This window comes from Phycodurus eques, chromosome 13 (genome assembly GCF_024500275.1).
Source record: "Phycodurus eques isolate BA_2022a chromosome 13, UOR_Pequ_1.1, whole genome shotgun sequence".
Lineage (NCBI taxonomy): Eukaryota > Metazoa > Chordata > Actinopteri > Syngnathiformes > Syngnathidae > Phycodurus > Phycodurus eques.
Window position 1 is genome coordinate 8,412,452 of NC_084537.1, and position 63,151 is coordinate 8,475,602.

A 63,151-nucleotide genomic window follows, 5' to 3' on the forward strand; every position below is an offset into this window, starting at 1 on the left:
TTATCGCTAATTAAGTTTAATAAAAAAGGAATAATAATAATAATGACAATTACATTTATTATTATTATTATTATTATTTTCGAATAAATGCAGTTGTCGTTTGCTGCGTACTGCATCACACTGAGGGTTGTTTTTAGAGCTTCTCTAAGTACTGGGAAGGGCTCTCAGTATGATGTCAGTATCATTCATGTCATGGAGTCCTTTCTTTTTAAATCCATTTTCTGAATTTAAGAAACAAATGATGGATGAATGTGGACTATTTTCCACTTCCTCCACACCAGCAAAAAGGTCATTTTGTCCCGCCGCCTATGTCGTCTCGACCCAGTCCCAGAGCAGGTGAAAACACGGGAGGTTTTTTTTCTTTTCTTTGTTTTTTCCCCCCGCCTACAAGCACTTCCTCTTGTTTTACTGTAAAAACAACATCACACAGCTCTTAACCAGATGCTTTCCAGAACACTGTCAGACTCATATTACACCAGAGTGTTAGCGCACAACTCACAAAATACGCCTTCTGATGAGGTTTAGTGAGCTCGCCGGCTAACATGCCGAACCAACTGCACAATGAAAATAAAAAGAAAGAGTAGGAATAATCCACAAAATAAACAATGTCCACACCACGCCCAGTCACATGCACTCACAATTTGCTGAAGGCGTCATATAATTAATGTGACGGCATATTTAGTCATGATAACCAATGCAGCCCTATGGGAGGGGGGGGGGCAATGCAGAAAGAGAAGAGGAAAGCACAGAGCCTAGAACTGAATGTGGGGACTTTGACTGTTGGGACTATGACAGGAAAATCTCGGGAGTTGGTTTTGACATGATGATTAGGAGAAAGGTTGATCTATTGTGTGTCCAGGAGACCAGGTGGAAAGGCAGTAAGGCTAGAAGTTTAGGGGCAGGGTTTAAATTATTTTACCATGGTGTAGATGGGAAGAGAAATGGGGTAGGGGTTATTTTAAAGGAAGAGTTAGCTCAGAATGTCTTGGAGGTGAAAAGAGTATCAGATCGAGTGCTGAGGCTGAAACTTGAAATTGAGGGTGTTATGTATAATGTGATTAGTAGGTATGCCCCACAGGTAGGATGTGAAAGGTGAAAGAGACATTTTGGAAGGAGCTCGACGAAGTAGTTCTGAGCATCCCAGACAGAGAGAGAGTCGTGATTGGTGCAGATTGTAATGGACATGTCGGTGAAGGAAATGGGGCTGATTTCAGAAGTGATGGGTAAGTACGGCATCCAGGAAAAGAACTTGGAGGGACAGATGGTGGTAGACTTTGCAAAAAGGATGCAGATGGCTGTCGTGAACACTTTTTTCCAGAACATAGGGTGACCTACAAGAGCGGAGGTAGAAGCACGCAAGTGGATTACATCTTGTGCAGACGATGTAATCTGAAGGAGGTTACCCACTGTAAGGTAGTGGTAGGGGAGAGTGTGGCTAGACAGCATAGGATGGTGATGATGAGGATGGAGCTGCCAGGCAAGAAAGCGAGACCAAAGAGAAGGTTGATGGATGTCGTGAGGGAAGACATGAGGGCAGTTGGTGTTCGAGAGGAGGATGCAGGAGATAGATAGGCTTACATGGAAAAGGAATGACGCGCTGTGGCGACCCCTAAAGGGACAAGCCGAAAGGAAAAGAAGAATATTTAGTCACGATACCCGCCACCTTGCACAATAGAAATAAACACATATAGAAATAATTCATAAAGTAAAAAAAAAAAAAAAAGTCCAGTGCACACTTGGTTGGACGGACGCATGTACGTGTCATATAATTAATACAATGGCTCATCGCTTCTCATCCTCTGAGAAATTGTCCACAAAGTCAAAAATGTCCCTGGAACGCTCGGTCACATGCATGCTTGCAATATACACATAATGAATTGCTATTATTGTCACTGTACTGCAGCCTACGGAATTTACAAGCATCTCTCCTGCAAGGTGTCTTAAAAAATACATACAAGTAAAACAATATATCCATCCATCCGTTTTCTGAGCTGCTTCTCCTCACTAGGGTCGCGGGCGTGCGGAACCCATCTCAGCTATCATCGGGCAGGAGGCGGGGTACACCCTGAACTGGTTGCCAGCCAATCGCCGGGCACATACAAACAAACAACCATTCGCACTCACATTCACACCTACGGGCAATTTAGAGTTGTCAATTAACCTTCCATGCACGTTTTTGGGATGTGGGAGGAAACCGGACTGCCCGGAGAAAACCCAGGCAGGCACGGGGAGAACATGCAAACTCCACACAGGCGGGGCCGGGGATTGAACTGTGAGGCAGGCGCTCTAACCAGTCAGCCACCGTGCCTGACTAAAACAATATAATACAATGTAATATAACTAATGTGATGCTTTGGCTCACTAGCTACTCATACCTCAGTGCACAATACAAATAAACACAACGACCTGAAATAATAACAGTCCATGACAAACTCAGTCACATGCACTCACGACGTACATGTCATGATTAAGGCAATGGCCCCTCACCATAATGTCTTCCACCTTGCACAATAGAAATAAACAAAACAACTAGAAATAATCCACAAAGTTAAAAATGTCCATGACACGCTTAGTCATGCATGGACACAAGCGTGTGCACAATCAACGTGGTATTATTAATGCAATTGCTCCTCTCACCGGGTGTTCGTGATAACAACCAACATGCACAATAGAAATGAACAGAATGACTAGAAATAATCCACAAAGTAAAAAAAAAAAAAACGTCAATGACACATTCAGTCACATGACGTACGTCACGATTACTGCAATCAGTCCTCTTGCCAGTGATTCATGATAAACGCCACCTTGCACCATACAAATGAACAGCAAACAACTAGAAATAATCCATACATCCATTTTCCATAACACTTCGCCTCACTAGGGTCGTGGGCGTGGTGGAGCCTATCCCAGCTGACTCTGGGCGAGCGGCAGGGTACACCCTGAACTGGTTGCCAGGCAATCGCAGGGCACATACAAACAAACAACCATTCGCACTCGTAGTCGCATCTACGGGCAATTTAGAGTCTCCAATTAATGCATGTTTTTGGGATGTGGGAGGAAACCGGAGTGCCCGGAGAAAACCCACGCAGGCACGGGGAGAACATGCAAACTCCACATAGGCGGGGCCTGGGATTGAACCCCGGTCCTCAGAACTGTGAGGCAGACGCTCTAAGCAGTCGTACACCGTGCCACTACAGTGCTAAATACTGTCCAAAGAATTACTCAAGAAAAATGAACGAGAACACATCGTTAACTCAGGTAAGCGCCGCCGTGGAAGCTCAGCGCATACTTGACATAACTGGTGTGAGGAATGTGTGAGTTGTTTCCCTTCCTGAGGTGCGTTCATGGTCCTCGGGTGACTTGATCTTTGAGGTCTGCTCCGCATTAAAAACCATATGGTGCTCATTTTTCTTTCCGAGCATACCTGTCAAGAATCTTTTTTTTAAATGAGCCATTGAGAAATAGAGAGGACTAACTCCAATTTTGCCATTGTAAAATCTGAGCGAAGACGAAATTTTTGTAAAAAAAAAAAAAAAAAGTATCCAGTAACAAGTAATCGTTGCCATGTAAATCACTAAGCTATAAATCGCCCAGATTTTATTGCAGCTGTAAGACCTCTATCAATTGCTTGCAAAATGACATAAAAGGAGTTAGCCCACTCTAGTTCTCAGTAGCTCCAATGGTGTCCAGCACAAGATGGCAGAGAAATCTGAGATTAAAGCTCAAATTAGTACATTGTCCTTGTTGCCTCTCTGGCTGATTGTGGACGTCAAGAAGAAACTAAACTGTAGCACTTTGAATTATTTTTACAAAACACAGAGAAATGCACCTGTGAGTATTGTTGGCTCTTTCATTTTCTGTGTTACTGCCATATTTATGCTTAAGTAACAGATGTTTGATGGTTTAAAATAACCACAATAAAAATGCTAATTTATGTTTGCCTGTATATAAGTCGTATTTGTGTTTAAATGCTGGGATCGGAGAAATGTGTAAATGAGCCACATTGCTGTTTCAGAATCAGGTCTAATAGTTGCTGTCCATACTGTAGTCAAAATTGATTTCCAATGATATTGTTTCTCCCCTCCAGAAAAAAACTACTGATTTTGAATGTCACCTGATCCAAGATGGCTGAGGTAGCTACATAAATATTTGAGCCACTGAGAACTAGAGCAGGCTACCTACATTTTTGTCATTTTGCAGGAGAGTGATTTAAGATTTTATGGCGAAAATAAAACGCGCTGCATTTATATCTTGGTGATTTCTATGCCAATGATTACAGAAATTGTGAATTTCCTCAGATTTGAACATTTTTCCAATTAAAAAAAATAGTTTAGTTGGAATTGTTAATGATGTTAAATAATCATGATTAATGAATGAATTCGTTAAAATTAATAAAATAATATTCCTATATTGGGAAATTATGATGTATCTAAAAAGTTTAAAAGGTTTAGTGCAACAGTGGTCTAAGTAAAAAAAAAAAAGTAATTTTCATGAAAGATTATGGGTGGGGTGTCATAGATGCACATAACATAACAGACCATAAACTAACCAATCTGGAAGACTCTAAAGAGGCAAACAAATAAATAAATACAATTCTTCGCGCAGAAAAAAATTATTTACACCGCTCCAGTATATGTTGATGTACAAATTTAAGATTAAAATAAAATTTGCCTCATTTCTTTGCTTTTTTTTTTTTTTGTTCTGGCCTCCAATTTGAAGCAGGCCCACCTGCACCTGCACCTGATGCCTGCTTCAAGCTGCACCACATGAATAGCATCCTCCGCTTTAAGCACTCTCATTCTGGAAAAGAATTGACTAAAATCATTGTCTGTTTCACATCATTTTTCACTATTACAGGCATCTAAAGCTAATCCAAAATGCATCCTCCAGGAAAATATTAAGTACAATATTTTTCTGGTTTTATTGGCCATTTCTGAATTTGAAGTTAGCTCATTCTGTGTTGTGACATAATCCTTAACAGCGCTTAATACATTTAACATTAACATCAGTAAACTAATTAGATAATTGTAGCTGCGTTTCCTAACTAATACAAAATGTACTAGCGGATCAGTTCTTTTCGTCGATGTTACGTGTGCTTCGCGGTTCCGCTGGGACCACAACCAGGGCCCCTGCAGCACCTCAACGTGAAAATACAAAAGACTTGCGCAACAAATACCACACTGGCTGATCTGATGAGCAAAAAGATAAGACAATAGAGGATGTCCGCTCCAGAGGTGGGTAGAGTGGCCAAACATTGTCCTCAAGTAAGATTACTGCTACTTGACAATAATGTGAATCAAGTAAAAGTAAAAAGTAGTCCACCAAAAAAATGACTTGCGTAAGAGTAAAAAGTACGCAGTGAAATGATTACTCAAGTACTGAATAAATAGTGCGTAACTTCTCTTTTTTTTTTTTTTTTTTTTTTTTTTACCACAGCATGAACCTCAATAAAAAAAATACAAAATAATAGTGAGTAACTTCAATTTCTTTTTTTTTTTTTAACCACAGCATGAACAAAAAAATTAATAAAAAATGAAATGTGAATGTACAAATTCTGATGTTGCTGTGTCTGTATGCACAGTCAAAACTACAAAAAAAATACCCCCCACGCTCAGGAAAAATGCATCAGATTTATACGATTTACGCAAATGGCCTATTTGGAGTTCTAAACGGCGAATTTCGCCGAAAGGCAACTGGTCGGCATGTGTGTTAAAAACCTCCATGCGTTATTTCTGTCAACCTAAACGAGCTTCACATGTACACGGGTGAGTTTTTTTGTGTAGAAGAGCTCTGTTTTGCACACGTCAACGTGTGCGTTTCTCATATATGGCGGTGAGCAACGTGAACAGCACTCACTTACTTGGTCAGTCAGCTAAATATAGTCATGAGACGCCAGTGTGCTCTTATCTTAATTATTTCCAGACCTCAGCCCAACACAAACACAACACACACGCGCACAACGAGCGAATGAAAATACCACAATGACATTTACATGATTACATGGATGCCATTTAACAAGACAGCAATGCCAAAACAACATCACATTCATTACAATACTAATGATACGCTTAACCTTTTCTACTTTTTCACTAAAAGTTATAGATTTTTTTTTTTTGTAAAATGTTTTGCAAGAATAAAGACCTTTTTGAAAATAAAATTGTATTTCTTTTTGAGGAAAAAAGTTGACTATGAGAAAAAGGTTGTATTTTTCAAGATAAAAAGTCACAATTTCATGAAGAAAAATAATTGTATTAGAGGAAAAAGGGCATCGTGTTAGAGTAAAATAGGGAATTTTATCTTGAATCAGATTCAAAAATACAATCTTATTAGTATTTTAAAAAATAAAAACTCATTTTTCCCCAGAAAAAAAATCTCCTTCTCTTCAACAAAAAAAAAAATTCTGAATTTATGTGAGCATACATATTATTTCTGCAGTCGGAGTTTGTCCTTTTTTGTGGCAGAACCAAACCAGACTGTGAACGATGACTGCTGTGTAGAACTGCCTCAAGAACTGTGGCAGGCCATGCTTCCTCAGAAGCCGCAGGAGGTACATCCTCTGGTGGGCCTTTTTCAGGATGGAGTTGATGCTGAACTCCCACTTTAGGTCCTGAGAGACTGTAATTCCCAGGAACTGGAAGGTCTCGACGTTTGACACAAGGCAGTTGGACAGCATGAGGGGCAGCTGTGGCGAAGGATGCCTCCTGAAATCCACGATCATATCTACAGTCTTGAGCGTGTTCAGCTCCAGGTTGTGTCGGTCGCACCCCAGCTGCAGCCACTCCACTTCCTGTCGATACGCAGACTCGTCACCGTCTTTGATGAGGCCGTTAACTGCGGTGTCGTCTGCGAACTTCAGGAGTTTGACAGCCAGGTGTGTTGAGGTGCAGTCGTTCGTCTAGGTTGGAAAGAGCAGTGGAGAGAGGACACATCCTTGGGGCACGGTGCTGGTGGTGCGTGTCGATGAGGTAGTGTCCCCCAGCCTCACCTGCTCTCTACTACCCATCAGGAAGCAATGAAATCACTGTCAGAATGCAGGCGAGACGCTATGCTGGAGAAGCTTGGAGGAGAGGAGTTCAGGGATGATGGTGTTGAACGCAGAGCTGAAGTCCACAAACACGCTCCTCACATAGGTCCCCACGCCATAGAGGTGTTCTAGAATGAAGTGCAGTCCCATCTTGATTGCATCATCCACAGACCTGTTTGCTCAGTAGGCAAACTGCAGGGAGTCCAGCAGGGGACCTGTGACGCTCTTGAGGTGGTCCAGCACGAGGCGTTCAAAGGACTTCATGACCACAGATATCAGGGTGACTGTCACATTTATTCTTCTGATTTAATTTCTTAAAATAAATGTAATTTGCCTTCCATTGCTATATTATGTATGATTGAACAAAACTGGTCAAATTGGCCTGTTTGAATTGAAGAATAAAAAAACATTTACAAATCTTATTCACTTTATTGCTATGACATTATTTTTTTTCTTTTAAAATAAACTTCAAAACAATATAAAACAGTAATCACATTTTAAATTAATTCTTGAGAATTGAGCAAGTCACATAAATCCCAGAACATTGTTTGCTATGAACAAAATATTGTTCATAGCTTTATATTATATTATTATGAACAGAACATTGTTTGCTATGAACAAAATAATAGAAAACAACAATTTACCATTTTGATCATCCGAGGCCAACAATATGATTTACAAACAGAAATAACTTTACCAAAACAAACGCAATGGATCGGCTATTGACAACTCATCAAAATCATTCCAATGCTTATCATAATTAGTTATAAATTAAAATTCAAGAGTTCTATGGATAGAAACACAGCTCGTTTGCAACATCACACCCAATCAGATTCTTCTACTTTTACAACAGTGGCTCATTTGCACCCCCGAAGGCACAAAGAGCCAATACAAGCTTATCGAGATTGAAACTGCGACAGTATTGCAGGTAATAATTCGAACACTCCATCAAGCATAAAAAAAACCTTTACATTTTTCACAAAAAAAATCTCATGATACCATTATTGAAAAGAAAATTGAAATCTTGTTTAAATATAGGATTTTTTTTTCAGTTGCAAATTTACCAGAATAAATTCAGAATTTTTTCCCCCAAGGAAAACAATCAATATCGCCAGAGTCGTCTTGAAAAAGGGATAATAATATAAATAATATTCATAATAAATATAGGTGTAATCACAGGAGAATAATTTTTTTTTTTAAGAAAAAAGTAGATTTTTTGGGGGGGGAATTGTGCAATGTTTGATGATAAAAAGATGATTAAAAAAAGGTTATAACATAAAATACAATTTGATTCCAGAAACTGGTATTGCACGTCACAATTTTTCTTTTAAAAACTTGCAAAGAAAAAAATTCGATGTATTCCGCATCCTTCAGTTTATAATTTGGCTTTAGTGTTGGTGTGAGGGCAGCTCAGCCGGCTTCTCAAGAACTCCTCCACCTTCTTCCAAGCGAGCACCTCAGCGCGGACGTGAGCTCGGGGTTCGCCGCCCCATATGACGGGTTCGCGCAGGTACCCATGCAGACCTGAGTGGCAGTGCGGCCCATAGGGTGGCTCCAAGAGGTGACCGGCCCGGGGGTAACACACGGTCTCCACATTCTCATTCCCGGCCCGCCTGAGTGAATCGAGAAGAAAAATGTGTTGGTTTTTAGTCGAGTCAAAAATTTGAAATCTTAGAAGAAGAAAAACCTTGAATTGTTTGAGAATAAAGTTAAGATTATTTTTGGAAATGTCTAAATCTGAAGAAACTAAAGTAATATTTGTTTAGAATAGTTATAAGCTTGAGAATATAATGTATTTTTCAAGGGGGGAAAAAATTTGAGAATTTTTAGAATTGCTTTGCATTTTTTTAGAAAACCAAATGTTAATTTATTTTGTTGAGGAAAACAAGTCTGTTTTTTTGTGCTCATTGTAACACTGGTTAGTTAAAATGCAATCATTCATCTCACTCAATCATTTGTAATTCATTTATTGTTAACATAAAAATTGTAAAATAAACTATTTAGTTTTTTGTTTGTATACCTTTTAAATATCATTTGATATACTACAATTAAATGTATTAAAAAAGCATGATTTAACTTAAAATACAAAAATTGGCAAAATAAACAATTTGACATTTTACTTTATAGTGGATTATAATTAAATCAATTGTAAACAATAAAATCATAATTGATTAAAGTATGTTTTACATAAAATACAAAATTAGTCAAAAAGACAATTTGATTTACTGTATTTTATTAAGTGGTGGCATAATTATTGTCCAACGGGTTTAAGAATTAGCATTAATTATTTTCATTACAATACAATATTTTACTTAAACAATACAAATATTACACAAATAAACCATTTGAAATATGTACTTGATTAAATAGTGTGTTGATAAATCATGAAGGAAAAAAAAAATCTATATATATATATATATATATATATACACAAAATTATAATGAGCAAAAAAAAATCATAAAAGTTATTTTAGATAAAATATAAAAATATTAGTAAAATAAACCATTTAATAAAAATATTTTATTAAATGGTATAAAAATATTTTATTAAATAGCAGATTGACTAGTCATGATAAATTATAAATGATAAATTGTAAAATTGACTATGAAATATTTTATCCTCAAACAGTTTTACGTTCACATGTGAATGTAAAACTTTTTTTTTTTTTTTTTTACATCATCTCCCCACCTGAGTCGTGCCACCATGCTCTCCATGTAGGTCCGACAGTCGTAGTTGAGGTCGTCCTCGGAAGCCAGAAAGAGGAAGTGGGCACTGGCTTTCTCCACGGGGATCCGGCTGGTTCGGTTGTCCTTGCCATTGGGGTCCCCGACACAGAATTTGATGATCCTGGTGCCGTCTGAGGTGAGCATGATTTTGGTCAGGTTCGCGGTCAAGGGGGAGAGGATCTGTCGGCCCCGGTAGTGCAGAGGGGTTCCGATGTTGGCGCTGCAGCCGTTGATCCAGACCACCGCACGTACGCCGGGCAGGAAGGATGCCAAGGACAGGGCAATGTCGCCCGCTTTGGAACGCCCGATCACGCCCAACCCGTCACTGCCCACCTGGAAGCACAAACAACAACTAACTGACAGTGACACCATAATAATACCAACACCAGGGTTAGGCTTTCAAATTGGAGTTGAAGTCCAGATTAGGTCTTCAAATTTGGGTTAGGGTTTGGATCACTGTGGATAGTGGCGTTGCATTGATTTAGATTTGAGATCAGCACAGCTTTTGTGTGGAAGATAAAGATTAGGAGGTGAATCGCTAATTGTAAAGAGTGGCCTGACGGAAGCCTCTCCTCAGTGCAAGACACATGAAAGCCCGCATGGAGTTTGCTAAAAAAAAAAAAACACCTGAAGGACTCCGAGATGGTGAGAAATAAATTCTCTGGTGTGATGAGACCAAGATAGAACTTTTTGGCCTTAATTAATGACCCTAAGCACACAGCTAAAATACCGAAGGAGTGGCTTCAGAACAACTCCGTGACTGTTCTTGAATGGCCCAGCCAGAGCCCTGACTTAAACCCGATTGAGCATCTCTGGAGAGACCGGAAAATGGCTGTCCACCAACGTTCACCATCCGACCTGACAGAACTGGAGAGGATATACAAGGAGGAATGGCAGAGGATCCCCAAATGCAGGTGTGAAAAACTTGTTGAATCATTCCCAAAAAGACTCATGGCTGTATTTGCTCAAAAGGGTGCTTCTACTAAATAATGAGCAAAGCATCTGAATACTTATGGCTGTGTGATATTTAAGTTTTTCTTTTTTAATAAATCTACAAAAATTTCAACAATCGTTTTTTTCTTTCAATATGGGGAATTCTGCTTTGAAAACATCTGGCAGTGAATTAGTTCAAGTGAGCAGCAGAAGACTCAGGACAGAGCCCTGAGGGTACCCTGTGCTGAGGGTGATGACACTGGAGGTGTGTTCTGTCCAACCCGCACTGACTGATCAATCGGTGAGGGAAGTCTAGCAGCCAGTTACAGGGGGATGCTGAAGCCCAGGCTGTCCCAGCTTGTCTATCAGATGTGGTGAAATGATGGTATTAAACGCTGAAATCAAGTCCAGGAACAATATCTGGACGAGTGGTGTTCTCTTCCAAGTGTGCAAGACTCAGGTGAAGAGCGGAGAAAACTGTGTCCTCAGTGGAGTGGTTCAACCGGTAGGGGAGCTGGAAAGGGTGGAGCGGGGAAGGGAGACTGGACACGATGTGCTCCTTCACCAGCCTCTCCGAGCACTATATCACAATGAGAGTGAGTATTACGGGCCGGTAACCGTGAGTAAAGTGATTTGATGGTTTTTTGGCACTGGGATGATGCTAGAACTCGAGACATGGTGGTTCTATGACTTGGTCCAGCGAAGTGTTGTTTGTTACAACACTGGCCAGCTGGTATGCAGATTCACTGAGCACCCACCCAGGTAAGCTACCGGGTCCTGGGGCCTTTCATGTGTTCACTACGCACAGAGTCTTCCGTAAATTAGAGTTTTTAGACAGGATGAGTGTTTGAAGTTAGTTGGCCTTTCGGTTTATTGTTTCAAATGAGTGTTTTAAGCATGTGTTAGTGTTTCAATTTAGGATAACGACGGATTGATTTATGGTGTGGTCACCTTGGGGTGCTGCTGTAGGAAGCGGAGAGCCTCCTCAAAGTACTCCAGTTCCAAGTGCTTGATGTTGGCTGGTTTGTCGTAGAAGACGGGAACGCTCAGGACCACGAAGCCTTTGTTGGACAACAGGCTGCCTCGCTTCTCGGACATAAAGGTGGACAAATCCAGCACGCCCGGGAATGGTCCTTCACCTGCGGTAGTCACATCAAATCAAAGCACATTTGTCATTGGAGTTAGCAGGGTTCAAGAGTGCGATCATTTTGGTCGCACATGCGCCCTAATTTCTCAACAATGTGCTTATAAAAAAAAAAAATTAGGTCGCACTGGTGCAGCCAGCCATTTGAGGGGAAATGAAAGTCTCTGCGACTCTTGAAAACCCTTTGGTTCAACAACAGACACACATTAAGCCCATGGTGGTCCAATCAGAGATAGTGAAGGGCGAGACCCCCCTCTGATTTGGCGAGTTCCAGATATTCAAGGACGTGTGCGTTTACTTTTGAAATGTGTGTGCAAAGATCTATCAAAGATAGAGAGCTGCACAGAGAACGAAAGTGTTAGCGTATTCGAAGCTACGTTTTCCGACGGCTAGCCTGATGGAGAGCCTTCTCACAACAACAAGCTGGTATCGCAAATTTGTATGGAACATATATCGGAACAAAACATGCCAACACAACAAACCTCGCAGTTGAAAAAAAGTGAAAAAGTCCATCTAAAACAACCACTTTCTGTACCGCTTATCCTCACCAGGGTCGTGGGCGTGCTGGAGCCTATCCCAGCTATCTTCGGACGAGTGGCGGGGTACACCCTGAACTGGTCGCCATCCAATCGCAGGGCACATAGAAACAAACAACCATTCGCAGTCCCATTCACACCGACGGGCAATTTAGAGTCTTCAACCTACCTACCATGCATGTTTTTGGGATGTTGGAGGAAACCAGAGTACCCAGAGAAAACCCACGCAGGCACGGGGAGAACATGCAAACTCCACACACACACACACACACACACACACACACGAGGCCGGGGTTTGAATCCCCGGTCCTTAGTTGGCCACGGTGCCGCCTCTAAAACAACCGTTCCGCCGAATTTCTTCAGCTGAGAACAAAAAACACGAGGAAACATTGAGGGCCTGCCAAGTCCCGTCAGCATGCAATTAAAGAAGCCTTTGCTCAACAATGCAAGTATAAACGTGACAGCATATATGATGCACGCTCACTCCGTTACCAGTTCTATCGCGAAGCCATTCAACATGCTGACAAAGCAGTGTTTAAAGAAATACTGCAGACCTTTGATAAGCAGTATGCATCTCGATTGCAAAACAGGTTGCTTTGATTTGCTTGTTGTGATGTTACTTGTTGTCACTGTTACCAAATAAATGTTACTTTGCGCTTTTTCTTCAGCAACTGGAAACTTAATTGGCAGTACATTGCCTGTTAATGTTTTAATAACTATACAATACCGCTTTGTCAAATGTTTAATATTTACTTTTAAAACCTAACTAGGGTTAGATTTTAAAAGCATTTTGGTTGAAGTTTTAAATGAAGAAGCTTGGTCTTAACCTGGTGGTATGAACAACACCGTGCTACACTTCCCGAGGTTGACGACCTCCCGCGTGACGCCCTCCCCCATCAGGACCCTCTCGTTGGTGGCCTCTGCTAGGGCACCTCCCCGCTCCTCCTCCTCCACGTCCACGCCGTCGTGCACTGAGAACCTGACCACATGAGGACTCAGCGCCTTACTCCAATGGAAATACTTGTGGGGGACAGCTGCCCGCATAGACCACAGCGGGCCCATGGGCTCCACCCCCTCGTAGGTGCCGCACAGAGCGGCGTCCCGGCACAGGTCCAGCTCCCCGCCGCCGTCCGCCCGATAGATGGCCGCCGAGCAGAAGACCACCCCCCGCTCGTCGGTGGCTCGGGCCCTCATGGTGACCACCTGCCCGGACCCCAGACCGGCCACCTTTACATGGATGGGCTCGTCGAAAAGGCAGCGTGTGCTAGGGAGAAGATGGAGGTGCACTTGAGGGAACATGCTGGACTGAAAGGGCGCAAGAGAAGAAGCATTAGTCACTACAGTGGTCAGCTATTTAAAAAAGCAGTTTTCCTATGCATGTAGCGTATATTGGTTTTGGATAAAAACGTAATTAATTTTGGAAAAGAATACACTGGAAGCCAACGCCTGGTTTAGTTCCGGTTTAGTTCGACTTAGGTTTAACGTTACAATCAAACTATCTTTGTCTCGTAAAGGGACACCACGTCTCTTTTTTATGCGTGTAAACTTCAGGAAAAGCGACAAAAAACTTCTATCAATCTCTGTTATCTAGAAGGCTGCTACATTTATGAAATGAGAGTTCTCGATGACAGCGGTTTTCCGGTTGTACTCAAACACACACAAAACACTCAGGAAGTGGAATTTTATAGAATATTTAATTAAATCTAAAAGGGAAACCTACAGGGAAACAATGCAGAGGGATTGTACTAAAAAAAAAGAAAATAATACTGGTAAAAGAAAAATAGGCATACAGTACGTAAAGAAAAATAGGAAATTGTGTGTGGCTGGACTTAAAATGTGCGTGAATAGGTTACAGCGTGTTGACCTAGTACAAAGTTGGAACTTGTGTGAAGCTGGTATTTTACCCTAAAATTATTAGGCACTAATTTCGTACATTCTGACAACAATTGTCATGCTCTACTCACTACCGTAGATCAGTTGGCCCTGTGGATGGTCTATCTCCGAGCCTGTCGGAAAAAAGAAGAAGCTTCAGACGAGGAAAGAGGACAAAAAAAGGAAAACAAAACAGGCGGAAAAAGGAAAAAATAAGTTGCTCTTCATGCGGGACAGGGGAAGTGGAGAAGAGCGTGCCCATCGATTCAAATGTAGTCTACATTTTGGCTCAGAAATGTTTTTTTTTTTTTTTTTTAATGTGTTTAAAAATCACATATTAATCTAAATACTCCCTACTTTGTACTCTTACTCGTAGATCAAGCATATAGGATGATTGTCTAAACTTTAGTCTTGAAAATCAACTAATTGTTCAATACAAAATCATTTCATACTGTTTGGCTTCAAATCAAGAGGACAGTTCTCAAAGTCTCATAGCCGAACCTGTAAACTGACACATTAATAACACAGACATAAAGGCATACGATTAGAATATTCCTGGAGGTTTGTTTGTTACAAATGTGGGAGTTCAATGTCCACAGGCAGTGTCTCTAACCACCACTGGGGGTGATCGTGTTCCATTGTTCAGCAGTCATCAATCACCTCCTCCCCTAGTCAGCTGTGCAAAGTCATGAGGAGGTTTTACGGCTCCAAATGATATAAACCAGGTTTCCTGTGTCTAGTTATTGGGGTTGCTATGACAACCGGGCCATAGTCACTACATGTATGATGTCAAAATGGTGCATCAGTCACTACAGTGGACAGTGTTTTAAAAAGTGGATCATCAGTCACTAAATTGGACAACTATTTTTTTTCTTATGCATAATGTCAAACTTGTGCATCAATCACTACTGTTGACAGCGTTTCAAAATGTGGATCATCATTCAATATAGTGGGCAACTACAGTTTTTGTCCTTATACATGATGTCAAAGTTGTGAATCAATCACTACAGTTGATGATTACTCTATTTGAATAAGTCTTGACTTGAAAGTTGTGAATCAGTCACTACACTCAGTCACTAATTAAAAACACTTTCTTCTACATGCGTGAATCCTGATGTCTTACTAGTGCATCAGCTACTACAATAGAAGGCTATTCAAATGCCGTTTACTTCTACATGCACGAGATGGCCGACGTATGCCGTGTAGAAGAAAGCAGCTTTTAAACAGTTGTTTGAATGGGCCAGTTGATACTACAAGTACAAGTCCCAGAATGTACTGCAGCACTGTTAGTGCTTATGTTGCTATGTCAAAAAGGCAGACTAGTCAGATACTCCCCACGACGGTGGTCTTTAGGGACAAAAGGATAAAAGACTGCAAGAGCCTGACGACGTGCCCCTTTAGAAGATGGAACGTTTTAAACTTCGCCCTTAGAAACAGCTTGCCAGAATGAGCCGCCCGAGTGTTTTGCCAAATTTGTCTGTCCCACAAATGTCACTTTTACCTGAGGAAACTGTGCACCTTGGACCGTGTTTGAACTTGGGTCAGATGCTGAGTCAACACAAAGTTGCTATTGAAGGGCAAAGATGAGTAGAGCAGAGATGACAACTATTACATGCAAGCCTGTGTCGTTTCTGTACCTTCTTGTACCTTTATAAAAAGATGACAAACGTGTGTTTCTTTTTTCTTTTTTAAATTAATGCCTTGTGTTTTTGATACTCACAAGAAATGCCAAGTTTAAACTGAAATCTATATTTGTGTTTGAAATTACCTCACTAGAAATGTTTGTTTGATTGAAGACTCTAAATTGCCCGTAAGTGTGAATGTGAGTGCGAATCCTTGCTCGTTTCTATGTGCCCTGTGATTGGCTTTATAATAAATATAAATAGAATAAATAAATAAATATAAATAGAATAAATAAATAAATATGGATTGAAAAATATGTTAAACATATAAATTCAGTACATAATATGTACATATTAATCTGACTTAAATATCTATATGAAAATATATTTGTATTTTGTTGGTAAAATGACTCGAAAGGACTTGAAAATCAAAGAGTAGGACTTGCGACTTAACTCGGGACATGCGTTTACCGACTTGCGACTTGACTCGGGACTTAATTGTCTCGATTTGGGACTTGAGGGCAAAAACTTGAGTTACTTGTGACTTGCAAAGGAATGCATTGGTCCCACCTCTGCTAAATAGTGTTGCACCAGCTCGTATTAAAAACCTTTGAATTAACATAGAGAACACTAATTTTACAAGACAAAAAATAACTTACCTCGAAGGACGAAAGTTGGGTCACTTTGGTCCGGTTTAACGTGTCCCCTGCGTCTTGTCTTGTGTTGTTAAAGCTCATAGGTTTCACTGCAAGCTTCATTTGTGGACATTTTATGTGCAAGATTAACTCGTGCGTGATTTAACGGGAATGTTTAGCATGGCTCAACCCCGTTTCGGAAGGAACGCTCAACTCAGTTGTTGTTGGACACCAACTGCGCATGCGCACACCAAACGCTATGATTTTTCTTTTTTATTTATCAATTATTTTTTTTGACCAGGTGTTAGCCCGAAGCTAAAATAACTATTAATATCGTTAAACGTCATCTTTAGTTGGTTGCCAAAGTAATAATCAGGCTGCAGTTTGAGTAGAAACGTGTAACGAGCTTTTTGACAGTTGAAAACTCTTCGCGTACAACTCATACAAGCAGGTCTCTTCTTTCGGCATTCAGTTCAGGCTTTTATTTTGAAATAATTAATTTAAACGCTGTTCGTTTGAGAAATACAGTTTAATGGAATCTGTAATGTCGTGTTTTAGGCAGGAGAACGAACTCGGAATACAGAGATTGTTTAACATTTACTTGTTGTCCACTAAATTGTACAACTATTCCAATAGATGGCGGTATATTTCACAAAGAATTTAAATCCGTAGAACATCAATAAACGAAGAAGAAGGGGGGTGGGTGAAGCATGTGGTATTATATGTTTTGCAGATATAGATATTCAATCACGTAATTTGTTAATTAGTCCAAAAATATCGAGTGTATATTACATAAAGAGGAACGGTCACAAACGGCAGCTATTACATAACTTTCGCGCTTCTGGTACTACAAATTTACTTAACGTCACTACCGTGACTACGGCACACGGGAGGTCCAAAAAGAGAGAAGCAGCTGAGGTGTTGTACTTAAGTGACACTATTCATTCCCCGACGCCACGTCTGGACGTCACATTAAATACTAACACTGGAAAAACCGTATTTGACTTATAATGAGAGTCGTCATAGGTATGTAAACTTCTTGGACATTTAAAATGTGTATTCGGTGAAGGAAAGGTCAATGTGACACAATACTCGTTGTTGTTAGCATTCTGAGACTGTAGTTTCACCAATAATGCGACGTCTACCCTATTAACACAATACTGTATATGTACATATATAATAGTAAGCCCTACTAAATGTTTATAATGGGGAAAGCGTCTCCTGTTTTTTTTTTTTTTGGTCCTGACTTGTTTGTGCCAAAGTCAAAGTAGATAACTCGTTTTGTAAGCATGTTATGCGCATGCGCAGTTTGTGACCGTTTACCTTGTCGAAGTGCCTTAAGGGACAGTCTAAATTCAGTTTTCTTCACAAATGTTAATTTATCTACTAGTGATGGCGAGATGAAGCTTCATGAACACTTTAGCCATTGGTTCGAGTAATGGTTCATTTATTGATGCTTCATTGCACACGAAACTACCTGCTGGCCATGTGCATAATCACAGGCAGCTGTATCTTTACCATATACAGAATGTGTTCCGTTGCATTTTTGCTCCTGTGAAGGACAATGTATTCCAAAACAATGTTTGACCAAGTAATTTCCCTGCATAAAGTGTCAAATATATTATGTTTGAACGTTATCTGTGTGCTTAAAATGTGCATCATCACTGGTATGGCAGGTTGGAAACTGTTTTTCTGTCACTTTGGGAAAATGGCATGAACTTAAGAGGGCAGAGGATTTTGAAAGTGCTTTTTTAGAAATAACAATTTATCATCATTTTTGTGTTAAGTGATTCGTTCAGGAGCAAGATTTTTAAATTGCGGGTACAGTTATTTCGTCTCTGCCAGTGAGGTTTTATTTTACCTTACTTTCTGTGAACACAATAAATACTTTCCCCATGAATAAAATAAGAAACGGTGGAAAATGCAGTTTTTTATGAACAAATGAAATTGATAAGCCTCAGTGGTAGTTCTTTCGAACTCAGGCGATCACCATACCCCAGGTTGAGAGGGAGTACACCACTTGGCTATTAGACCAGGCTGCAGGGCTGGTGGCCAGCACCCTCTTTCCAAGGATTCAGAGGAGTGACTGAATCGCTATCCCTACTGTCCAAACTCTGCTGTCAACACTCTCCAAACTCTATGAGCCTGTACAAACTATACAGTCTTTATCCAAACTGAGCTGACCACAACTCTATATTAAAAATAAAAAAAATACACACATTTTACACACGGTTTAGAGTGCTGTCAAACCTCGCAGCAAACACTGAAGCGCTTCCCGAATCGGTCACGTGTTACAGCTGGGCAGCGAGGCTTCGGACGTCATCACTTCCGGGTCCGCCCCTAAATGAAGGAAGCCTTTGTAGAAACGCCCCCTCCATTACTCGACACACGCCTCGAAGACTCGGCACATCACAATTATGTACTATCTAATCTAAATTAAGTGCTGCATTCAGGGACAGTCCGACATCGAAACGTCATCACGTGCTTATGTTTTACATTATCCGTCCATCTGCCTGCCCATCTACTTTCTAGCAAGTGCTGCTTTCACGGACAGTTTGAAATCATATACCATGTCACATATCGATCTATCTATCTATGATTTCCTTGTAGGAGGTGGTTCTGGTTTTGTGGGTTGTGAGTTGACTCGCCTACTCAGAGACAAAGGTCATGAAGTCACGGTGATCTCCCGCCACCCCGGTCCCGGCAGGATAACATGGGTACGATGATCTGGATGTGATTATTTCCACATTTCGTCTGTCGTTGAAGGCATCACAACCTGGCATTTCCTCCTCCTTGCATCCGCCAGGGTGAGTTGGAGTCATCTGGCCTCCCGCCATGTGAGGGCGCTGTCAATTTAGCAGGAGAAAATCTCATGAACCCGCTGCGATGGTGAGCGTAACCTTACTGCCAGCTTGCACTATAGAAATAAGAACAACAAGCAATAATCCACAAAGAATAGTCAATGGCACATGCAATGTCTATGTCATATGGTTCGGGCGATGGCTCCTCTCGTGAGTTATTAACAATAACTGCCACCTTGTGCAATATAAATAAACACAACTAGGAGTAATACACAAATGAGAAGAAAACAAATCCATGGCATATGCAATCTTTCCATAGTTGTTGCAGTCACTCCTCTTGGCAGTTAATTCATGATAACCCCCATCTTGCAAAATAGAGCTAAACACGATGACTAAACATAACCCCATTGAAAAAGAAAAGTGATGTTCTTTGCGTTTCAGGTGGAACCAAAGCTATAAGAAGGATTTGTTTTCCAGTCGCATCGACAGCACAAAAGCTCTGACTGAAGCGATCGCGGCATCCCCCAGTCCTCCCCACTCGTGGGTCCTGGTGTCAGGCGTTGGTTAGTTATTTGGTGTAAATGTATTGTTTGATGCTAAATGCTAGTGAGAGTAGCTTATGGACTGAAATATGTGCCAGCAGGAACTGAATTTGACTCATTTATATTTCATTTTCTACACTTGAATAATTGCATTTACGTTTTTTGAATCTGAAATGATCAAACTGAATGTGAAAATATATAATTGGAATTTTCATTGCGGCTAAAAAAATTCTTACATTCACTTTCAAGTTGATTGGACTTCAGTTTCAAACTAATAAATTCAATTTCAAATTATATTATTCAGATTCAGTTTGTAAATGCTATTATTGAAGTGCAGAAATTAAAATTCAAAAATAAATGATTCAAATTCAGTTCCTGCTGGCACATATTTCAGCCCATAGTAGCTCGTTTTGTGTCTGCAGCGTGCTATAAGCCCAGTCTGACAGCCGAATACACGGAGGACAGTGAGTGGACGCCGTTCGATTTCCTCTCCAGGCTGGTGAAAGAGTGGGAAGCCGCTGCACTGCTGCCAGAAAGTGTGACAAAGACCACGAAGCAAGTGGTAGTCAGGCCGGGTATGTAGGAAATGATATATCATTATATTATATATATTTATTTTTTATAGATGCACAAAAAAAATTACATTGATTTTGAAAGCGTGTATGAACCCTAAATCGCCCACTTCGAGTGTTTATAAATATGCAGGTATATACAATTATTGCAATGAGTTTCCCTTTTTAAGTATCAATTCTATACTATTAATTTGTGGTGTTGCCTTGTCTATTTTCTGTTTTTGTTTTCAATATGTAATTTCCCAAAGTCATTATGCAAAAATGTGACATTCATGTACAGTATTAAACTGGAAAAACACTTTTCTATTCATCAATAATGTATAATAAACAGTTTTATTCTTTACCACAGAAAACCAATTCTTTACTGCACGATAATGTGATATTTTGCCATTCTACAGCTCATAATTCCCAGATACTGTAGTGTTTAAAATATATGAATTTTAAATCCTATTTTTTCCATCACACTAAGATTGTTTTAAATGTGCTTTTGTTTGTTCTATTGATTTAAAAAATCCTTAAATTTAAATAAATCCTTTACATTTGTAAATGAATTTGCTTTACGAATAATACAGAACATCCTAAAATATTTTCCTTTGTTTTACTTACAAAAACATACTAATGACTAATAATCCTAAAAAACAAAAACCTAAAGTAAACCTGGATGCACTGATATTTTGCTTTTTTTTTTTATTTTTTTTTACTGATAATACAGCCTAAAAACATTTTTTTTAGATGGACAACATATTTAATACACTACAAATATTTTAATATTTAGCTTTCACTGATCATGAATCCTCCAAAACATTTTAGATTGTTACTATAAAAAATAGTTTAAGAAACATTTTTCACAACAGGGGCAGTGTTGGGCCGTGATGGAGGCGCCATGAAGCAGATGTTGCTTCCCTTCTGGTTGGGCCTGGGCGGCACCCTGGGCTCTGGCCAGCAGCCCTTCCCGTGGATCCATGTGTCGGACCTGGCTGGCATCATCGCCCACTCCCTGGTGCCACCCTCCGATGCGCCACCTTTCTCGGAGGCCCCCTCTGGTGCACCGCCATCCTTCCCCCAGGTCCTCAATGGGGTGGCGCCCGCCCTCAACACAAACTACGAGTTCACCAAGGAGCTGGGGCGGCTGCTGAGTCGTCCCACAATCCTCCCTGTGCCCGCCTTCGTGCTTAACACGCTGTTGGGCTCGGAAAGAGCCATAATATTAGCTCAGGGCCAGAAGGTGGTACCCAAGAGGACTTTGGAGACCGGGTTTCAGTACAAGTACCCAGACTTGACGTCGGCCCTCAAAGAAATTGTCGCCAGTTAAAAAAAAACTTACACTATGAGGGAAAACCTTAAAGTCCACCAACTGAGGGCAGTGTATTACTATTAACGGGTTGTTCATGTACTGTAATAAATATGGTAATCCTAACTTCCTTTGCATGTTTAGCTCCACTGATGCAAAAACAGCATTTTGCATCATGTTTACACTGTATAAAAGGACAAAAATAAATATTTAGAGCTGTATTTATTACTTATTCATAAGCAATATATGCTATCTTCCTCAGCATAAGCTATAAATTGGCATTTTAATGCTAATGTCCTGAGCATGTGTTGTAAATTTGTGCTTTAATGCTAACTTGGTTAGCATAAGTTGTTTGGGGGAGGGGGCACAGTATAGTACTGTATTACCCCAAATGTTGAGTTCCTTCCTGCTCTTAAGTGGTAAGTTAATGCTAACTTCCTTAGCATGAGTTGTAAATTAGCAGTTTAAGGCCCTTAGCATTGATTGTAAGGAGGCACCATATTACCCCCCAACCCCAAAAACAAAACAAAAGACATTCCTCTACAAGGAGGAATAAGGTAATGCAAACTTCCTTAGCATACCTTGTAGCAGTTTAACGCTATCTTCCTTCACATGAGTTATGGGGTCATCATATTGCCAACTTTAAAAAATAATATATATTTTTTAAAATTATCCTCGACTTAGATAAGTAAATAATATATTAGCAACGCTACCTTTCTTAACATGGGTTACAAGTTAGCAGTTTAATGCTAACACCCTTAGCATGAGTTTTAGGAGGCATCTAATGTCCTTGGTATGAGGGATGAGCTAGCAGTTTAATGCAGATTGCCTTAGCATGACTTCCAGGGGCAGCGTATTACTGAAAAAGTTGTGATGAAGAAGTAAGGCAATGCTAATTTCTTTAGCAGCATGTTGCTGGATTTTATTAGCATGTCGTTGTTTCCGCATCATCATCACTCTTCAACATTTTGGTCAGTTGTCCTGAACCAGAGGAAGTTGGTCACCCCATTCACTGCTCCGGGCGCAGCGATACACGTCTCTAAATGAAAAGAACAAAACAAAACAAAAAATCAAATACCTTCATCAGGAAAGGCTCTGAATGTTTATTTGAACATTTCTAATGCTAAGGAAGTTGGCATTGAAATGCTAACTTACAACTCGCCCTAAGTAAGTTAGTATGACCTTATTTCTTACATGAGAGGAGCAACTCTAACCTGTTCGGTTATATGCTCCCCGCTTAGGAAATTTAGCTTAGGAAATTTGCAATAAACTGCCAATTTATGCTGCGTTCCAGAAAAGTTTTCCGACCTCCGACCAGGTAAGTTACGTGAAGTTATGTCGAATAACTAAATAAAGATATTTTTTTATAATCTAGTAAATTATGTTTTACCACTAACAATTTGTGTCTACATTGTCAAGTGATGTCAGATTGAAGCAACTGTGAAGTTGGAGTAGATATTTTTTCTCTGACTTCGTGATTTGGACCTCCCAGTTTGAGAGGCGTTCCATTATTTCTGTCCTGTTATAATGTTGGTTTGACCTGACTCATGACTCATTGCTGGAGGTCAAAATGTGTTTTGACCAACAAAACAAAAAAATTAGCGCGATCAGCCATCTTTGTTGTTTTACATTCCCCTGGAACGCTTTGAGCTTTTACGCTTTTCTGCAATGCAGCATTAGCACTCAACTGCTAACTTCCTTAGCCATCGACTTCCTCAGCTCACCGTCCGTGTTTGTGGGCGGTCACCACCACGTGGTCCAGGCGACCATTGGGGCGACACAAGTGGCAGTGCACGTGTCTCGTCCTGGGCTGCGGGGGCGCTATCAGCCTAGACCAGTCCACCAGCGCATCAGCCTCTGGGGGGCGCCGCCGCTCTCGGGTCATAATCAGGTAGCTGAACTTCTCTGTCTGACTGTTGTGCTTCAAAAAAAAAAAACGTAATAATTAGTGTGTTGTAAGTTAGCCATTTTATGCTAACTTCCTTGGCATGGGTTATACATAAACATTTAAATACCCCATAAAGCGGCATGTACAACTGCTGGAAGTTGCAAGGAGTGACAGACGCTAACTTGAGTTTGGGACACGTGGCTTCGTGAGGACACTTAAAAAAAAACAAAAACAAAAACGAGATGCATCACAACATATCATTACATTAACAAGTATAAATTATATAAATAAATACCGGTGCAAACACCGAAGCTGGTCTGGTGTCATAGACGGTTTTGTCTTTGTTTTGTAAAAGAGTGTCTCGGGCCTCCATGAGCATTTGATGACCTTCTTTGGTGCCGTTTTCCACCAATAGCTGAAACAAACAAAAGTCTATGGTATTCTATTTTATTTGATTCTACTAGATTGTGATTTATGATTCCCACCAGGTAGGTGGCAGTCTTTCTCCACAGCGTGACAACTGCCTCTTGCCGCTCTTGCGCGTTGGGAATTTCCGACAACGTGAAGGCAGACGACACCAAGTCAAACTGCACCTGAGAGAACAAAATTGTTCCTCGTTCAGCTGCGTAATGAAACTGCCGAAAAATGGTTCCTTGTCCACTTAAGTCAGGAAGGTTTTGAAAATGTTTCCTTTCCAAGCTAAGTCATTATGATACCAACAATTGTTCATTGCTTAGTACATCATGAAAGTTCTGCCGTGCTTGGTGCAGTCATGAAAGTTACCAAAATGGTTCCCCACACGGCTACGTCACGACGGTACCAAAATGCTTGGCTGTCACTAAAGTTACAGAAATGGTTCCCCGCATTGCTATGTCATCCAGGTACCAAAAATATTTCCTTAGCCAGCTAAATTATGAAGGCATCAAAATGGTTCCCTGCTTGACTATGTCATCCAGCTAAGTCATGAATGTGCCTAAAATGGTTCCTTGCTCGACTAAATTATTGGTACCAAGAGGGTTCCTCGTCCGGCGAAGTCATGAAGGTACCTAAAATATGCAATTGCTTGGCTATGTCATGAACGTTATCAAAATGGTTCCTTGCTTGGCTACTTAATCAAAGCTACCAAAATGATTCCCTGCTTGGCTATGTTGTGAAAGTTATTAAAATGGTTCCTCGCTTGGCTACGAAATCAAGGTATCTAAATGGCTCCCTGCCTGGCTACATCATAAAAGTTACCAAAATGGTTCCCTACTTGGCTACATCATGAGGGTAGAAAAACAACTGTTCCTTTTCAAGGTTAATAATTAAGGTAACAATTAGGGTTCCTGGTCTGGCGAACTCATGAAAGTACCTAAAAGGGTTCTTGGTCCAGCTGGACTGGGTCTCACCTTGGGGGACACAGGGAGGAACTGTCTGAAGTAGACGTGTTTGATGTGAGTTTCAGCATGTTCGTCGTCACCTGCACAACCACAGAAAAAAACAATCAGTTCAAACCAATCTAATGAATGCTTCAAATATGATTTGAATTTGTGGCGTGAACGTGCCTGTACCTTTAAGAAGCCGTTCTGCCAGAATGTTCATAGGCCCTGATCTGTCCACACACACCAGCTCATTCAGTGTGTCAGACCAGCAAGCGTGGGATGCCCTGTGGAATTAAATGACAAATGTGGACCAGAAAGAGAACTAGTCTTGCTTTCAAATAAACTCTCAATGTGAACACAAACAGAATTGAGTAAATTTTTTCTTGGTTTGCTTTTAAAACCACTTTTAAGATAACTGTAAAAAGAACTATGAGCTCATGAAAACACCTGCAGGAGGTGGTCTTAAGTCAGTACACTTCAAGTCTTGGAGGACTTTATCAAACCTGTGCAATGTGAACACAAAGTAGTCTCGCTTCACTTTATTTCCAAATGTATGCTGTATATACACTACAATATGTGCTAAAAACATTGTTTTGTCTCCTCAGTCTCATCTACCACATCAGGTGTGCCCGTAACCTCACCACTGTCTCTCTGTTGAATCTAGTGAGAATATTCTCATTTAGAGCTTACATCCAACCATCCATCCATCCATTTTCTGAGCCGCTTCTCCTCACAAGGGTCGCGGGCGTGCTGGAGCCTATCCCAGCTATTATCGGGCAGGAGGCGGGGTGCACCCTGAACTGGTTGCCAGCCAATCGCAGGGCACATACAAACAAACAACAATTCACACTCACAATCACACCTTACGGGCAATTTAGAGTCTCCAATTCATGCATGTTTTTGGGATGTGGGAGGAAACCGGAGTGCCCGGAGAAAACCCACGCAGGCACGGGGAGAACCTGGAAACTCCACACAGGCGGGGCCGGGGATTGAACCCGGGTCCTCAGAACTGTGAGGCAGATGCTCTAACCAGTCGGCCACCGTGCCGCCCACAACAACATTATGTACAAAATATGTAAATAAATGGTGACATCATACTTTAACTTTACTTATTGTTTATTCACATACTGACGATAAACAGATGAGTGCTGCGTTACCACTGCGTTTCCACGGATGCCCACTAGGTGGCACACAGGATTTTGAAAAATTTGATCCAAATATCGATAGTATCGATATCAAGTCAGTATTGGTATCAGATTGATACAAGTGTGATGGAATTTAAACCGTAGTTTTAGTTTCGTTCTTGTATGCATTGCAGCGGTTTCGTCAAAGAGGCGATAGCCAGGTTGTCAGACTCGCTGTTTCTGTCTCAGTGCTGCGCAGGCACACTTTGGTCCTCCTCTTGTGGTTCAGTGTTGTGACTGAGCAGTGCAAAGCAAATAAGCAAGCAAGCCGCTGGCTCAGGTCCGCCCGCCTACCATCACACACACAACGCATGTATGCACAGAAATACAGAGCACAAAACTGCAGAGGGGAAGAGGAGCGCTGCTTAGCTATATTTGCAGGCCAAAAATGACATCACGGCAAGCTGTACATTTTGTGAAAAGGCTGTAAGGTGCAGTGCTAACACTGCAAATATGAGAGTAGCCTCTGGGTCTGCTGCTCTGTGCGCAACACAGCAACGGAGCAGGTGACTGACGTAACAATTGCTCAATACAACAAATTGATAATGAACTTCATTGCAAACACTTTTAGTTATCGATTTTATCAATTTGTTGTTGCAGAAGGCCTCATTTCCATAGTATTGATTGAACTGAAGTGGATGTGAAAGGGAAGTGCATCCACATTCAAATTAAATGTGAAATTTAATTTTTTTTTTTTTTTTTAATGTCCCTTTTTTTTTGGCTTGATGTACTTTTTTAGTTCTGCCAACCTTATCCAACATGACCACAAAAGTGGTGCCAGTTCAACTCTACCTTGTATTTAACGTACACTGAATGAAGTGAAGTGGACCAGAAAGAGAAATGGGTCCGAGTTAACTTGCAAAAGCAAGCACTAATTGAGTCCTTTTTTCTGCTAGCTTGCTTTTCATCCACTCTAAGACAACTGAATTCAGTTTTTAACATGGACAAAAAAAGCAAACTGGAACAGAAAAAGAATTAAGTTCTTTTAGGGTTCACGTTGCAAGTTAAATGGGAAAAAGATCCTGTTCTCATTCTGGCCCACTTTCGGTCTGATCAGAGGCCTGGATCAAGACAAAATCAAGAAAAATAAAAGTAAACTTGGACCAGTTAGTGTTCATACTGCACACTTTAAGGAAAACTGAATGACTGCAAGAACAATTATGTGACTTTGTGACTTAATTTTTCCAAAACCACTATCGAACTGGATCCAGTTTGGAATACATGTGAAAACACCCTAAATTCACTTACCAGGCCACCGTTCCCAGCCCGGACCCGAAATCCAGGAGGGACTGAGGAGCAAAGGTGGGATCACGCTTCTTTATCTGACACCAACACAGACAAAACATGTAACATGTTGCCGGGAAGCAAACACTTAATTTTTTGTACTGTATGAGTTATTCATTTTTATAGTTTCTCAATTTTTTTCCCATATCACTCTCTCAATATATTCTATTTAAATGTGAGTATATTGTGTTAAAAGTCTGTTTGAAGACTGCTAAATTATTTCAAGAAAAAAAATAAAAAAAATAAAATATTCTACAAAAGTTTTTTTTTTTTTTCACATATTTCTATAGGTATTTCTACATCGCAGATTTTTTCACCCATCGTGTGGGAGGTTCTGGAACATAAAGCTCCACGATGGAGGGGGGCTTACTGTATTAATTTTTACACATTGCAAGATTTGTACAAACTTTTAACAGACCTCGTTGAGAGCCCTCCTCACGGCAGCGTAGCCTCCAGCCATCTTGGCTGCCATGTAGACCGCACCGAGCTCCTCGTCATACCTAAAAAAATTGTGCTCATTTATTTACAGTGGTGCCTTGAGATACGAGTGACTCGACTTGCAAGTTTTTCGAGATACGAATACGTTCGGCTGATTTTTTTTTTTTTTTTGCGTTGGCTTTTGAGAGCAAACATTTTAAATACGAGCGCTATATGGTGGCAATGAATACAATTCAACTCACTTCACAGCAAGCAGCAGTTTTGCAGATAGTGAACAGTTTTTAAAAAAAGAATTCAAGCTGTTTATGGGCACCCCTAGTTGAAGTTTACCGTCACACTAAACATAAAACAAAGGGAAGGGAGAGACGACATGAGATCGACTGTTTTCACTGAATAAATTAAACTCGCATCCCAAGCAATCACTCTAAATAAATGGCAAAAATCCTTGGTTTGTAATCTGCATAGGAATATAATGGTGACGTTGTACAAATACTTCAAAGGAGTCCAGTGATAAAATGTCCGGCGGAGCTCAGACAACACCCTCCTCTGGATGCGGTCAGCTATGGCTTGCTCGTCTAAATCTGCAATGCAAAATAAATAAAGACAAATTAATAACATTCATATATTTGTTGATATTCCTATCACATCATATGTAGTTACCTACCTCCTCCTTTCTCCATGGCCTTCTCCCACAGTTCCTTCTCCAGACTCACCGCCATCTTCCTCACGGCCGAGTCCTCCGTGGCTCGCTTCCTGCTCCACAGGAAGTTGGTCAACTTGCGAGCTCGGTCGGGAAGCTGCGCCACCTGAGATCCTAAGAAATTACATCATGTAATATTATCATAAACAATAATACTGGTTTCTAGCCATTTAGGTACCTAATATGTTTTCCTTGCCTTGCAAAGTCATTAAAGTACCAAGATTGTTTCCTTTTCCGAGCCAAATCATTAAGATACCAAAAAATGGTTCGTCCTCCTCCAGCTAAGGGGTGATTCATGAAGGTACCAAAACTGGATCCTTGTCTGGCTAAGTTATTAAGGTCATAAAATGGTTACTCATCCATTTCAACCGTTCAGGTACCAAAAATGGTTCCTCGTCCAGTTAAAATATTTAAGTTCCTAAAATGGCTCCAAGCCTGGCTGAGTCGGGAAGATACCTAAAATTGATTTTTGTCCAGCTAAAATACCAAAACGAAAAAAAGGTTCCTTGCCCACTAAGCCATTAATGTACCAAAATGTTTTCTTGTCAAAGTAATTAATATTTGACATGTAAATAAGCGTTGCTCTGGCTGGATTCTTGATATTCTTAATTTAAATCTGCAAAACAGCTACACCCTGATTGGCCAATGGCGATACTTCGATGTAGGGTCCTACTATCATTGGGAACAGTGATGCCAGTAACACGCTACTCAAAACATTTGGTCCGGTGATGTCATAAGTACTCTAACATGTTACTTTTCATAGGAGAGTCGTCAGGCTACAGTTACTTTGATTTATCTGCAAATAGTTACTCTTTTTGTTCACGAGAACCAGATTTTAATATGCTTTTAATATTAAAATATGCAATTTATGCACCAGCAACAGATAGCATCAACAAACTACAGTCCTTGGGAACATGAGGCAAGTCAATAACCAAGACACTCGATTCAGTGACGGTGCATGTCATAAGTGTAGATCAATTTTCAGCTTTTGTTTTAGTAATGAACAATAAAATAGATGAAACACACTTTATTCTTAATTATCCATAACCAAAATGCACACAACGACTAACTATAATATCGAAAAAAAGGCAAAATATTTATAAACGGAGTCGTCTGGGGCAATGACGTCACGTGATATGTTGCACGTTTTCCGCACATATTTCACTCACGTGTACCCAAGCACCGAGCGGCGCAAACACAATGGACGCTGACGAGGGATTGGCATACTTAAACTGGAAATAGTCACTACTTCGAGTTTCTCTAAAGACGACAATACTAAGGTTCGTTGCACACACACACACACACACACACACACACTTGCCTTCATGGACCCCCACACAATCGGCAGGTTTGCTAAAGTCTGTGTCTGTCTGTCTATGTATCTATCAGTTAAGAGTCTTTAAAGACGTGCACTGAGAATGGTTGCATATATTTAGGGGGCTATTTGGCATGTCAAGTCTGCACGAAGTTGCTCATATAATGTCGCTTCAACTAAAATCATATTTAAGTTATTTTTTCATGTTGATGACATCATTCTGTAACCTGTGTGGCGTACATTACCAAGTAATGGGTACTGTTTAGCTCATGCTTTTTTTTGTACTGTGGATAAGCGTTATGAAAGAGGATTATCCTGCGCTCCATTTCAAATCACTTCAACGTAACCAGCGTGCGGCGACGGGGCGTTCATCGCTCGTGCGGATTTTGAGGACAATAACTGCCATCGCTATTTAACCCACAGTTATATCATAAATTATATATATAGTTAAGTATTGCTGAAAAACACAACATATATATAAATATATACATACACACACACTTTATTTGCATGGCTTGGTGGCTGCCGCTCGGTCGCTCACTCGAAGCCCGTAATTGCACTTTCAGGGGTGTGTGAAAGCTTATGTTTACAAAATCATCTTCCACAAAATGGGCCCGAACACAGCACAATTCGGGTTCCAAAATGCTTGGGAATTTCTTCCAAAATGAATTGAAGCAATTTGTTCCTCAACTCCTCTGAGTTTGGCAGGTGATGCAAAGTTTAGGCTTTGCACAAGCCACAGCCGCATTGTCACTCTGCCATTTTTCTTGAGATGAATAGGCGTGTAGCAACCACCAAGTTGGCTGGTACTTGAAAATTATTTGCCAAAACTACATCACAACAACAGCGATTTTAAATCATAACATTTACAAGCACTTTGGTGTTGAAAGGCTGTTGCACTCAAATCGACAAAATATATAGACGTCAAACTTTAACCGGGTTTCGGACTCATTTTGACCCATGTTATGCATAAAACACTAAAACAAATTGGATTTTGATGGCATGGGACCGTTAAGGTACCAAAAACAGTTAAATGCTCAGATTAAGATATTAAGATACTAAATATGGTTCCAACTTCCTTGTCTAAATAAGTCATCATGGTACCAAAAAATGGTTCTTGAACTAACTGTGGATAATTGAGCGGGCGGCCATCAGGAGTTCCTCAGGCAGGCGGAGTGTTTTGAGGTGGGTCAGCCCCGGATGTCGTTTGTGTGGTTCTCCTTTGAGAAAATCTGGTTTGGACTGCGGGTTTGCGGCTACGCTCAAACTCTGGGGATAAAAAGAAAAACAGGTCAATATGCGTAACCCAGTGTACCCACTTAAAAACGGCGTATGTTGCATCATTGTATAAGTTCAGGGGCATCGAACGGGAGGGGGCACTTGACAACTGTCGGGCCCTGACCATTCATGGGACCCGGCTGTTTGACAGTGGGTAAAAACCCTCTCTCCCGTTGACAAATTATATCTGAAATGAACAATACTTTCGCACCATTGCCCTCCCTATCCCCTCCCCATTTTCTGTATGGTGCATAATACGGTGCTACGCCCCTGTACAAGTTATATTTTAAATTCAAATTACAAGGAAAAAAGGCAACTGAACGTAGCAGACACATCATACAATTAAACCAACACTATTACACCCATAATAATAAAACAATTAGGATATCCACTAGACAACGCGTCTAAATTTGACATTAACAAAGGAGATCGTTACGATGCTGCGTTCAATGACGACGCCATACGCTGCACTCACCCTTATCGTCGCTATCCTCCTCACGACGCTTGCCCGCTGGCATAAGATGCAAGAAACGTAACGCTGTGTCGTCATATCTTACTATTTCATGAACTAGTGCGCTATTCATCAAAATTACATGAGGTAGAAACTTTCAGCCGCACTTTGTAGGGGGCACACTTCCTGGATCCTTCGACAAAATAACTCCGTGTTGAGGAGTCAGGCGGAACGTTGTTCGTCACACTGATTGTCCCGTTTCATATTAAGTGGTTAGGAGTTCTCACTCCGAGCCATCATTTGTGGTATTGAACTTTATTTAAAAATGAAATAATGTACATTTATTTACTATTAAGTCGATTATATAAAGCACCATTACGCATGCGTCCAATTAGGGGTTCCTCCTCATTTTCCAAAACGTCGAAGTGAAGCATCTGTCTGTCATTGACGATCACTGGCGTCGCCGGCTGACTGACTCGGAAGTGGAAGTTTCCCGCCCACTTTTTACTCAACGGGTTTTGTTTACGCTGCGCAGTTCGGAACTCATATTGTTTGATTAATAATAGTAAATTTTACTAACCGTTATGAGGCGGTCAACAAGAAGTTCCAAAAGCAGAACTTTGCCACAAAATGAAGAAAGCAAGTCTGAGAATGGTGAGCGCTCGTTTGTGTGCCCGACGAGACCGGTAGCGCATTAACGCCGGGGTACACAAAGACCCTTAACTGGCGTTAACATGTTACATTCATTGATGCATTCATATTAAATGAAAATATGTGATGTTTTATATGACTAGTTATGTCGGCGGAGCTCTTAGTGTTGGTGTTAAACTTGTTTATCGTGAACACAATGGCCTACAACGCGTTCAAAATAGTAGGAATTGGGGTTGAATGGACACTCTCCATGACGTTTATTATAATTATGACGTTGGTAGTTCCAATTTATTGAGACGTGCCTGTATATAATAAAACACCCTGCCTCAAAGACTGCAGCCATGTTGTCATTGCAAATGAGAAGCAGTTCACAATTGCCCCACGTGGACAAATAATGGGTCAGGTTTTAAAGATATCAAATATATTTAGAACTTAGATTAAGATATAAAATAAGACAACTTGAAGTCTTGAAATGACAGCGGTTTTTTTTTTTTTTTACATCCAGTAGGTGTCAGTAATGCGCACCATCAGCCTCATTTGCTTAAGCTGCCCTGAACTTGGAAGTGCAATGGAAATAAACCACATGGCTCACAGGAACCTTTTGCTACAAGGAACTCAAAGCCCCTATTAAAGTACCTAAAATGTTTTGCTACTCAGCGATGTCATGTTTAACCATGAAGGTACCTAAAATGGTTCATTGCTTGGGTACGTCATGAAGGTACCAAAAATGGTTCTTTGCGTGGTTATGCGATGAAGGTTCTTAAAATAGATCCATGTCCAGCTTTGTCTTGAAAGTACCTAAAGTGGTTCCCAACTCGGCTATGTCATGAAAGTACTAAAAGTGATTTCCTGGCCAGTTTAATCATTTAGGTACTTAAAATGGTTCCTTGCCTGGCTATTTCATACAGGTACTAAAAATGGTTAATTGCCTGGCTAAGCCATGAAGGTACCTCAATTGGTTCCTCATCCAGCTCACTGATTACTGTACCAAAAAAAATTCATTCTACAGCCAGGCCATAAATGTGAAGCTAAATCATTAATGTACCTGAAAATGGTTCCATGCCTGGCTATATCACGAAGGTACCAAAAATAAAAAATAAAATCCTCGCCTGGCTATGTTGTTAAGATAGCAATAAATATTCTTTGCCCGGCTAACGAAGGTGTTATGTGCTATGTCAGTAGTATGGCAGTGGCAGGGCGATGAAGGCCAGTGGGAGGCGTACTCTCCATCCGACTGCGCCCTGCTGGACTCGGCCCTCGCCTCGAGGAAAACCAACATATCCCTGACTTTGGGTTCAGGGTCGGTCTACCAGGTGGACCTGAAGAAGATGGTCCAGGTCAACCCCGTCACTAAGTACAAGAGGAAGATCCGTTCGCAGACGCTAAAAGGAGGTGAGGGTGTCTTTAACATCCATTTATTATACATTTGACAGCCATAAACGTATCCTCAGTGTCATTCTTCCAACCTGAACTTGGATTAATTTGCCGAAAGTGACCCAAAATACACAAAAAAATAAAATCAAATTTGGTGTGTATTTTATATGGGACAGTGGAAAGAAGGGATGCCACCACTTTTGCACAGGTCGCCCCAAAACATGCATCTGTTGATTTTTGACCTTGAATAATTAAAACTACTGATAGTTTTTATCCCAAAATGAGTGATGTAAAACAAAAAGATACACTTGACCTTTTTTCGGAAACATTGATTCAGGATTGATCATCCATCCATTCTCGACACCGCTTATCCTATTCAGGGCCATGGCAGCCTATCCAATCTTACTAGACTACACCCCAAACTTGTCACCAGTCAGTCACAGGGCTCATACAGAGACAGACAACCATTCAGACTCACATTCACACCGTCACTGAGTGGGAACTGAACCCACACTGCCTGCACCGAAGTCAGGCAATGTACCACTACACCGTCAGTGACTTTAGGGTTGAGACAGGCTATTACCCTATTTTTCGGACTAAAAAGCGCACCGGATTATAAAGCGCACTATCAATGAATGGGTCTATTTTCATACATAAAGCGCACCGGATTATAAACGGGATTAAGCGAAATGCACTGTAGTATTGAGCAGCAGTCCAGCCAGCTATAAAGTTAAAATCATTTCTTTTCATGCCTAGTTCTACTGTAGTCATTTGCACATCCCTAACACTATTCATTTGTTTTTAATCAATCCGTTATTTTTCACCTATGTTTTAACATATGCATGAGTATTTCTAGATTTGAGTGCATTAGTTTAAGATAAACGTTGTTGTGTACACCTGAAGTTTGTCTCTTCAATACTGCCATGGCTCTCCCCCCTCCTCCCAAGTGTAATCGGTTGTGACATCCATTCGTTCGTCACATTCTGAAGAGATACAGTAAATGTAGGCATGTAATTTTTTCCCGTGTCCTCATTAATAATTATCATACAAAAAAAAGTATATAACGCGAGGCTCTCCATGTGTGCTGTTTTATGGGTCGTATTACCGTAACGTCAGTGCTAATCTAATTAGTATGTTCAACCAGGTCCCTCTGATGGTCATTTATTAATATTATAGTTGATTGACTGCATATCATTACACCAACGCTTTGCAGGACCCTGTGATGTGGCTATTGCGCATACGTACATTGCGCTGATGATTCTGAAACGATATATTGTGCTAGTCTTATGCTAGTCATTGTTGAAAAGTGAGTGTGAGCGATCCTTGGTCCTTGTGTTGCTCTGTGATGATATGCCGGCCATTCCAAGTAGTCTTTTCTGTAAACTTCTGCTCCAAACTCAACAAAGCCCTCATTCCTGGGCCTTTCGTAGCTGTCGGCTTGTGCATTCTGCAGGAAAAAAAAACAAAAAAAACATGGTGAATAATAACTGAAGATATAATGTAGCTACTAAATTTACTGAGTATTTACTGAGCCACTTTGGGTCAAATGCAGTAGTTGGCTGTTCACAGTTCGCTGATGCAGCGGTAAAGGCAAAGGAGAAAATAAATTAGCCTTGTGTTAAGTGCTAAATCTCACCTGTTGCTTCCGAACTAGCAGATGCTACAGAAGGTTGGCGTGTCCTCGGGATGAGGCTTTTTAGTGATTTTTTTCAATATTGATCTAGAACCGCTCTATGCAAAACAAACATAGCGCAAGTTACTACTGTCTATGCCCATGTTTAGCTTCAAGCTACGTTAGCAGAGAGACAGCGTCCATCCATCCATCCATCCATCCTTCCATTTTCTGTACCGCATAGCCTCACTAGGGTCGCGGGTGTACTGGAGCCTATCCCAGCTATCTTCGGGCGAGAGACGGGGTACACCCTGAACTTGTCGCGAGCCAATCGCACGGCACATATAAACAAACAACCATTCACATTCACACCTACAGGCAATTTAGAGTCTTCAATCAACCTACCACGCATGTTTTTGGGATGTGGGAGGAAACCGGAGTACCCGGAGAAAATCCACGCTGGCACGGGGAGAACATGCAAACTCCACACATGCGGGGCCGGGGATTGAACCCTGGTCCTCAGAACTGTGAGGCAGATGTGCTAACCAGTCGTCCACCGTGCCGCCGAGAGAGAGCATCATATAACAGAAATTGTACCTGTTCGAACTTCAGGACTTGTTTGGCGACATATTTGTACTGAGGTTTTTTTGTGTGTAATAGCATTGATTACCTTTGTTCTTACCTTCGTCTCTTTGTGTCCCTCACGATTCACGCTGGCAGCGTTGCAGGCAGCTGCCTGCGCGCTTTGTCTTGAACCTTTTCTTCTCTGGGAGACCAAGCTACGCGTCTTGGCAGGGGCAATAAATAACGCCACCTACTGACCGGCGTGTAATAACACAATATATTCACAGCGAGGACGAACAGATAGAGGCAAAATCTATTAGTGGCTGCCAAAGTTCACTTGTTGTGGCCCACCACAAATAAATGTATATATGGGAAACCCTGAACAGTATGTAAGGTTTAAAATATTCACTCTGTTTGTTGTATGATGTTTCCAGAAAGTTCTGATGAACTTTCGTTGGGAGCACTTGGGGGAGACCCAAGTGCTCCCAACGGGGATCCGATGGTGGTGAAACAGGAAGCAGAGGATAGCGAGGAGCAGCTGTCCAAAGGCAAGAGGAAACGAGGCAAGAGCCAGGCCAGCAGCACCGCAGACAAGAGACTCAAGGAAGAGACGCTGAGCGAAGGTGCGTTAGATTCACACACCTGAGCGCGCTTGCAAGGATAGACACAGCCACTGATGCACTTACAATCACTCCATTGAGCATCCATCCATCCATTTTCTGAGCCGCCTCTCCTCACTAGGGTCGCGGGCGTGCTGGAGCCTATCCCAGCTGTCATCGGGCAGGAGGCGGGGTACACCCTGAACTGGTTGCCAGCCAATCGCAGGGCACATACAAACAGACAACCATTCGCACTTACAGTCACACCTTCGGGCAATTTAGAGTCTCCAATTTACGCATGTTTTTGGGATGTGGGAGGAAACCGAAGTGCCCGGAGAAAACCCACGCAGGCACGGGGAGAACATGCGAACTCCACACAGTCAGGGTAGCGAAATGTAGCGAGTGACTTTTAGATCATTGTAACAGAGTAAAAGTTTTGCTACTTCTTAACAGCAGAAGTGGCGGAAGTGTTTTTTTGGTCTCGTCAACTCCTGTGACTTATCCAAAGCAGGATAGCAGAACCTCAGCCCAATGCGCTCGCATATTAGTCCACCGCGGAGTAATATTCAGAAATTACATCTGTGTGTGGATGGTGGATGTGTGGAATGGATCTAGTTGCCAGCGTTCGAGGAGTACAAAACAGCCTGTGACGACGGTATCTAGTTGGGCTCGCCTCCACACAGCTTGGGCTCCAGTACCAGTCCTCTTGAGAGGGGTTGGACTCTCTTGCACTTTGAAGTTGTCCACGGTGAGAGGTGCTGAGGAGGTGTGGGTATACTTATTGCCCCTCGGCCCCGCGCCTGTACATTGGGGTTCACCCCGGTGGACGAGAGGGTAGCCTCCCTCCGCCTTCGGGTGGAGGGACTCGTCCTGACTGTTTAGCGTACCCACCCTTTTTGGAGTCCTTGTCGGGGGTGCTGGAGACAGCTGCCGCTGGGGACTCCATGGTTCTGCTGGGGGACTACAATGCTCACGTGGGCAATGACAGTGAGACCTGCAAGGGCGTGATTGGGAGAAACCCCCCCCCCCCGATCAGAACCCGAGCGGAGTTCTGTTTTTGGACTTCTGTGCTCATCACGAATTATCCATAATGAACACCATGTTCAAGGATAAGGGTGTCCACACGTGCACTTGGCACCAGGACACCCTAGGTCGCAGTTCGATGATCGACTTTGTGGTCGTGTCATCAGACTTGCGGCCGCATGTCTTGGACACTCTGGTAAAGAGAGGGGCGGAGCTGTCAACTGATCACCACCTGGTGGTGTGTTGGCTCCGATGGTGGGGGAAGATGCCGGTCCGACCTGGCAGGCCAAAACATATTGTGAAGGTCTGCTGAGATCATCTGGCAGAATCCCCTGTCAGAAGGAGTTTCAACTCCCACCTCCAGCAGAACTTTGCTCACATTCCGACGGAGTCTCTCCAGAGACTATGTCTCCCGGCTGGCCTGGGACCACCTTGGGTGTCCCCATGGAGGAGCTGGCTGAAGTGGTTGGGAAGATGGTCTAGGTTTCCCTGCTAAAGCTACTGCCCCCACGACACAACCTCGGATAAGCGGGGAAAAAAAAAAAAAAGATTTTAGAGCTTTCATTTCAATACCGCTGTATTATTGCTCAAGGTTATCAAACCGTCAAAACCTGATACTGTCCCATGCCTACTTCCAACGTGTGTGGCTAGCCAGTCTTGGAGTGGGTTGTGGCTGTGCAGCTTGTGTAGTAATGCGCTTATTACGTTAATTTTGTTCCCGTTTGCTCAATGGAGGGCGGCACGGTGGGCGACTGGTTAGAGCGTCAGCCTCACAGTTCTGAGGACCCGGGTTCAATCCCCGGCCCCGGCTGTGTGGAGTTTGCATGTTCTCCCCGTGCCTACGTGGGTTTTCTCCGGGCACTCCGGTTTCCTCCCACATCCCAAAAACATGCATTAATTGGAGACTCTAAATTGCCCGTAGGTGTGACTGTGAATGCGAATGGTTGTTTGTTTGTATATGCCCTGCGATTGGCTGACAACCAGTTCGGGGTGTACCCCCCCTCCAGCCTGATGATAGCTGGGATGGGCTCCAGCACGCCCGCGACCCTAGTGAGGAGAAGCTGCTCAGAAAATGGATGGATGGATGGGTGTACTCTGTTCAGAGTCTTCCAGATTGCTTAATTTAAGTTAAAATTAAAAAAAAAAAAATCTCTGCGGGGGACCTGGGTTATCCCCCACAGACCCCCCCTACAACGCGCATGCTTGTATACATGCGTGTGAAAACAAAGGTTTTTACCTGACGTGCAAGTATGAAATCAAAGGTACTTTTGAATCTTAAACTAGACATTGCTTTGAATCCTACACCTCTTACGCACGACATAAGAAATCCAAGTTATGTTTGATTGTCACACCTGGCTTGTCCTTATGAAACTAGAAATGCGTTTGATTCCATCACCTTTTGTGCATGTACGAAATTTTGAGTTTTTCACATCTGGCGTGTGAAATGAATGGCGAGTTTGATTCCTGCACCTGGCGCAGGCATACTCAAATCAAAGGTGTGTTTCATTCTCACTCCAGAAGTTGTGAAGACTGTGGTCATGAAGGGAAAAGCTCCAGTGGACACGGAATGCAAAGCCAAGCTTGGGAAGGTACCGCTGCTGTCTTGAAAGACGCTTAAATTTTATGCTGAGAAGGGTTTGGATCGGGGTTAGTGTGTGCAGGCTGCTTTGTGTCACTATGTTTGTGTCTTCCGGTTAGGCTCACATTTACAGCGAAGGAGCGGACGTTTATGACGTGATGATGAACCAAGTAAATTGCTTTGTTTGAAGGTGAACATATGTGCAAACAAACAGACTTATTTTATTTTGTTTCTGCAGACCAACCTTCAGTTCAACAACAACAAATATTACCTAATTCAACTGCTTGAGGATGACGCGGCCAAGGTGTTTAGTGTGTGGATGAGGTGGGGCAGAGGTGAGTGCCTGGTGGTGCGCTCGCATAGTGGCTCGTTTTTGTGGGGGGTATGGGTTTATAGACTCTTTGGTATTCCCCAGTGGGCAAAGTGGGTCAGTCCAGCCTGACATCCTGCGGTGGAGATCTGCTCAAGGCCAAAGATATCTTCAAGAAGAAGTGAGACGATGGCCGACTCGTTTGTCTTTTCATCGGGTGGAATTTTGTATTTTTAATTGTTGTTGTTTTTTTGTCTTCAGATTCTTTGACAAGACCAAAAATGAGTGGGAACACAGAGCGGGCTTTGAGAAGGTGGTTGGAAAATACGACATGGTCTACATGGACTACAGCACAAGTTCAAAAGTAGAAAATCTACTTTTACTCTCTTTTAAGCTTTTACATAGCATTTTCATTGTATTTTACCCGCTTTTGCCTTTATTTTTTCCTTATTTTACTTTCCCCAACTTTTATCCTAATGTCACCTGGCTTTATCCCTTTTAAAATAATTTCTTTTTTGACCCCTTTTTCTCATTTTTCATCGTTATTTGTTTGTCTTTTTTCTCTCTTTTGCCATTTTCAAGGGTTTTTGCTTATTACTATTTTCATTCATTTGCTTTGAGTTTACCCGTTGTCCCCTTTCCTTATTTTTAATATGAATTTTTTATTTGTTCCTATTTTTCTTCTTTCCCCCTTTTTCTTTTTTTTTTTACTTTCTCCAATTTTTCCCAATTTCCCATTTTTTTCTTGAAACTGTTTGTTTCCCCCTTTTTCATTTTATTTTTCTCTTTTTTACTCTCCCTTTTCCCATTTTTTTCTTTTTGATATTTTTTTACCCTTTCGTCTTTTTTAACATTTGCATCTGTTTCCCCTGTTTTCATTTTCCCCCATTTTTCCTCTTGTTCCACTTTTGCATTTTTTTCATTTTAAAATAATTTTTTCCAATTTTCCTTTTTATGATTCATTTGTTTCTTATGTTGTTCTTTTTTTGTTCATTTTTTTCCCCATCTTTTTTTGTATTTAAATCTCCTTTTTTATTTTCTTTCAAGGTAGATTCAAGCACAAAGAGCCAAGGTTTCTGCACCACGAGGCTCACTAAATACAAGTGTCCTCATGCCCGTCAGGTCTTTCCACCCTGTTTATTTTCCTGTATGCAGGAGGAGAAGCAGACCGCGGAAGTTGCCAAAGCGCCAAAGAAAACCTCCAAGCTGAACGTGACGGTCCAGTCTCTGCTGGAGCTCATCTGTGACGTCAAAGCCATGGAGGAGGTGGTGCTGGAGATGAAGTTTGACACTCGCAAGGCTCCTCTTGGTCAGTCCAAAACAATTGCATCTGCACTTTATAGGTACCTTTCATACACATACAACGCTTTTCTTGCTATTGCTCACATTTAAGTCCATATACAGTGTATGGCATTTATTATTCAGCTAGTGGGTGACTGGTTAGCACATCTGCCTCACAGTTTTGAGGACCCAGACTCGCCTGAGTGAAGTTTGCATCTTCTGCCTGTGCCTGCATGGGTTTTCTCCGGGTACTCCGGTTTCCTCCCACATCTCAAAAACATGCATGGAAGGTTGATTGAAGACTCTAAATTGCCTGTTGGTGTGAATGTGAGTGTGAATGATTGTTTGTTTCTATGTGCCCTGCAACTGGCTGGGGACCAGTTTCATTGTGTACCCCGCCTCTGTCCCAAAGATAGCTGGTGTTTGCTCCAGCACGCCCGCCACACTAGTGAGGAAAAGCGGTGCGGAAAATGGATGGATGGATATTCATGTAGAATTTCCACATACTCTGCTGCTTTTTTTATCTCAATGTATGCTTATTTTAGTCTTTCGTGTTCTACTGTAGGCAAACTTACCTTGGAGCAGATCAGTGCCGGCTACACGGCTCTCAAGAGGATTGAGGCGTGTCTGAAGAGGAAAGATGGTGGCCGTGAGCTGGTGGAAGCCTGCAACCAGTTCTACACACGTATCCCGCATGACTTTGGGTGCGAAGAATACTAATAATAAACTTTATTGTAGTAACAGCGTTTTTGTTTTTTTTCAACATTTATCCTCTGTCTCCCTCAAGGTTAAAAACGCCACCTCTCATTCGGACAGAAGATGAGCTGAAAAAGAAGATTGAGTTGTTAGAGGTAACGTTTTGAGTTCAGTGTGCGATTAGTCATGTTTTGCCGGTGCTTAAAAGTGTATGTTTGGAGTCACATTTAATCAATAAAAAGTCTTAGATTTGATCAGTGGTCTTAAGGAAGTTAAAAAAAAGCCTATTGTGATGTAGCATATATTGGCGTTTGGATAAAACGTAATTTATTTAAGAAATACCTTTGTCGAAGCAGCGCTGCTTCCGGTTTAGTCGGATTTACATTTTTACCGTTAAAATCAAACTAATTTTGTCTTGTAAAGGACACCACGTCACTTTTTATATATATAAAATGTAGGAAAAGCAACGACAAACCTTTTGTCAGTCTCAATCTAAAGGTTGCTACATTTTACGGAATACGAGTGACAGAGGTCTTCTTATTAAACTCAAAACAAACAAAAGAGTCGGAAGAAGAAAAATTGTTGTTGTTCATCACGCTTCCTTGGGAGGTTATGACCGTTTCTATCCCTGCCGGTTTTCTGGATCTGAGAACTTCAGAGAACTCACGTTTGGCTGGGAGCGTATCTGGTACCTTAGCAGCAACTGTTCTGTAGGCTTAGCAGCAGTGATCCACGGAGGCTAGGATCCACGGAGGCTAGGAAGCCAGATCTCCATTCCCGAGGATCGCGTTTGCCGAGCCCCGTGTTTTGAACAAAAGAAAGGGGAAGGGCGAGTCGTGCTGAGGTCACCCAAAGCAAGCCAGAGGAAAAACCAAGCCAAGAGAGACACGAAAGCGAGCGAGAGAGGCGGGATTCAAGGGCTAAATACCCAGGGGGCGTGTCTAAGGGACAGAGAAGGTTGGAGAAGACCACACCCATTGACTTGAATTTCAGTCTGCAGTTTAGCCATAATAATGGTGTAAAAATCATCTCTTAATATAAAATGCTCCTAAGTTTGTATTCTCCCTCATAGATCAAGCATATAGAATGATTGTTTCAATTTAAGTCTAGGCAAATCAACTGTATATGGTTCAATCACATTTCATGCTGTTTGGGGTTCTCAAAGTCTCGCAGCTGCACCTGTAAAGTTGACACACTAACACTAACATCAAGGCATACGTTTGAAATATTTCTGCAGAATTCGTGAAATATCAAAAAGGACATTTTATCTTCAGTTATAAAACAACCATCCCGGGTTGCAGTACTCTCAAACGCCAATGTGTGGCGCCTTGGGTGCATGTTTGAATGTTCTTTGGTGTATTTGCGTTCCGTTGTCGATCTGTCCCAGCTTGGTCTTTTCGGAGAGAGGATCCCACCTTTTGGTTGCTGTCTTCAAAAGAAAGAAAGGAGTCTTTTTGAAGATGGGAAGCCAGATTTGACGGGAAGCTGCTAATTAGGTTATGGTCCAGTAGGCGTCTTCCAGTGGTTGTCTCGCACAGCAGGGCTGCTTGGAAAAAAGCGGCCTATCAAGTTGCGGGGGAGTCACTGTAACACCTCAGGTTGCAAGGAGCATGTCCCCAAAATTGACATAATAAAGGACTCACCTTCAAATAGAAGTCTAACGAGTGTGAATTGTTTTGTGACAAGCAAACCTCTGCCCCATTGGTTGAATATGTCGAAGCAATCGTGTTGTTTGTAGATAAGTGGAGTCAAGCACAAAGCAACGAACTACGCAGCTGCATGTACTCGTTATTATACATTTAATTAAGGCACACGCTTCTAAATAACAATATACTGTACTGTAAATGTATTGTCTATTATGGAAGAAATCATATCGTATCAGATTCAGATAGGCCGATCCTCAAAATCTGTTGACTTGACTCAGAATCTGGTGCGATCCCAACATCTCTAGCGTCTACCATTCTCCCGGTAGTTCCCGAGCAGTCAGGAAAGCAGGAAGGATTGTGACAGTTCGATGTGGACGCAAAGTTTTTTTAACCAGCTCGGAACTGGTTTAAAACTGTACTGGCAGGCAGAAACTCTGTGGTCAGACGTGCTTGAAGCCTTTTTCACTCTGAGGTAGATACAATCACGTTATTAACAGGCATTATCGCAATCAGTCGGTACAGTCCAAATCTCTACCGTAGGCCAATTTTATACCATCGATCACATCTTCCATAGATACTGTGCAGCCCTATTCAAAGGTCATAAAAATCCCTTTTTAATATGCCATGCTCAGGCACTGAGGGACATCCAGGTTGCGGTAAAAATGGTTGAGAGCACCAGCGACGACCACGACGAGCATCCTCTGGATCGCCATTACCGCTCCCTCAACTGTCTGCTAGACCCCCTGGACCCCCTCAGCCAAGAATACAAGGTCTGCATTTTGAGTTGGAATGCATTTCCACCTGTTTGTCATTGATGGATTTGCCTTTTTTTTTTTTCATTTTTCCACGTGAAGGTGATCGAAAAGTACCTGCAGTCCACTCACGCTTCTACGCACTGCGACTACACCATGAGCGTGCTGGACATCTTCGCCATGGACCGCGACGGCGAGAGCAGCCACTTCCTGTCGGACATGCACAACAGGTCTGGATGGACTAAACCGATGGCCGTCTACAACCATGAATGTCTTTTTTCTTTTCATTTTTTTTTTGCCAGGATGCTGCTGTGGCACGGGTCCCGTCTCTCCAACTGGGTGGGCATCCTCAGCCAGGGGCTCAGAGTGGCGCCACCTGAAGCTCCTGTCACAGGTTACATGGTAGGAAAAGTAATGTTGAGCACAGACCTCCGCTAAAGCTTTAGTGGAATTGATGAGTGAACGACTACCATCTAGGACAGTGATTCTCAAAGTGTGGTACGTGTGTTCCCTCTAGTGGTACACGAAAGAATCACTGAATCAAATGAGTGGTTTTTTTGGGGGGGGGGGGTTCATCCAGTACAGTACATTTGTTAAGTACAGTTCAGTTGTATTTAACTGTATTTTTTAGAACTGTTTTTTTTAAAAATGATTTAGGTATAATTTGTATTGAACTTAAGTGTAATACATTTTAATAAACTCATTCTTTGTCAAAAATTTGATTTAGGTACAATTTTTATTGAACTTAAGTGTAATAAATTTTAATCTATTAGTGTTTTGGGTTTTATTTTCCTTTATTAAAGTGCTGTGTTAAAGGCCCATTCAACCAGCCAGGAAAATATCCTGTAAATTTGACACACAGAAGAGTATTGTTAATAAGCCTGCCAAATTTGAATGAATAAAAAAAAAAAAAATCGCAAAGTATATAAAATCAGGCTTCATAAGGGTAAGAATTGAGACAATCTTTCAACTTCCAGATGCTGTGGGCGTGTCACTGAATGCTCTGAAACCCCCGCCTCCCTGGAACTTTCAGCTGTCAATCTAATAGGTGGTTTCTCTCCCGGTTAAGAATTCCCAGCGCCAATGCACATTGCACACGCGCCGCAGAGAGGGAATCTGTGGCAGCCAGGCAACCTCTGAGCCTCGGCATAATGCGACAATTTTGCCTCCATTGAAATTCAGCGCTCCATTAATCGTGCTGCTGTGGCCGCCAAAGTGTGCACTATATGCGGCCACAGTAGTGCGTGCACCGCGCTCCCCCTGGATGATTTCCCCCCCCCCCTCCTCGCCCAACGACGTTACGGGCAGCAATTGTGAGGCTGATGGCCCTAATGCCGTTGCAGCGGACCACTGGCGGCAACTCTAGCTGCCGGCATGGGGCTGCGGGAGCGGCGGATCATACTTGGTTCGCCGCTGCCTCGCTACGCGCCGTGCGTGGGGGAGACAGCAGAAACACTGTAGCCCAAATAACACAAAACATACGACATTTCACGGAAGATGTTTTATTTTATTTATTTATTTTTTATTGAAGGCACAGTGTGATGGCTAACTGCACATTGTACTAGTTATTATGAATAAGGAAGTGGCAATTATGCCGAATGGCCACTGCATGGAATAAACGCGCTTGGTACTTATTTAGTGGGGGAGAGGCGACTCATGTTGTGCCCTGACCGTTTTAGCCCTGCCCAAAAAAAACCCAGACAACTGAAACGGTGGAAAAAAGTTTCATGCTATATCTCAAATTAAGTATTAAATTGTTCTCAGTCTTTACACGTTTTCAGCACTTACTTTCAAACATATTGAATGTATTTAGAAAAAATTTTTTTTAATGACTTTACTGGGCCATTAATGTTCAAACTGCATAATGTTACAATGGCTTACAATTGCATTGTTATTTATGTATGTAGTTTTGTATTTAATTATTATTTAAATTATATGTCTATTTCTATTTTACATATTCACTTCACACGGTGGCCGATATATATTTCTATTTTACATATCCGGTTTCCTCCCACATCCCAAAAACATGCATTAATTGGAGACTCTAAATTGCCCGTAGGAATGTGAGTGCGAATGGTTGTTTGTTTCTATGTGCCCTGCGATTGGCTGGCAACCAGTTCAGGGCGTACCCCGCCTCCTGTCCAATGACAGCTGGGATAGGCTCCAGCACGCCCGCGACCCTAGTGAGGAGAAGCGGCTCAGAAAATTGATGGATGAATGGATGGATATTCACTTCACACGGTGGACGACTGGTTAGAGCGTCAGCTTCACAGTTCTGAGGACCGGGGTTCAATCCCCGGCCCCGCCTGTGTGGAGTTTGCATGTTCTCCCCGTGCCTGCGTAGTTTTCTCCGGGCACTCCGGTTTCCTCCCACGTCCCAAAAACATGCACATTATTTGAAAACTCTAAATTACCCATAGGTGTGAATGTGAGCGCAAAGGGTTGTTTGTTTGTATGTGCCCTGCGATTGGCTGGCAACCAGTTCAGGGTGTACCCCGCCTCCTGCCCGATGATAGCTGGGATAGGCTCCAGCATGCCCACGACCCTAGTGAGGAGAAGCGGCTGGGAAAATGAATGGATGGATATTCACTTCAACTTTTTTAAATAAAGTACAGTACATGTGTTAAGTGCAGTTCAGTTGTATCCAACTTTTAAGTACAATTCATCTGCAATTAATCTTTTAGAACTGTCTTCAAAAATGATTTTTATTTTTTATATAACAAGTGCAAAAAAACTTGAATAGAATAGTTTTATAAATATTTTTTTTTCCCCCATGCGCATTGTTAGAGTGGATTACAATAGCAATTTTGTTATTCATGCATTTATTTTCGTGTATTTTGTCTTTTATTTGACTTATTTGAAATGTATATAGATTTTTACTTTACATATTTGTTCTTATTTATATATACATTTTGATTTTGTGTTATGTATGTACTGCATTATTTGATTTGCAGTATTTTGTTATTCATATTTTTTGGATTCATTAAAAACATTTTGTTGTGTTTTTTTACATTAAGAATTTTTTTTAAATTTTGTTCTGCAGTATTTCAGTAGTATTCTTCCAATTTATTTTGTTTATGTATTTTATGCATTACTTTTTACTTTGTTATTGTATTTACTTACACATATCTAGAATATTGTATGTTCCATCTTAAACTGCTGACATGAAGTGTCACTCGAATAAAAAAAAAGAAAAGAAAGAAAAAGCGCATTGGCAGAGGTAACCAAGCACAATAATAACTCAACAGTGTACATGATAAATAGTTTTACCTCCACCAAGGAGGTTGTTTGTATGTTAACAATATAGAAGCTAATTATATAATTCAGGCCTGTGTATTTATGAAAGTGTACTATTTGGTGTTTGGATTGTTTTGCCTTGTTAGGACTGTCTTGCCCTGGCGGAGGTCTTTGCGCAACTGACTGTGTGTTGTTGTTTTCACATTTAAACTGTTTTCGTTGTTGCAGTTTGGCAAGGGTATCTACTTCGCCGACATGTCTTCCAAGAGCGCCAACTACTGTTTCGCCAGGAACCACAACCAAGTCGGACTGCTGCTGCTTTGCGAGGTGTCCCACTCGCTCTTGTTTCCGTATTTGCGCGAATGGTCACTGATGCTTGTATGTGCAGGTCGCCCTGGGAGATAGTAACGAGCTCCTGGATGCAGACTATAACGCCAGCAACCTGCCGACAGGCAAACACAGTACCAAAGGCATCGGGCGGACCGGACCCGACCCCCAGAATTTTGTCACTCTGTAAGTACTCGTTCTCAATGCCCCACGTCAATGTGACCCAGGACCATTATCGCTGTTGTTAAAAAACAAAACAATTCACCCGAGCATGTCAACCCATCCTATTATGTTTGTTTTTCATGAACAGATGTAATGCTCTTGGGTCAGTTGGACCTATGGCTGTGATTAACCGTAAAAGCAATATTGTTCCTGGCTCAATTTAACCCATGCCATGTTTAACCAAGGACAATCAATAATATTCCTCGAGTCAATTTGACCTAGGGTGTGTTTCACCCTTGTTAGGTATGTTCTTCAGGAACAGCAATAATATTCCAGGTCAATTTGACCCAAGGCATGTTTATCCAGGAAAGGCAATAATATTTCCTGGTCCGTTTGATTTGAGGCTTGTTTAAACCTCTTGTTTGTTTCTCAGGAACAGCAATAAGGCTTATGGGTCAATTTGACCTGGGTCTTGTTTAACCCTTGTATTAAATTTGTTCCACAAGAACAGCAGTGATGTGTCCTGGGTCAATTTGACCAGGGGCAACTGCAATGCTGTTCCTGGATTGAATTTAAACGGAGCCATTTTTAAACCTCTTTTGTATCTCAAGAAAAGCAATAATGTTTTCAGGTCAATTTGACCTGGGTTGCGTTCAACCCCACTGTTACAAAGTTTGTTCTGAAGAACAGCGATGATGTTCCTGGGTTCGTTTGACCTGGGGCAACAGCAATGATGTTCTTGGGTCAAATTGAACTGAGGTATGTTTAACCCTCCTGTTTGTTTCTCAGGAACAGCAATAATGTTTCCGGATCAATTTTGACCTGGGACACGTTTAACCCCCCCCGTTAAGTTTGTTCTTCAAGAACAACAACGATGTTCCAGGGTTCAGTTTGACCGAGGGCTACAGCAATGGTGTTCCTGTGTTCAATTAAACTGGGGCCTGTTCAACCCTCCTGTTACCTTTGTTTCTTTGGAACAGCAATTACAGCGGCTGAACACGTCACCATTTTTCTCACTAAATATATTTCCAAAGATGCTGTTGACATGAAAATTTCACCAGATGTTGGGAACAACCCGAGTCATCCATACATACAAAGAAAGACGAACAAATAAGATCAGAAATTAAGTTATTTGTAATAATGTCAAATGACACAGAGAAAAAGTATTTGGGAACTGGTATTTATATAATTTGTACAAAAGCCTTTGTTTGCAATGACAGGTTCAAGATGCCTCCTGTATGGAGAAACTAGTCGCATGCGTTGCTCCGGTGTGATTTTGACCCATTCCTCTACACAAGCAGTCTTCAAATCTTGAAGGTTCCGTGGGCTTCTTTTATGGACGTTGAGTTTAAGTCCTTTCAATAGATTTTCGACTGGATAGAAGTCAGGCGATTGGCTGGACCATTCTAGCAGCTTTATTTTTTTTTCTTTGAAACCAATTCAGAGTTTCCTTTGGTCGTATGTTTTGGAGCATTATCCTGCTGAAATGTTCAAATGTCATTTCTCTAGAACAGCAATAATGTTTTTGGGTCAGTTTGACCCAGTGAAACGGAAATTATGTTCCACTGACCTTTTAGTGTCTTGAACCCCTCAGTTACATTGATTTCCTAGGAACAGCAATAATTTCCCTGGGTCAATTTGACTCGGGGACATTATGGAAATTCCTTAGATATGGACATAACCGAAGTGTTCATTCATTCATTCTTTGACGTTTTTCAGTAACGGCGTGACGGTCCCGATGGGTCCCGGCGTGAAGATGACCCCGAGGACGGCCGGGTCGTCCATGGGTGGCACTTACTCGCTGCTGTACAACGAGTTCATTGTGTACAACCCGGCTCAGACGCGCATGCGCTACCTACTGCGGGTACACTTCAACTACGCCTCCCTATGGTGACCTCAACGGTGATTGTGAACGTGTCTTCATGGAACAGCGTGATGTTGTTTTTGAACTTTTTACTGCTTACTAATGTGCCTCACATGAAGGAATGTCACGATAAATTCAACTGTTATCGTCCAAAATATTTCAGTACGCATGTGAAATAGGATTTACTGTTGGTACACATTAAAGGTGGAAAATGTTTGTAAATTATTTATTTTCGTATGATTCTTTTTTTTTTTTTTTTAAATCACAAAAAAACTTGCATTTGAAAAGGGCGGTGTAGACTTTTTAGATAAACTCTTGTGGGGATTGTGACAATTTATTGTGCGGATTTATGAAATTGAACATTTGACTCCCTAACCCTTGTGAAACCCTCATCCTATCGGTAAATCGTAACTCAGGCTTGAAACCAGACTTTGAAACGCTCGCCCTGTCCTAAAACGGGAATTTCAAACCCTAATCGTAGCTTGAAACCATCATTTCGAACCCTAACCCTAGTTTGAAACCCTGAGCCAGACTGGCAACCCGACTTTGAAACCCTAAAGTTTGAAACCTTTGAAACCTTAACCTTGAAACCTTAACCTTAACTTGACGGCTCAAAACCTTCCCAACCCTCGCTTCAAACCTTCATTTGAAACGCTCAAATGAGACCCAGACTCAGGCTTGAAAACTGACTTGGAAACACTAAGACCAGCTTGAAACCCTAACTTTAAGTCTTAACTCAGGCTTGAAACCTTCCCAACCCTAGCTTCAAACCGTCATTTGAAACCGTAACCCTAGTTTGAATCCCTGAGCCAAACTGGAAACCTGACTTTCAAACCCCAGCTTGAAAGCTTAACCTTAGTGTCAAACCCAAATGCAGGCTTGAAACCCTAACTTGAAATCCTTAAAGCATCTTAAAACCCCAATTTGAATTCCTGACACTAGCGGCAAGCCTTTAAGTGAATCCTTAACCCTAATTTCAAACACTATCCCAGCCTTGAAGACAGATTTGGAAATACTGAGCCGGGTTTAAAACTAATTTAAAACCCTAACCCTAGTTTGAAACCCTCAGTCTTGAAAACAGACTTTGAACTACTATTCCTGTCTTGAAACACTGACCCTACTTTTAAACCTTCACCACAAGCTTGAAACCGTATTTTGGAAACCCTAACTTTATTGGATTCATGTAAACATAGAGCATTAGTTGACGTATAAGATATAAATGTAAGCTTAAAAATGACATGAATGATTTTCAGTTGGATGTATTTGGTCCCTTTGACTAATTTCAGGAACCTTGATGAACCATTCGTCACAGCCACAAATGTCTGCTGTGATGCATTCATGAATGCTGTAATTACTGTTGAGAAGTAGCCAAATGAAGCCTGAAAAAGGAAGACTGGAAGACTGGAAGGCCAGGAGAAGGTGGTGATGTTTGCGTGCGTTTCAGTTTCTGCTCATCAGGTAGATGAAGATGAGCATGATGTCCAGGTAGATCACGAGCGCCGCGGTCACATACTCCTCGGGGTCCAGGCGGTAGCTCAGTACGCCCATCATCAACTGGCAGTCGGCCATCAGGAACTGACACAGGAGCACAGCAGGATCATTACATCATGCTTTAAATCCTAGGCCAGGCTTGAAACCCTGCTTTCCACCATATCGTACGCTGTAATTTGGAACCCTTAGCCTCTGTGGAATTTGAAACCCTAACACAGTTTTGAAGCTTTAACCTAGACTTGAATCCTGAATTTGAAACCATAATCCTGGCTTGGAACCATAACCATATCTTAAAACCTTAATTTGTAACACTAACCAGAGTTTGAAACTCAAACCCAGGCTTGAAACCTGACTTTCAAACTCTAGCCCTGTTTTAAAATACTAATTTGAAACTGTAATCCTCGAAGCCCTAACCCTGTCTTGAAAGCCTAATTTTAAACCATAACCCAGCGTGAAACCTGAATTTGAAACCCTAATCCTGGTTTAAAACCTGACAACCTGAAGATGATATTTGGCTGAACAGCTCACAGATTAAACCCTAATTCAATTTCGAAACCCTATTTTCACATACTGTATGTTGCATCGAGTTGTGACGGTTCTTACCAGAGAGTAGAGCAGGGCGCCCAAACACCCGTAACAAACTTGAACGATGTGCAAGTAGTAGAAGCTGCTGAACACGCCGAACATCAACAAGTCCACCGCCAGGATGAGCAGAAGGCCATAACAGCAGGAGAAATCGTAGCGTGTCTGCATGAGGAGAAATCGATACAGTAAGTATTCATAGAAATAGTCAAATCCCTGGTCAAACCTGACCTGTGCTGAGAAGGCGATGATGGTGAGGGAGATGGCCAAGGTGGTTGCCATGGTGATAATCACGGCGCGGGTGTCGTGGTAGGAGGCCATGGTACCCACCACGTACGACAGGCTCAGCGTCACGGTGGCCTGAGGATGCAAAAAAAAAAAAAAGACTTGAAACCCTACCTTGAAACCTAAATCTGTCTTGAAACATTAAACCTAGTTTAATACATTAATCCAGGCTTCAAACCTGATGTGGAAACTGACCTTAGTTTGAAACCCCAGTTCAGGCTTGAAACCCTAATTTGAAATCCTTTTTTTTGTGTGTGTGTGTGTGAGTGTCCTGTTCGGCTGTTAGGTCAAGCAGAATGGAAAATCTGTATCCCTTTTATGCCGGAACAGTTTTACTGTGTCACAGTGGCGTTTTTAAGCTTCCGCTGTGGTATTATAATTGAGGTTTATTGAGAATCAGACTTGATCAGTCGAACAGAACAAGGTTTCTTGAAGGGAGAGAGAAACAAAGATATGAAAAAATATAATATAATATAATATATATATGAAATATAAATATGAGTGTTGCATGGGGCTGTAGTGCTACACCCTGCGAGGGAAGGACAGGACAAGATAGAACAGGACAAGGACAGGAGAAGAAGCATGCAGGACAAGGATCATGAACCTGACTGTACAACTGATGTGTGGTGGCATTAATGATGTGAATTATAAAACTCTACGGGACGAGAGTATAAGTGAGGGGATACACAAGCGATTTGCATATTCATGAGTTATTTGTCGCAGTACATGAGTGACCCCACACCCAGTGAAAGAGTCCTAGGGGTGTGTGTCTGCGGATACATGCAAGTGAATTGATCCCGTTTTACATGCACAAAGACTGACAGAAGTGTCCAGTAATTGCTGTGGCCGCACCGCGGCGGCCGAGGACCCCAACAATCGATCGAGGGGCGGGATCAGGGCCAGGGGTCCACCCGAGAGCAGCCCGGCGGACGGGCACGTCCCACACCGAGGGACCCAGGGCGGTCCGCCGGCCCCACCGAGGCGCCCCGACAACTGGCCACCCAGTGGGGGCCGCAGGGACCCAATGCCCCCCCCCCCCCAGCCAGCCCCCTCCACCCCCAGGAGAGCAAGACCCTTTGGAACCCTTACCCTAGCTTGAAACTCAAACTCATGCTTGAAACCCAACTTTGAAAACCTAACCCTTGTTTAAAATCATAACTCAGTTTTGAAACTCTAACCTAAAACCATCATTTGAAAAATTAACCCTGCTTTCAAACCTTACTTTGAAACACGACATTCAAACCTAACCCTGGCTTGAAACTTAACCCTCCTGTCTTTACTGACATTTTTGATTAATTACAGGGAACCATGGAGTTGTAAAAGACAATCAAAGAGAATACCAGCAGCTCTAGAATTGATCCATGAAGAACACCATAACATATGCCAATAGCACTATATACTGTATGAGGCATTCGGGGGAACCCACCAGAGCGATGATGTTCCAGGGGTATTTCCGCCGGAGGGACTTTGCGAAGTTGAGAGTGACGGTGACCAGGGCAAAGATGATGAAAGAGCTGACGTAGACCCAAATGTTTTTCTGCACCGCCTTCTTCACAACCTTGGAGAAGGTGAACACGGACACCACGCTGAACGTGAACACCAGCTGCAGCGTCAGGATGCAGAAAACCTGCAGGGGGAGACAGCCGCTACATCAAACAAACTGGAAGTCTTATATTTTGTTTTTAGCAAAAAATAAAACAAATACAAATATTTTTTTAGAAGTACATTTTGAAGTATTAACAGAAAAATTTGTAACAGAATAAATACTGTTTTGTAGAGAAAACAAAGTTGTAATCAAAAAGAATAAAGTCATTAAAAAGTAAATATTTAATTTTTTGAGAATACATTTCTTTACATACCAATTCACAGTATTATGAGAATAGTTATATTTTTTTTTTCGAGGAAAAAGCTTGTAATACTACGATAAGAAAAGTTGTGTATTTATTGTAAGGAAAAAGTTGTATTTTTTGGAGAGTTACTTTTATCTTACAAAAAGTCTTTTTGGAGAAAAAAGGCAATTTCTAAGTTTGAGTATGACTCGAACAAATTCATATTAACAGCATAAAGTCGTAATATTACAAGAATATCCGTGTTATTTAGAGAATACAAATTCTTATTTCGCTTCAAAATTTGGTTATTATTGGAGAAAAAAGCTAGAAGTTTATGAAAATAAAGTTGCATATTTAGAAAAGAAAATTTGAATCTCACGAGAATCAAGGCGATTTAGTCAAGAAAGAAATTGTTTTAAGAGAAAATCATTATAATATTCAGATAATATATTTTGTCCCGGAAAAATCTTACTTTTTCGAGAAGTCGCGCTATTATGACAAAAAAAAGTAACGAAAATAATGTCATTTTTCCAGAAAAAAATAAAACATTTTAGAGAGAAAACCTAAAAATGTAAGAGATTACATTGGTATTTAAATTTTAAAAAATTTACAAAAAAAGTTAGAATCTTACGAGAATAAATTGGTATTTTTTTCGGGAAAGAAATGGTAATATTGAACTGAATGGAAAAAAATAAGTGAATATCCAAGCTATCGTGTGACCAATTTTCCGACTTTTTGTCATTAAATGTCGTCGCATCACCGACCTTCCGAACAAACGCCCTCCTGACTGTCTTGTCTTCGAAAGCCGACGTCTCGGCCAGTGGGACGTCCTCCGCCTGATCCTCCGGTTTGGTATCAGGGGAGGACTCGTCTCCTTCCATCGCTTGGGCTCCTGTCGTTTCATCTTTGGGCTCGCCGTCTTCTAACAAGTCTTGGGAGTAGGGTGGCGGCTCCTGCTGTACCGATTCATCGTACGGCGGGGGCGGTGGTTGAGTAGACCAATCGGAACCCGAGGGCTCGAACATAGTCTCTCCTTGAGCGGACATTCTAGTGATAGGAATAGACAAAAAAAATTTTTTTGGGGCACATTTTTGGCCTCTTGAGGTCACCGTACCTAGCATCAATAACACAACAAACTATCCTTTTATTGACATTGTCCCTCATAAAAAAAATGCTATTTGAGGATTGTAAGATAAACAACCGAATGTGTCAATTGTGTGTGAATGCTGAAGAGCTAAGGATGAACCAACATTCCGTGGAATTCATTGACTTGTTGAAATATACAAACCCCATTTCCAATGAAGTTGGGACATTGTGTAGAACCTACATAAAAGCACAATACAATGATTTGCAAATCCTTTTCAACCCACATTCAATTGAATACACTACAAAGATATTTAATGTTCAAACTGATAAACGTTTTTTTTTGTGCAAATATTCACTCATTCACTCAATTTGAATTTGACGCCTGCAACACATTTCAAAAAAGGCGGGACAGGGGCATGTTTACCACTCTGTTACATCACCTTTTTTTTTTTTTTTTTTTAACAACACTCGATTAGCGTTTGAGAACTGAGGACACTAATTGTTGAAGCTGTGTAGGTGGAATTCTTTCCCATTCTTGCTAGATGTACCGCTGCTTGCTCGTCACTCCTGAGTCTCCGTTGTTGTATTTTGCGCTTCGTGATGCACAACACATTTTCAATCAGAGACACATCTGGATTGCTGGCAAGCCAGTCTATTACTCGCACTCTTTTACTACGAAGCCACACTGTTGTAACGCGTGCAAAATGTGGCCTGGCGTTGTCTTGCTGAAATAAGCAGGCACGCCCCTGAAAAAGAAGTTGCTGAGGTGGCAGCATGTGTTGCTCCAAAACCTGTATGTACCTTTCAGTATTCATGGTGTTTTCACAGATGTGCACAAACACACCCCCATTCCATCACAGATTAGGGCATTTGAGCTTTGTGTCTGTATCAATATGGATGGCTCTTTTCCTCTTTGGCCCGGAGGACACGACATCCATGATTTCCAAAAACAATTTGAAATGTGGACACGTCAGACCGCGGAGCACTTTTCCACTTTGCGTCAGTCCATCTCAGATGAGCTCAGGCCCAGAGAAGCTGGCAGGGTTTCTGAGTGTTGTCTATATATGGCTTTCGCTTTGCATAGTTGAGTTAACTTGCATTTGTAGACGTAGCGATGAACTTTGCAAACTGACGATGGTTTTCTTAAGGGTCTTTTACACGATGATGCCGGTTTTTAACGAAGTGCCACCCGAGACATTCAATGTTGGTTTTCGGCCTTGCCGCTTATGTGCAGTGGTTTCTCCGGATTCTCTGAATCTTTTGATGATATTAGAATCGTGGATGATGACATTCCAAAATAGCTTGCAATTGTACGCTGCGAAATGTTGTTCTCAAACTGTTGGACTTTTTGCTCACGCGGTTGTTCACAAAGTGGTGAACAACGAAGCCTTTCGCGGATGCTCCTTTTATCCCCAATCATGACACTCACCTGTTTCCAATGAACCTGTTCATCTGTGGAATGTACCCGGAAAAAAAACACACGCAGGGACGGGGAGAACATGCAAACTCCACACAGGCGAGGGCAGATTTTATACCAGGTCCTCAAAACTGTGAGGCGGATGTGCTAACAATTCGGCCACGGGGCCGCGGAGTTGCAAATCGTTGTATTTTGTTACACAACGTCCCAATTGGAATCGAAGTTTGTAGAATGGGAAACTTGAAGTTGCAATGGTTAGACCTGGTCCAAAAATGGGGGGTGAGGAGGTCAAAGTGGAAAATATTTCTTAATTTTGGAATTTGAATCGTGGAAATTGAGCAATTTTGTGAATGGAATTAAGAGTTCCCCAAAATTGAACAGTTTGAAGTTGGAATGGTTTGAGTTGGTCAAGAAATGTTGAAGTAAAAGGTAAATATCGACAATATATCTTCATTTGAGCGTTGTTACAAAGATGGGGACATTTTGAGAACGTGAGTAATAGCTCCATATATGTCCTGAGCGAGGTGAAGGGTTTTCCATTGGAAACCCTAACCCTAATATTAAAAAAAGAATAATCCAAATTACCCTCTGTGTCATCAATTTCACCCAAAGTGTTCCTATACCAGATGGCCATTTATTTGAGTCCTTGGGAGAATTATACGTATGCTATGATATACGACATTGATGGTCTGTAACTTTATTATTTGTTTTGACCATTCTTCTGACCGATACGTTTGAACACTGTGACCCTTCTGATACTGCAGAAGCTCTCTGCCGACCATGGCTTGTGTTCTGAGATGTGACGACAAAAATGTCACTCATTTATTTGGGGTTAACCAGAGGCACTTGACATTGTGGCACTTGTGTGTTGACTCCCATTTAACAGGAGTTTGAATGTATTGCTTAATTCTGAACAGCCCCATAAGTGGGCATGTGCAACCACCTTGTACGTAAGGTTTGTTTCTTCTTATTAAGTACTTCTGTGATTTCCAGTTTCCATTTTTCTATCTTGTGGAGATAGATTCCGTTTCGTGCTACCCATACCTTCCTCTCGCTGTGGCTTCATCCGCCACTTTTTTGTTTCTTTAGCTATCCTCATGTTGTAGTTTTCGCGACAACCTTTTGTTATCGCTGTGTTTCGTTTGTCATTACTTTTCTTTGATTGTTTTTTTTTTTTGCTGTCTCACACGTGCGTGTGTTTTTGTTTTCTTTGAATAATGTCTGTGTTATTGTTTCAACTGTTTTTAAAGTTTCTTTGTGCTCCATCATTCGCCCGTTAGCCAAACATTACATCTCTTGGGCATTTCATTGCTATGATTTATCACATTCCCAAAATGTCCATATGACGTGGACATTTTGGGAATGTGATAAACTGCTCCGAATGTGTCCTGAATGAGCTGAAGAGTTTGAAGTTGGAACAATTTGAATCGGTTGAGAAAGGAGGTGATAAATGCATGCATTGTCGCTTCCTGTATGTGTAGTGTGTTTTTTTAATCAGGAAAATAACATTTAATAATATTCTACTTTATAAAAACAGAGTAATAACAATTAAGTAGAATGTAAAAGAATGAAATCGTTTGTTCAAGATGATTTAATGAATCAATTCAATTCATTCTGCTGCTCCTTCTGGTGTGCTCACCTTGGCCACCGGGGGGGGGGGGGGCAGTAAGATACATGAAGACAAATGAAGAGAGTGGCTCTGCTTCATTAGTCTGTATTCACTTTGGGCGATATTCTCCCGTTGGTCTGTTTTTTCCGCGTCTGGCCTCCGCGCTGTCAAGTTCCGCCATTTCTCCCATAATGACTCCTGGCACATCCGCCAGGTGTACTGAGCGGATACGGAAGTTAATTTTCGCCAGTGAGATGTGCGCACAGCTCATGTAAGAGGCTATTTTGAAGGAGTATGTGTTTTATGTATTCTATATTGAATAAACCCAATACAAGTAATTTAATCAGAAATCAGAATACTGTGCTCCTGACTGAACGAAATCCAATGGCCAGAAGGTGGGCCAATGATATAATTAAGTGGACGCCAGAATGGGCCCAGTTAGAATAGCGTGGCGCTGCGTGCCTTTTCTGACTGAAGCATATGGGAGAAAATGCCCCATTGTCTCGATTCTTAGTGACTCAAGAAGCTGCAATGATGTCGTCGTCGTCCCCCCCATAGAGGATAGAGAATATCTTTGCCTGGGAGTCTTTTTATATTCACTATTAACACCATTTGTGTTGAATAATCAGTTGTTTAAAGGGTTCCAAAACGGCCACAATCGACACTAATCGTTAGCATGTCATTGCCGTTTTCCATTTGATGTCAGCATTAAGTTAGCAGGGCAGTTTCTTTCGGCAGTTGTTTGGTTGTTTTAAATACAACAATTCTCTTTATTTTATGTTTAATTTGACAGTCAACTCAACTGAGAGTGGCATTTAACAGTTTGAAGCCTCGTTTTGTTAATTAACTGTTCACTATTTGACAAAGTGATACATATTGTGAATTGAGTAGAGGTCACTGCGTCCCTCGTATGTCAAAGCACCGCTGGTTGTCTTCAATGAGCTGAACAGGTTTTACTTGGAATGCATTGAATCGGTTGAATGGATTGAGAAATGTGGAAGTAAAGGATGAGTTCCATTTGGAACATGTCTCCGTTCGTTCCAATGGCAATGGTTCAAGGAAAATGGGAAATTGTGGGCAAAGTAGGAATTTGCAAAATTAGTTGCCAAGACTTGCCATGGGCTCACCACCTGTGGGAGGGGCCATAAGGGTCGGGTGCAGTGCGAGCTGGGCGGTGGCCGTAGGCGGGGACCTTGGCGATCCGATTCCCGGCTACAGAAGCTGCCTCTAGGGACGTGGAATGTCACCTGTCTGGCAGGGAAGGAGCCCGAGCTGGTGTGTGAGGTCGAGAAGTTCCGACTAGGTATAGTCGGACTCGCCTCCACGCACAGCTTGGCCTCTGGTACCAGTCCTCTCGAGAGGGGTTGGACTCTCTTCTCTTCCGCTCTGGAGTTGCTCACGGTGAGAGGCGCCGAGCAGGTGTGGGTATACTTATTGCTCCCCGGCTCGGCGCCTGTACGTTGGGGTTCACCCCGGTGGACGAGAGGGTAGCCTCCCTCCGCCTTCGGGTGGGGGGACGCGTCCTGACTGTTGTTTGTGCCAATGCACCAAACAGCAGTTCAGAATACCCACCCTTGTTGGAGTCCTTGGAGGGGGTGCTGGAGAGCACTCCCGCTGGGGACTCCATCGTTCTGCTGGGGGACTTGGTCACTTATGGTACCTCACTTATGGTCACCAGCTGTGGGTCGTTACCGAGAGAACGAGATCCCGGATACAAGCGGCCGAAATGAGTTTCCTCCGCAGGGTGTCCGGGCTCTCCCTTATAGGTAGGGTGAGAAGCTCGGTCATCCGAGAGGATGTCAGAGTAGAGCCGCTGCTCCTTCACATCGAGAGGAGCCAGATGAGGTGGCTGGGGCATCTGATTCGGATGCCTCCCGGACGCCTCCCCGGTGAGGCGTGCCGGGCACGTCCCACCGGGAGGAGACCACGGGGACGACCCAGGACACGCTGGAGAGACTACATCCTTCGGCTGGCCTGGGAACGCCTCGGGATCGCCCCGGAAGAGCTGGATGAAGTGGCTGGGGAGAGGGAAGTCTGGGCGTCCCTGCTCAAGCTACTGCCCCCGCGACCCGACCTCGGATAAGTGGTAGAAAATGGATGGATGGATGGATCGTTGCCAAGAATGAGGTGAATGTTTTGAAGTTCCAATGGTTTGAAATGAGAAATGTGAGGGTTGTAGAACGGTGAAAAAGGACAGAATCATTAAAAAGCGAGATCATTTTGGTGCGGAATAGCACTTTAATTTCTTGTAGTATTAAAACCTTTTCTCAACTAAAATATACTTATTTGAATTTTACTTTTATTTAAAGACAGTGGCAATGTGAAACATGGTTGGTCAAGCCTGTGTTGCGTCATGTCGACAAGTTACAAAAGCTGTAAAAGTCCCCTGAAATCTTAGTTTTTACAGCCCTTATTGTACATTTTGACAGTTGTATTCATTATGTGTTTATTATTATCCTTCATTAAAATGTCGAGAACATAAATGTACTGTTGATTTTAAAAAAAATGAGGCAGTTGAACAGAAAGATGCACTTGGAAATGATTGGGTTTGGCAGCAAAGACACATTTATATGTACATTTAAAAAATTGGATGTTTTACTCATATAGAACAAGTACATTAATAATAGGGAAATTCATTCATTTAAAAAAATATACTTTTGAGACATGAATATAGACCGTTAGACCCAAACACTGAATTATTATTATAAAATGTTATATTTTATTTTACATTTGTATTCATCCTTGTAATGTATTTTATTCATACAAAGCAAGACAAATAATACCTAAAAAATATAAAATACATAATACAGTTAATGTATATTTAGTGTATTTATTAATATTCCTTCAAATAAATAAATATGTGTTCCTCAGAATGTTGAAATATAAAAAATATACATTATATTTTTATGAAATAAGTACATTTATAATATGAAAATCCATGACTAAGAATATCAATTTAGAAATGTTTTGACCCCAAAACACTACTTTTATCCCCCAACTAAAAAAAAAGGATGTGATTTGATTTAATTATTAATGGTGAGAATGTGTGGCTCTTACCTTTTTTTGCTGCTTGTGTGCGACTGACACAACTCAAAGGTGCGAGACCACTTCCTGACACTTTCATAGGGGAAGTTCAACACCCAAAAAAAAAAGGCAACTGGAAACTTCGCTGCTGCTATTTCACACAGTCACTGCTATTATTACACATTTGCTTGAAATCAAAAAGCCAAATATTGAGAAGTACAAGCACAAACTGTGACACGTTGACACTGATGTATAAAGATTATTTATTAAGATATAAAAGATAGTTTTGCAAAGTTCATGTAAACATCTCCGTGCAAACACACACATACGCAAGAAAATCTAAATTGAAATGTTACTGACGTTATTGGAAGTGACGCAATATGAAGACATATCCTGTGGCGTCGCCCACTTTCATCAAGACTTGATGAAACAACTGCTTTTTGGTGTGAAATCTGATGTTTAAAAGAACGAAGAGTTGAAGTTATGTGGGCTGCGTAATCGGAATGGGACAAGCTTGTGTCATAAATTGAACAGAAATGGCTCAAAGTATTTACATTAAACTAGGGAGCATTATTACTGTTGGATGGGGTAGGAAAAGTACCAGGCTTGAGTAACGGTGCGATAAATTACATGAATAAAGTCAGGAATGAGAATAAAGTTGTGTTTTTCAAGTGAAATTTTAAATGTTTTTAAAGAAAAAAGGAAAAGTATCTTTAAAAAAGTATTTAAATTTTTTTGGGGGGGGGGAAGTCATTTTTATAGTAACAAATAAAGTTGAATTTTGAGGGATAATGGTCAAACGTTTCAAAAAAAATTATTTCCAAGAACAATTACATATTTTGAGGGGGAAAGGGAAAGTCTTTTTTCAACTCATAATTTTTAAATCTTTTTTTCTTGTAAAAAAAACAAATATTTCACTTAAATTATATTGTTGTTGTTGTTGTTGTTTTTTGAGAAATAAAGTCATACGTTTCAAGATTTTAATATAGGGGGCAAGGTCTGTTTTGAGGTGAAAAAAGTCAAAATATTCTTCGAGCAAAGTTTTATTTTTATAAAAAGTTTGGCTGTTTCTTTTAAAGAAAAACTATTACAATTACTGTGTCGGTGAAAAAAAAATTCCGGAAAAATCCATCCATCCATTTTCTGAGCCGCTTCTCCTCACGAGGGTCGCGGGCGTGCTGGAGCCCATCCCAGCTGTCATCGGGCAGGAGGCGGGGTCCACCCCGAACTGGTCGCCAGCCACTCGCAGGGCACATCTAAACAAACAACCATTCGTACTCACATTCACACCTACGGGCAATTTAGAGTTTTCAATTAACCTACCATGCATGTTTTTTTTTTTTTTAGATGTGGGAGGAAACCGCAGTGCCCGGAGGAAACCCACGCAGGCACGGGGAGAACATGCAAACTCCACACAGGCGAGGCCGGATTTGAACCCCGGCCCTCAGAACTGTGAGGCAGACGCTCTAACCAGTCGTACACCGTTCCACCCCTTACGATACGTGAAAAGTAAAAAATTTACTGGATTTAAAAAACAAACAGCCGCAAGCATGTTGGATTGACACTTATATTTGACGAGCCCTACCTTTTCCGACATAAGGCTCCGACGTGAGCATTTTATCGGAATATTTCCAGCATCCGGGAGGTTTGATGACATGTTGGAGAGCTGTTATTACACAACATGTCTCAGCATGCTGGTGTGCTGCGATGCATTAAACATCAGGTAAAAATACATTAATGGTTACCGGGCCTGCATGAATAATACATTTGCCAATTTTTTTTAACAATTTACATCATCATTTTTGTCTAAATCAAAATGAAATAACAATCCCGATATTGTAACACGATACAGCAATTGCGCAATAATCGATCTATGTACTGTAACAGACGAAGGCAAAACTTACAGAAAAGTAATAATTGATTACAAAAAAGAGCCCAAATTGTCATGAAGTGTGCCACAATATTGATATCTGATCCGCTTGTATTGATTATATATAGTAGAGGTAGGAATCCATACAGCCAACCATTTTCTGTACCGCTTATCCTCACGAGGTTCACGGGCGTGCAGGAGCCTATCCCAGTTATCTTCGGGCGAGACTTGAACTGGTCGCCAGCCAATCGCAGGGCACATCTAAACAAACAACCATTCGTACACACATTCACACCTACGGGCAATTTAGAGCCTTCAATCAACCTACCACGCATGTTTTTGGGATGTGAGAGGAAACCAGAGTACCCGGAGAAAACCCACACAGGCACGGGGAGAACATGCCAACTCCACACAAGTGGGGAGGTGATTTGAACCCGGGTCCTCAGAACTGTGAGGCAGATGTGCTAACCAGTCGTCAGAAAAAGTATCTTTTCAAAATAAAAAAAAAATTAAAAATACTTTTTGGAGGAAAAAAAAAAAGAAAAACATTTTCTTCAAGAAAAAAACGCTCATTTTTCAAAAAATAAAAATAATTTTAGGGTGTGTATTTCCAGGAAATACGAGATAAAAGTGAATTTAAAAAATTCCCACAAACACGTAATGCGTCAGAAAAATTTATTTTT

At 41.5% G+C, this 63,151-nt stretch overlaps 5 protein-coding genes across 10 annotated transcripts; 2 read left to right on the top strand and 3 right to left on the bottom strand.

The window, feature by feature from the left end:
• Positions 1–8,252: 8,252 nt before the first annotated feature.
• On the bottom strand, positions 8,253–16,708 carry LOC133411525 (acyl-coenzyme A thioesterase 2, mitochondrial-like). 2 transcript variants are annotated; one of them, XM_061694029.1, is made up of 6 exons: positions 16,518–16,708; positions 14,332–14,370; positions 13,192–13,669; positions 11,636–11,823; positions 9,714–10,084; positions 8,253–8,637 (listed from the first exon to the last, which is right to left on the bottom strand). In XM_061694029.1, exons 3-6 carry the CDS (start codon positions 13,661–13,663, stop codon positions 8,400–8,402), a joined length of 1,269 nt encoding a protein of 422 aa, XP_061550013.1. In that variant the 5' UTR covers positions 13,664–13,669; positions 14,332–14,370; positions 16,518–16,708; the 3' UTR covers positions 8,253–8,399. The 2 variants fall into 2 exon arrangements, with proteins under 2 accessions (XP_061550013.1, XP_061550012.1); XM_061694028.1 differs by having other exon boundaries at positions 14,329–14,370.
• A 502-nt stretch (positions 16,709–17,210) lies between these two features.
• sdr39u1 (short chain dehydrogenase/reductase family 39U, member 1) lies at positions 17,211–21,947 on the top strand. Its single transcript, XM_061694063.1, has 6 exons — positions 17,211–17,519; positions 19,104–19,210; positions 19,300–19,382; positions 19,736–19,857; positions 20,259–20,411; positions 21,263–21,947. Exons 1-6 carry the CDS (start codon positions 17,504–17,506, stop codon positions 21,718–21,720), a joined length of 939 nt encoding a protein of 312 aa, XP_061550047.1. The 5' UTR covers positions 17,211–17,503; the 3' UTR covers positions 21,721–21,947.
• A 662-nt stretch (positions 21,948–22,609) lies between these two features.
• Positions 22,610–31,800, bottom strand: mettl17 (methyltransferase like 17). Of its 2 annotated transcripts, XM_061694048.1 has the most exons (13): positions 31,623–31,800; positions 30,997–31,138; positions 28,519–28,668; positions 28,348–28,435; positions 27,835–27,916; positions 27,381–27,454; positions 25,138–25,232; positions 24,976–25,046; positions 24,073–24,180; positions 23,883–24,002; positions 23,715–23,801; positions 23,424–23,620; positions 22,610–22,738 (listed from the first exon to the last, which is right to left on the bottom strand). In XM_061694048.1, exons 1-13 carry the CDS (start codon positions 31,695–31,697, stop codon positions 22,672–22,674), a joined length of 1,356 nt encoding a protein of 451 aa, XP_061550032.1. In that variant the 5' UTR covers positions 31,698–31,800; the 3' UTR covers positions 22,610–22,671. The 2 variants fall into 2 exon arrangements, with proteins under 2 accessions (XP_061550032.1, XP_061550033.1); XM_061694049.1 differs by lacking the exons at positions 23,715–23,801; positions 23,883–24,002; positions 24,073–24,180.
• Positions 31,801–32,073: 273 nt separating this feature from the next.
• Positions 32,074–49,491, top strand: parp2 (poly (ADP-ribose) polymerase 2). 4 transcript variants are annotated; one of them, XM_061693866.1, is made up of 17 exons: positions 32,074–32,252; positions 33,429–33,641; positions 36,234–36,422; positions 38,940–39,010; positions 39,120–39,170; positions 39,239–39,335; positions 39,416–39,491; positions 39,572–39,674; positions 40,466–40,619; positions 41,157–41,295; positions 41,379–41,442; positions 43,566–43,703; positions 43,788–43,915; positions 43,988–44,087; positions 47,151–47,249; positions 47,311–47,435; positions 49,131–49,491. In XM_061693866.1, the coding sequence occupies exons 1-17, from the start codon at positions 32,183–32,185 to the stop codon at positions 49,303–49,305; spliced, it is 1,992 nt and encodes a 663-aa protein (XP_061549850.1). In that variant the 5' UTR covers positions 32,074–32,182; the 3' UTR covers positions 49,306–49,491. The 4 variants fall into 4 exon arrangements, with proteins under 4 accessions (XP_061549850.1, XP_061549851.1, XP_061549852.1 ...); XM_061693867.1 differs by having other exon boundaries at positions 33,432–33,641; XM_061693868.1 differs by having other exon boundaries at positions 48,201–49,216.
• On the bottom strand, positions 48,946–60,706 carry si:ch211-284o19.8 (protein lifeguard 1). The gene is made up of 6 exons (XM_061693870.1): positions 60,632–60,706; positions 54,227–54,509; positions 53,060–53,260; positions 51,580–51,708; positions 51,370–51,513; positions 48,946–50,850 (listed from the first exon to the last, which is right to left on the bottom strand). Exons 2-6 carry the CDS (start codon positions 54,506–54,508, stop codon positions 50,716–50,718), a joined length of 891 nt encoding a protein of 296 aa, XP_061549854.1. The 5' UTR covers position 54,509; positions 60,632–60,706; the 3' UTR covers positions 48,946–50,715.
• Between the last annotated feature and the right edge of the window lie 2,445 nt (positions 60,707–63,151).

Bases quoted from the DNA above. Each gene is read 5' to 3' on its own strand.
- mettl17 (XM_061694048.1), bottom strand. From the start codon at position 31,697: ATGACGACACAGCGTTACGTTTCTTGCATCTTATGCCAGCGGGCAAGC. The intron at 25,233-27,380 runs GTAAGTGAATTT...TTAATTCCACAG, and splicing joins GGGCTGGGAACGGTGGCCTG to GGCATCCCACGCTTGCTGGT. The intron at 24,181-24,975 runs GTGAGACCCAGT...TTGTTCTCTCAG, and splicing joins TCCTCCCTGTGTCCCCCAAG to GTGCAGTTTGACTTGGTGTC.
- LOC133411525 (XM_061694029.1), bottom strand. From the start codon at position 13,663: ATGTTCCCTCAAGTGCACCTCCATCTTCTCCCTAGCACACGCTGCCTT. The intron at 11,824-13,191 runs GTTAAGACCAAG...TGACTACCGCAG, and splicing joins GGTGTTGTTCATACCACCAG to GTGAAGGACCATTCCCGGGC. The intron at 8,638-9,713 runs GTGGGGAGATGA...CGATTCACTCAG, and splicing joins AGCATGGTGGCACGACTCAG to GCGGGCCGGGAATGAGAATG.
- si:ch211-284o19.8 (XM_061693870.1), bottom strand. From the start codon at position 54,508: ATGTCCGCTCAAGGAGAGACTATGTTCGAGCCCTCGGGTTCCGATTGG. The intron at 51,709-53,059 runs GTGGGTTCCCCC...TTGCATCCTCAG, and splicing joins CCTGGAACATCATCGCTCTG to GCCACCGTGACGCTGAGCCT. The intron at 51,514-51,579 runs GTCAGGTTTGAC...CTCCTCATGCAG, and splicing joins TCATCGCCTTCTCAGCACAG to ACACGCTACGATTTCTCCTG.
- sdr39u1 (XM_061694063.1), top strand. The intron at 19,383-19,735 runs GTGAGCGTAACC...TTTGCGTTTCAG, and splicing joins CTCATGAACCCGCTGCGATG to GTGGAACCAAAGCTATAAGA. The intron at 20,412-21,262 runs GTATGTAGGAAA...TTTTCACAACAG, and splicing joins GCAAGTGGTAGTCAGGCCGG to GGGCAGTGTTGGGCCGTGAT.
- parp2 (XM_061693866.1), top strand. From the start codon at position 32,183: ATGAGGCGGTCAACAAGAAGTTCCAAAAGCAGAACTTTGCCACAAAAT. The intron at 39,011-39,119 runs GTACCGCTGCTG...TCTTCCGGTTAG, and splicing joins GCAAAGCCAAGCTTGGGAAG to GCTCACATTTACAGCGAAGG. The intron at 39,336-39,415 runs GTGAGTGCCTGG...GGTATTCCCCAG, and splicing joins GTGGATGAGGTGGGGCAGAG to TGGGCAAAGTGGGTCAGTCC.